This window comes from Benincasa hispida, chromosome 12 (assembly GCF_027475165.1).
Source record: "Benincasa hispida cultivar pf3 chromosome 12, pf3_genome.v1.1, whole genome shotgun sequence".
In the NCBI taxonomy this organism is placed as follows: domain Eukaryota; kingdom Viridiplantae; phylum Streptophyta; class Magnoliopsida; order Cucurbitales; family Cucurbitaceae; genus Benincasa; species Benincasa hispida.
Genome location: NC_143489.1, coordinates 17934613 through 17990622, shown reverse-complemented (window position 1 = coordinate 17990622; position 56010 = coordinate 17934613). Strand labels below are relative to the sequence as shown.

At 33.0% G+C, this 56010-nt stretch overlaps 1 protein-coding gene, 1 non-coding gene and 1 pseudogene across 2 annotated transcripts; 1 reads left to right on the top strand and 2 right to left on the bottom strand.

The window, feature by feature from the left end:
• Nucleotides 1-16581: 16581 nt before the first annotated feature.
• On the bottom strand, nt 16582-20351 carry LOC150031828 (oleosin Cor a 13-like). Its single transcript, XM_090307836.1, has one exon. It carries the CDS (start codon nt 20009-20011, stop codon nt 19619-19621), a length of 393 nt encoding a protein of 130 aa, XP_090163962.1. The 5' UTR covers nt 20012-20351; the 3' UTR covers nt 16582-19618.
• Nucleotides 17296-17393, top strand: LOC120069448 (small nucleolar RNA snoR31/Z110/Z27). Its single transcript, XR_005479533.1, has one exon. It is a non-coding gene; the product is annotated as a small nucleolar RNA snoR31/Z110/Z27 (small nucleolar RNA).
• An 11407-nt stretch (nt 20352-31758) lies between the features above and the next one.
• On the bottom strand, nt 31759-32894 carry LOC150031827 (uncharacterized; annotated as a pseudogene).
• Nucleotides 32895-56010: the final 23116 nt, after the last annotated feature.

The following is a 56010-nucleotide window of genomic DNA, read 5'->3' as shown; positions in this document are numbered from 1 at the left end:
CAGGCCATACTTGTAGTGTCACCAAAATAAGGTATCTAGCCTTATCCATCTACTACAGACCATTTAGGTTATCACTTAACCATGATCCACCCGTATGTCTCTACATACATGTTTAAACTACAAGATAACCTTGGATGTTAGTTTATTGGTTTATGGTTAATACAACTCAAATTGAAATAAAGCATCATATATTTTATTAAATAAATAAGATGTTTTTACATTACAAATACAAACTATTGGACCCTACAAAATTTAAGGCATCAACCCCAACAATCTCCCACTTGACCTAAAGCTAGTGGGAGATTGTTGTACAATATATAGGTCAAACTAATATACAAAGTACACAAAAAATAAGCTAGGGCATAACACACCTAGTACAAATCTCTCGCTTGCCCTAGTCTAAACATGGTTTGTCCCATAGAACCATACTCTGCAGGTGACCTTCAAATGCTTTAGCAGTAAGGACTTTTGTAAATGAATCAGCAATGTTGTTCTCTGAAGGTATCTGCGTGACGATCACGTTCCATCGATGCACAATCTCTCAGATGAGATGATACTTCCGCTCTATGTGTTTCCTGCACTTGTGACTCTTAGGCTCTTGAAAATTAGCCACAACACCACTATTATCACAATAAAATGTGATGAGCTTTGAAATGTCTAGAACGATTTCTAGATCTGTCAAGAATTTCTTGAGCCAAACAACTTCCTTAGCAGCTTCACAAGTCGCTACATAATCAGCCTCCATGGTGAAGTCAGCAATGCACCCTTGCTTGGTGCTTCTCCAGACTACTGCCCCTCCGTTAAGAGTGAACACTGATCTTGATGTGGATTTCCTAGAATCCTTATCAGTTTGGAAATTAGAATTCGTGTATCCTGTAAGGATCAGATCCTTAGAACCATACACGAGCATGTAGTCTCTCGTTCTCCTTTGATACTTAAGGATATTCCTATCGGCGGTCCAATGATCATATCCTGAATTAGACTGATATATACTGACTATCCCCATTGCATAGCAGATGTTAGGTTTAGTACATAACATCACATACATCAGGTTGCTAACAGTTGATGCATGAGGGATCTGTCTCATTTCTTCAACTTTTGAGGTGTCATAGGACACTGTTCCTTAGACAATATTAGTTCATTCCTGAAAGGTAGTAATCCTTTCTTGGAGTTTTGCACCAAATACTTGATGAGTATTTTGTCAATGTACGATGCTTGAGACAGAGCTAGCATTTTGTTCTTATGATCTCTAAAGATCTGAATTCCTAGAACAAACTGAGCCTCTCCAAAATCTTTCATTTGGAATTGGGTCTCTAGCCAGTTCTTAACTTATGTCAGTAGACCTACATCATTCCCAATGAGCAGGATATCGTTTACATACAACTAAGAAAGCTACTAAACTATTGATGATTTTCTTGTATATACAAAGCTCATCAACATTCTGATCACAACCATAAGATTTGATCGCAGTGTCAAACTTTATGTTCCAAGATTAAGAAGTCTGCTTCAGTCCATAAATGGACCCATTAAGCTTGCAAACCTTTTGCTCTTTACCTTGGGTTATGAATCCCTCGGGCTGCTCCATATAAATGATCTCCCCAAGATTGCCATTCAGAAAGGAAGTCTTGACGTCCATTTGCCAAGTTTCAAAGTCATAATATGAGGTAATGGACAAGAGGATTCAGATAGATTTTAGCATGACAACAGGTGAGAAAGTCTCCTCATAGACGACTCCCTCAACTTGGGTATATCTCTTTGCCACTAGTCTAGCCTTGAAGGTTTGCACCTTCCTATCAGCACCTCGTTTTCTCTTGTAGATCCATTTGCAACCTATAGGTTTAACCTCATCAGATTGATCTATAAGATCCCAAATCAAATTGAATTACATAGACTCCATTCGAGATCCATAGCTTTGATCTACTCATCTTTGTCAACATCCTCCATTTCCTTCTTGTAAGACAATGAACTCTCAACATCTTCGTTAGTTACTATAGCTAGAATTTCAATTAAACCCACATAAAGGACAGGGTTCATAACCCTTCCACTACGTTGAAGCTCCCTCAACACTTGAGGTAGATTTGACCTACTAGATGATTCGACTTCAAAAAAATTTGTTGAGGTTTCAGGTTCTTCAATAACTCTTGTTGAAGGTTTAGTAGATTCCTTGGAAAGTTCATTCAACATAATCTTACTGCGAGACTTGTGCTCCCTTATATGGTCTTCTTCTAGAAAAGTAGCATTTGTTTACACAACACTTTATTTTCCTTAGGGTCGAAGAAGTAACCACCTCTTTTTCCTTTGGGGTAGCTTACAAATATGCACAGTTTTGAACGAGGTTCCAATTTTTTGGGATTTGCCTCAAGCACATGTATTGGGCAACCCTAGATTATGAAATGATGTAAACTAGCTTTACGACCATTCAATAACTTTAAAGGTGTTCTAGTAACACTCTTAGACGGAACACAATTTAAAATACATGTTGCAGTCTGTACTACAAAACCCTAAAACGAATCAGGTAAGAAAGCGTAACTCATCATGGACTGAACCATGTCCAACAGGGTTTGATTTCTCCTTTCTGATACACCATTCTACTGAGATGTACAAGGTGTTGAGAGTTAGATTACAATTTCATGTTCTATCAAATAGCTCTGTACTGTAAGATTCAAAAACTCTCCACCTCGATCAAATCGAAATATCTTAAATGTTCTATTTAATGCATTTTCAATTTTGGCCTTAAATTCTTTGAACTTTTCAAAAGATTCATACTTATGTTGCATTAATTAAAACAACTCATATCTTAAATAATCATAAATAAAGGTGATGAAATATTCAAACCCTTCTCTTGCTTTTACATTCATTTGACCATAGAGGTCTAAATGCACTAGTTCTAAGGGTTCTTTGGCCTGCGACCTTTTCCAGTAAAAGATCTTTTAATCATTTTACCTTTAAGGCATGACTCACACACAGGTAAAAAATTTCTTCTAACTCGCTTAGAAGTCCATTCTTTACCAATCTCTCAATCCTATTGAGATTGATGTGTCTTAATCTCAAGTGCTAAAGTTGGGCATTTTCTGTAGGAGAAATTCGAAGTTTTTTATGTTGAATCACCACAGATTTAAACATTTTAGTGTTATGGAAGGCTTTAGTTGCTAACGGTCTTGGCACATACATATTGTTTTCCATCTCAGCAAAACAAATATGACACCATTCTTTGAAATAAACACTTTATTTATAGATAAATTTATACAATAATATTGTTCTAAAAAATACTTTACAGAAATTAAGTTCCTCTTCAAACCAGGAACTACATATACATTTTCTAGTAAAATATATTTATTCTGTAAAGTTAGCTTGAGACCTCCCACTACCACAGTTGAGACGACGTGCCCAGTTCCAACCCACATCGTCATCTCCCCAGCTTCCAGTTTCCACCAGGATCTATTCCCTGAAATGAAGAACAAACATAGTTAGTGGCACATGAATCTATTATCCAGGTAGAATCATCATTCTCCACTAAATAGGTTTCTAAAACAAGTAAATCGAATTTACCTTGCTTAGCTTTCTTCTTTTTTGCCAACATTTGGGATAGTTTCTCTTCCAATGTCCTTCATTGAAGAAACTCTTATCAAAGAGAACCCATGAGCGAAAGCACGATCGAACTAAATCCAGTGTGACAGAACTCAAGCCATTCACAAACATCAGAATAGTTATGCAACTTTGAATAAATTACAACATGCTTTCATAATTAAATACATAAGGAACGAGAGACATACCTTTGAAGAACGTTTCTTCTAAAAACCTCTTGCTCTTGTGATGAACTTGGACAACAATCTCTCGCTCTCGTCCATATCGCCTACCCAATTGTCTAGTAGTCACGAACAAAATTTCTCCACAAACAAGTAACCTCTTGGACACCACTGCTCGACAACCTTGGTATGGAGTGAGAATCTAGGAGGTGTAGGCTCTGTTGGATTTGGTAGAGGTTTGGAGGAAGGCAACGATCGAACCAAACGACCAAGCAAGTTTGGAGAAGGAAGTTTCTATCGCATAGGCTTTGTGTGCTTGATCGTTTAGTAAAACTCAGCAGGTACACGACCGTTTAGAAGAACGGGCTTTATTGTTTACACGATCGTTTAGGGAATCTCGCTAGGCACGCGATTATTTAGTAAATTTCTTTATACAATCGTCTAGTCAAAGGTGCTTTACACGATCGTTTAGGCTCTCGCTTAGAAGGTTATCGTAGTCTCTAATTAGCTAAGTGATTGGTAATGTTGTTAATGAAGCAATCCTTTCAAAATGAAAACATTTTTCATTTTATCCTTCAGTTATGAAAACTGAACAGAACCTCCCACCTTCATGCACGGTTAAAGGAGAAACCACCCAAAATTATCACATAATTGTTTTAATTATAAATAAATATAATAACTAACTTATCATATTATATTTATAACCTATAGTTTTAATATCACATCATATGTAACATTTAAACAATAGTCATTTTCTCCTTTACTTCATATAAATCATATTTATAGCAAATTTCTCTAATTAATGTATCTCATACATCATATCAATTATATCACATATAATTGAACCATATATAATCAAACTCCCTTTTGTCAATTTGAACACTTCAAACTGACCCAAAAATTGATTCTCAACTTGAATCTATTGAGCTACCAAGGAGACCTTATGGACTTGTAGCTTGAAGCTCCAACGGTACATGAATAGCTGACTAAACTCTTTAATCACAAGATCCACCATCCGTTAACTGTCGGGCACTCCACCAAAGTCCAACAGTTGCACTCTTCTCACTACAGATATATTTCTGCGTCCATCGAATATAACCAGTCAACAGTACGATAACCTTTCACAGATTGCTCGTAAGTACAATTGGGCCAATTTACCGTTTTGCCCATATAGTTACATCTAACTCCTTAAGTACTACTGATTCCTCTAATGAAAAATACCTCATAGTCCTACTATGAGTGGACACCTCTCAGGCCATGAGAAGATGTGTGGCGCCACATCGTTCAAGCCCCGCAATCAGTTCTTAAGGGATCAATCTATCTACCTACCCTTGTTTCGGGGAAGGAGTGAATTCCATCTTGTGTAGCTGAGTTTCTAGCTCCCCAATCAGACGAATTCCCAAGGTGGTAGGTTTGAGTCGGCAATCTGGCCACTCGTACCCATGCAAATCAAAGAACCGTCCTCATAGACAAGAGTTCCCAACTCACTCAAGATTAAGGTCATGTTACCTATGGTCATTCTAGTGAAATGAAAGTTTCTATCATGAACGGCGTTATATAACAAGAGTAAACACTTCATGGTCCGAGACACCCCCACTCGCATGTCTCTACATGAATGATCAGGATCAGACCTCTGTAGCACGTCACAACACTTGTAACTATCTACAAAGCGGGTCGTATCTGTAGTGTCACCAGGATAAGATTTCCCTCCTTTATCCATATACTACAGACCATTTAGGTTGTCACTTAAGGCATGATCCACTTGTATGTCTCCACATACATGCTTAAGTCACAACGATAACCAGGGATCTTATTTTATTGGTTTGTGATAAATGCAAATAAAATATCTCATATTTCATAGACAACAGCGAAGAAAAATCTCATATTATTACACTATAAGCGTTTGTTTACACAGGTGTTTAGAAACTACAAGACCCTACGAGATTTAAAGCATCAACCCCAACACTTCTTGGTTTCAATGTAAACAAATTCCTTTTGCAATCTTGACCTTCTTGCCTTTTTGGGCAGTAGTTGGTGGGTTACCTTTCCCCTTTCCACCTTTCTTCTTCTTCCACTTTTTGGTGTTGGAAGAAGAAGGGACAGATTTTGTCCCAAAGGTCGAACCTTCGTAGGATTTTTTAGAGGATGAAGCAACATTTGCTTCACCTTTTTGTTCCTTGGTTTTCATCAAGGACTGGAAAGTTTGTAGCTCGTTGAGCAAGGTGGTCAGGTTGTAGTTAATCCTGTTCATAACAGCATTGCTACGGGACTGTAGGAAAATTTCAGGTTAAGATTCCAAAGTGAAGCTAACCTAACCGACTTCATCAATGACATACCCATTCATCTCCACCACGTTAAAGTGGACCATCATGTTGAGAACATGTTCTCGAATAGACACCCCTTCTTGCATGCTGGCATTGAAGATGTGTTTGAGAATGTTATGCCTGAGTTGTACGGACGATTGTCCAAACATTCCCCTCAGGGACTCCGTAATCTCACGGGCCATGAGTATGGATTCATGTTTCTTGTCCAAGACTTCGGAAAGACTTGCCAAGATATACACTCGATCCTTCTCGTTTGCCCATTTCCATCGCTCATATGCTTCTCAAACATTTTGAGCAGCATTTAAAGCTGGAATGGAAGCACAGTCCTCCATTAGGACAAAACAGAGGTCATCAATGATTAGGATTGTGTTGATCGTATTTTTTCAAGATGAGTAATTTTTTCCTGTTAATTTGTCGGCGGCGACTAAATTAAGCTTTACAGAAGTCACTATGAACAAGTTTGCTGAAATCATATAAATTATTTATATTAGACTATTTGCATTAAACCACTTAGAAAAAAATCAATCAATTTTAACAAAATAATATAATATACCCTATGTAACATTTATTTTGCAATGCTATTTCAGTGAGGCGGGACAAAAGCCACTGTAGAGTGGTCAGGTGCCCCTTTACTGGAATGAGACAATCTCAACCAATAGATAGAATAACTCCTTGTTACTGTAACTATCAGTCACCATTGTTTGACTCAGAAATGTTTAAACTCATTTAACATTTCTTGTAAGTGTAACCCCTCATTTTAGATTCTAAAATTTCGTCCCAATGAGCCAATCGTAGGAAAAAATCGATTGGTATATGAAACTAAAGTAACCCTATCCATTGTTGGAGTTTGAATAAAGTGTCATGCAAAAATGTCATCCATAGGAGGACACCCAAGGTGCCACAAGGCCGTGCATGAAACTTTACTTCAAACTAATGAGAGAGACTAAGGGATGTGTTGTCACACATCTCGCTCCCACTTACTAACACTCTCTCCATTCACCTTGATATTGATCTATACAAACATCATTCGTAGGGAGACACTCAAGGTGCTTCGAGGTCGAGTATATATCTTACAGTATGAACTTTTATGGAGAAACATGAAGTGGGAAAATGAAGTATTATATACTTCATTTTCCACCCACTGAGTGTTTTACCTAGGGTTAATTAACTTAGGAAAATCTGACTACTTATTTTAACTAAGTAAATGTAATTTTCCCAAAAACAACATTTGCTTTGGATAGTTAAACAATTTTGATTAAGGTTTATTAAACATTTTAACAAACTTTAATCAAATATTGCATGCTTGTAACAAATCTATCTAATTCACCTTTATAGGTATGTTCCCAGGTAGGGGTGTTACGTTCTTGCCAACTTAAATACCCCAGCCAAGATAGAACTGACATTAGACAAAAAGTCCCTTATAGATACATTTGTTATAATGTTAATCTTTTAATTATAACCAATTTAATCCTATTAAATCGATTAAAAGATTAAACTTAAGTTTCAAATCTCACTATAAAAGTTATCTTAGGTCTATATGATTCATATTTTAAAACTATTTTTAAAAATGAATTTTAACCTAAGGTTTGGCAATTTTGAATTATTGATTTTAATTTTGAATTTCAATTTGTTATAACTATTATAAATAAATGGAACAAATTAAAATCATACATTGCATGTAATTGGCCTACTTAGTAAATTATAACATTTATAAGTTACCTAAGGTAGTATCATGCTTCATGCAAATTCATTTCATTACTAACTTATATGACAATTATATAATAAGGTAATGAAATAGGCTATAACAATTATCCATACATACATTCAACCATATATTATAACACTTATAATATAAATGATGCATGGATATGTGTAGCTGTATTCCCAACTCCACAATCAAACAAATCCCTAAAATGGTAGGTTTGTTGAGTCGGCGATCTGGCCACTCCCACCTATACAAATCAAATGATCGCTCTCATAGGCAGGAGTTCACAACTAACTAGGTCATGTTACCTATGGTCATCCTAGTGAAATGTAAGTCTCTATTATGAATGACATCATATAACGAGACTAAACATTTCGTGGTCCGATCTTATACAAACTCTTTTGTATAGAATATCCTCCCTCACATGTCTCCACATGAATGATCAGGATCAGATCATTTGTAGCACATTACAACATTTGTAACATCTACAAAGCGGGTCATACTCGTAGTGTCACCAAGATAAGATATTCAGCCGTATCCATCTACTATAGACTATTTAGATTATCATTCAAACATAATCCATCTGTATGTCTCTACATACATGTTTAAGCTACAAGATAATCTTGGATGTTAGTTTATTGGTTAGTGAGTAATGCAACTAATTTTAAAATAAAACATCACATATTTTATTACATAAATAAAATGGTTGTACATTACAATTACAAATTATGGAACCCTACGAGATTTAGGGCATCAACTCAATACCTGCAACATGAGAAATGCTGGTAGAAGTATCAAAATCAATCTTAGCTTTGGCGAGATGATTTTGAAGTAATGATAAGAGTCCCTAACATTGCTCAGTGCAGGTAGAAGTATCATAATCAACCTTAGCTTTAGCGAGATGAATTTGAAGTAAAGTTAAGAGTCCTTGATATTGCTCAACAGTTAACGTAGATAGAGAATCAACAGGAGATTCAGATTTAGTTGTAGACTTTTGATGAAGGCGATGACCGAGTGGATAGCCGTGAAGCTTGTAACACCGATCAACAATGTGACCATGAATACTGCAATTAGTGGCAAATAGGTTTATTAGAAGATTTCGACATCAAGTATCCATGACAAATAATTATTGCCGTTAATATTAAGAGTGGTAAATTCTAATTTTGTGAGATTTGTCACGACAACATTATCATAAAATATTGTACTTATGTTAGAAATTTAATAGAAGTTGAATATGCAAAATAACATTAAATTTATTAATTATAACGAATAAAGAAAAACCGACATACCTTTATGACCTACCTTTAGCGGGGAAAATGGTAGGAGCTCATGCTGATATGGTGTTGTGAATTTGAGGAGCACAACGAGAACACGGATATAGAGAAAATATGATATAATAATATTAAATATATAAAATAAAATAACTAAAATTATAAAATTGGATATATGAAAATTAGTGAAATTTTGAAGTAGAATTCTCACCAATGTATGTGTGATTTTAAGATCTACCAGATGCCACTATTTATAGGCAAAGTGACAAGTAGGATGTGGACTTACATGAACACTAGGCATGAATAATTACAAGGCACATGGATAACATGAAGGGTGACACATAACTTTGGGACACTAAATAATGAACATCTATTTATTATTATAATATTCATAATTAGAGATGTCACAGGATGGGGCGGGAACGGGGAAGGCTTCCCCGTCCCCATCTCCGCCCCCTATTTCAGGGGATCGGGGCAGGGATTCCCCGCGGGGAAATTTTTCCCATTTGTTTTTTTTAATATATTCATTTTTAGCAATTTTGTTTATTCTCAACCAAATCAAATTATATATATTAAATTAGTTATTTCCAATAAATTTTTCAATCAAAGAAAATAGTATAAAAATTCATTATAAAATAATACTATTACATGTGTAAAAAAAATATAATTTAATCCTATAATTTCTAAAAGTTAAAATTTAAATATTACAAATCATAGTCAAACTTTCCATTTAAATAGTACAACATTTATGACTGAAGGTAGAAAGTCTTAAATGTTAAAACAATTTAGAAATGTATTAAAGTACGAAAAAGTTGAAATGAAAATTAGAAAACAACTAACTTTTTATATCACAATTTTTGTAAAAAATATATAGATATAATAATAATAATAATAATAATAATAATAATAATAATAATAATAATAAGTAATTATTATTATATAAATATAATTATATAATATAATCACCAGGGCGGGGCGAGGAACCGAGGTGGGGATGAGGTCAAGACGGGGACGGGGAATATAATCCCCGTCTCCGTCCCTGTTTAGCCAACAGGAAAAAAATTATCCCCACTCCCACTCCTATTCCCCATCTAATCAGGGATTCCCTACCCTATTCCCGCGGGGTAAATAGACATCCCTATTCATAATACTCCCCTTTAGATACCCACATATATATGAAATATGCCCCGTTAAAACTTTACCAAGAAAAACCCAATGGGAAAAAACTCAGTGAAGAAAAAATAGTACATATTTCATATAATACATACTCCTAAAAGAATAAAATATATTTACTTCCCTTCACAAAAACATCACTTAAGATCTCTAAGTCGCCGCATTCCAATGTTGTGCACCAATTTTTCAAAAGTTGCGGTTGGTAATGCCTTTATAAATAAGTCTGCTAGTTTATCATTCGAACAAATTTGTTGTACAGTGATGTTGCCATTTTCTTCAAGATCATGAGTGTAGAAAAGCTTCGGTAAAATATGATTTGTTCTATCTCATTTAATAAATCCTCATTTGATTTAGGTCATGCAAGCTGTGTTGTCTTCATATAATATTGTTGAAAGATTTTTATTAGAAGACAAGCCACACGTTTCACGAATGTGCTGAGTCATTGTCCTTATCCATACACATTCTTGACTAGCCTCGTGAATTGCAAGAATTTCAACATGATTTGAGGAAGTGACCATTATAGTACGTTTCACCGATTGCCATGATATAACAGTTCCTCCACATGTGAACAGATAACCTGTTTGAGATCTAGCTTTGTGTGGATCAGATAAATATCCAGAATATGTATAACTAACTAGATCAAAATTTGATTTATTTGAATAAAACAAACCCATATAAATTGTTCCTTGGAGATAATGGAGTATATGCTTAATTTCGTTCAAATGTCTTTTTGTAGGAGAAGAATTATATTTAGCTAATAAATTTACTGAAAATGCAATATCTAGTATTGTATTATTAGCAAGATACATAAGTGCACCAATTGTACTGAGATATGATACTTCAAGACGAAAAAGTTCTTCATTATCTTCTCGAGGTCAAAATATATCTTTCTTTATATCTAATAAATAGACTTTCATTGGAATATTTAATGGATGTGTTTTGTCTATATAAAATCTTTTCAAAATTTTTCCTATATAAGTTGACTAATGAATAAATATTTCATATACTAAGTGCTCAATTTACAAACCAAGGAAAAAAAATTTGTTTTTCCGAGATCTTTCATCTCAAATTCTTTCTTAAAATATTCTATTGCCTTTGAAAGCTCTTCAGAAGTTCGAATTATATTCAAGTCATCAACATATACAGTTATAATAACAAATCCTGATTGTGATTTCTTTATAAAAACACACGGACATATTAGATTATTTTGATATCATTCTTTCAATAAATATTCACTCAGGTGATTGTACCACATCCGTCTTGATTGTTTCAATCCATATAGTGATCTTTGTAACTTTATTGAATACCATTCCCAAGAATTTGATGTATATGTTTCAGGTATCTTAAATCCTTATGGGATTCTTATTTAAATATCATTATCAAGATATCCATATAAATCTGCTGTGACTACATCCATAAGATGCATATCCATAATTTTATACACAGTCAAGCCAATTAAATATCTTAATATAATGTCATCCACTATCGGAGAATACGTCTCCTCAAAATCAATATCAAGTCTTTGTGAGAAACCCTATGCAACTATTCTTGCTTTATATCTTGTGACCTCATTACTTTCATTTCTTTTCCTCATAAATACTCATTTGTATCCCATAGGTTTAACACCTTCTGGTGTTCGGACTACTGGTCCAAAAACCTGACGTATTGAAAATGAGTTTAATTTTGTCTCGATTTCTTCTTTCCACTTAAGCCAATCTTTTCTGTTTCAACATTTTTCAACAGATTTTGGTTCAGGATCCTCATTTTCAGATAAAATATTAAGAGCAATATTATACGCAAAAATATTGTCAATAATTACATTAGTTCGATTCTATTGTTTTCCTGTCATGACATAGTTTATTGAAATCTCATTATTATATTTAGGTATTTCACCTTCCTCACTAGTCATGTCGAGAATTTCTTTATGGGTATTTACATCCTCAACCAATTCTTTTTTACTATCAATTAATTTTCGTTTTTTGAGGATTTTTATCTTTGGAACCCATTGGTCTATCACACAAGTTCCAGGCTCATTAGTGACAACTTGTTGTGTTGGGATATCAATTTTTGATGTAACATTTGTAGCTGCATGTGACTTAATTACTTTTTTTGAATCTATAAATGCATCTGGTAATTGATTTTCTATATTTTGCAATGAATTATTTTCTGAATTTCAAGTTCACATTGATCTGTACGGGGATCTAAATGAGACAATAACGATGCATTCCATATAATTTCTTTTTCCAACTTCTTAATTCCTCCCCCTGATGTTGGAAAATTTGTCCCATTAAAATGAGAATCAGCAAATCGTGCAGTATAATCACCTGTCATGGGCTCAAGATATTTAATAATTGATGGAGAATCATATCCAACATATATTCCTAACCTCCTTTGAGGACCCCTCTTAGTGCATTGTGGTGGAGCAATTAGAACATACACTACACATCCAAAAATTCTCAGATGGGAAATATTTGGCTCATGACCATAAGCTAATTGTAATGGTGAGTACTTATGATAAGCTACTGGTCTAATGCGTACAAGTGACGCTGCATACAAAATAGCATGTCCCCATACAGATGAATGAAACTTAGCTATCATAAGTAACAGTCTTGCAATTAATTGCAAACGTTTTATAAAGATTCTTCTAAACCATTTTGTGTATGAACATGAGCTATAAGATGTTCAACAATCATCCGAATTAACGTACAATAATTATCAAAAGTTTGGGACGTAAATTCACCAACATTATCAAGACGAATGATCTTAATTGTATAATAAGGAAATTGTGCTCTTAACTTAATCGTTCGAGCAAGTAATCTTGCAAATGCAAGATTTCGACTTTATAATAAGTACACATGTGACCATCTGCTGGATGCATCTATTAATACCATAAAGTATCTAAATGGTCCACTTTGTGGGTTAATGGGTCCACATATATCACCATGAATTCGTTCTAAAAATGAAGGTGATTCAGTACCCACTTTAGCTAGTGATAGTCTAATTATCAATTTTTCTTGAGAGCAAGCAGCACATGATAATTCATTAGATTGAAGAATCTTCTGGTTCTTCAATGGGTATCCATTTGAATTCTTAATAATTCTTCTCATCATTATAGATCTTGAAGACCCAATCGATCATGCCAAATTGTAAATATGTCTTGATTCATGAACTTCAGGTTCATTGTTGCATATGTTTCAATTAGTCGTATATGAGTATAATACAATCCATAAGATAAAGCAGACAACTCTTCAATATACGTTTTTCATTTGAGACAGTGGGTATGATATATAGATATTCCACATTATTCTTACTACCAGTCTCAATATGATAACCATTGCAACGTATATTTTTAAAACTTAGAATATTTCTCTTTGATTGACTAGAGACAATGCATTGTCAATTGTAAATTTTGTTCATCTAGGCAAAATAATATTTGCTTTTCCAAAACCTTCATCAAGTTTACAGAACCTGATATTGTATTTGCTTTTGCTTTCAGCATTGTCAATTTGGAAAAATATTTTTTATTTGTAAGTATTGTGAGTGTAGTTGCACTGTTTGCCAAATTGCTTTTGCTTTCAGCATTGTCAATTTGAAAAAGTAATTTTTTTTTTGTAAGTTTTGTATGTGTAATTGCACTGTCTGCCAAACATAGATCTTCTTTGCTCATTTTTGAAACACCAAACATATAAAAATGATCCATGTTTCTTCATTAAAAGAAAATAATTACAATAGAAAAAACATCACTTAAAATATACAAAAGTTACTAAAAAAACATGAAGATAAATAAAAGAAAACAATAACATTAAGTCTAGATATTCTCAAATCAAAAGAAACACTTGATGTTCCATCAGCTGCGTCAATTTTCTCTTCAGGAAATTCAAAGAAGTCTGTCACATCCAAATTTGTCATATGGGATGGGTAAAATATGTCATTATCTTGGTATGCAAAATTTGCTTATACATTTTTCTCTTTTTCCTTCAGGGAGGCTTGATAGAGGTCAACTAAGTGTTTTGACGTACGACAGGTATGTGACCAATGATCAGGCATTCCTCTTATCTTGTGGAGTTTTTCCTTTGTGATCATCATTTTGTGTGATTCTTTTGAAATTTGAATGATTAAAATGACCACCACGAAAATAATAATTATTTCTTCCTCTGTCACGGTCACGATCTCGACCGCGACCACAATCACGATCTCGACCACGATTATTATTAAAATTCACAGCATTCACTTTAGAGAATGGTGTCGTTCCAGTTGGTCGAGATTCATGATTTTTCATCAATAACGCGTTATTTTGTTTGGCCACAAGAAGCATGAAATTAATTCAGAATATTGTTTAAAACCTTTCTCTCAATATTGCTACTGCAGGAGCATATTCGAGACATGTAGAAAATGTCTTCTTTAATATATCGGCATCAATAATTTTCTCTCTTCATAATAACAATTTCAAATTGATTTTAAATAATGCAGAGTTATAATCACTTACTGATTTGAAATCTTGTAGCCTCAAGTGCATCAACTCATAACGAGTTTTAAGAAGAATAATTATTTTTTGATGATCATACCTCTTTTTCAAAATTTTTCATAAGATACGGTGATCTTTTATTTTAAGACACTTCATTTCCAATCCTCATGGAGATGATGACGAAGGAAAATCATAGTTTTTTCCTTTGTCCTAATTGGATGTCGTATTTCCTTCTTTAATAGTCTCCCCAAGATTCATAGTATACAGGTGGATTTTGACATCAAATACTCATGACAAATAATTATTGCCGTTAATATCAAGGGCGAAAAATTCTAATTTTGTGAGATTTGTCATGGCAACACTATCATAAAATATTGTACTTATGTTAGAAATTTAATAGATATTGTATATGCAAAATAACATTAAATTTATTAATTATGACGAAGAGGGAAAAACCGACATACCTTTAGGATTTACCTTTAGCGGGAAAAACGATAGGAGCTCGTGCTGATAACGTGTTGTGAATTTGAGGAGCATAGAGAGAATACGGATATAGAGGAAATATAATATAATAATATAAAATATATATAATATAATATAAAATAAAATAACTAAAATTATAAAATTGGATAATATGAAAATTAGTGAAATTTTGAAGTGGAATTTTCACCAACGTATGTGTGATTTTAAGATCCATCAAATGCCAACAAAGTGGCAAGTAGGATGTGGACTTACATGGATACCAAATATGAATAATTACAAGATACATGGATAACATGAAGAATGACACATGACTTTGGGAGACTAAGCAATGTGCATCTATGTATTATTATAATATTCATAATAAACATAATTTAAAACATAATAAACATAATTTGAAGTTATTAATATAGAACATTCTAATAGCCATCCTTCACAGTAATCTGAAATTTGTAGAAGCATCTTGTATGTAGAGGGTCAAACCAAATACTTGTGTGTAAAAATACTTTTGAAAAAATTAACCCTGTTTAAATTCTAAACTGTTTTTATTTTAAAAAAAAAGAAGTTAAAAGTATGTTGGTCCTAAATTTTCATAGCGTAACAATTTAGTCGTTAAACTTTAATTGGTAACGATCTAGTCTCTATTATTTCAAATTTATAACAATTTAATCCATGAATTTTAAATTTTTCACAATTTAGTTTCTATCATAGATTTTTTTTTATAAGATTTAATAAAAAAAAATTGATAAATATATATCAATAATTTGATCTAAGATCATATATATATATATATATTTATTTATTTATTTATAAACTATAAAAAAGAAGTTATTACGTAATAAAACTTGACAATTAATTTTGATAAGAATTTTTGTGATAGGGACACCAAATTGTCACATATTTCAAAGTATATAGATTAAATGATTAATTATTAAAGTTTAAAGACTGAATTATTACAAATTTAAAAGTATTAGAACTATATCATCACCAATTATAATTCAAGAAATTATTTGATTTTAAGTTTTTGAAAATTATGTCTATAGACACTATTTCCATTTCCAATTTTTTTTTATTATCTAATTTAGACCAAATGATTTATACATTCCAAACACACCCAAATGATTATCAAAGGGGCTTAAATTATTAATTTCCCAAAAAAAAAATATATATTTTAACTAACCAAATTTAAAGGGACCAAATATTTACTAAGCGGAAGGACAATGGGGTAAATTTTTATTTTTTTTTTCTGGGAAAAAAATCAGTAAATTGGTTTCGGGCCGAATCGGAATTGGGCTGGGCTTTGAGGAGCCCGTATTTGACTCCGAAAGTCGAGCGGCGGAAACTGAAACCCTAATTCTACTGCACAATTCCTTCTTCCCCCCTATTTAATCCCTCGAACCCAACTGATTTTTTTCTTATCAGTTCAATCTTCCTCCAGTTCATCCTTGCAAATATCTGCGGCCCCAGAAGTCGCTTTAGGCTTTCCGATCTTCGTTCTTTTCCTGAGGTTCTTCAATTTTACTCTTTCGTTATTTCAAATTTCATTTAACAAATTCTGTGTTTTCAATGTTTGAGATCATATCTGTTCTCGATAGATCCACTCGTCTCGTTTTGTTTAGTGTGCAATCATATAATTATTTCTAGGTTCCTTTGGGTTTTCGTGTTTATTTGGATCAAACGATGGATGTATTTCACTGTTTTCTCGTTTTCCCTTTGTTTGTTTTATACAACTAGTGGCTTTGATGATTTCATGAAAGATCAAGCTCAACAGACCGGAATGCAGGATTCTTCTCGAATCTTGCGTGTCGAATACTTCTGAAACTGAGCCAAAACCTTTTTTAAACTGTTTTTTAAAAGAGTTTGTAAAGAGCGATTGCATTTTTGGGAAATTGAAGGCTACAATGAGGATAAAAAGCTCCCTCTTCTGAAATCCATTGAGGAGACTCTGCAGGCAGAATCGAACCTAATAATCTCCATTGCCTTCTGAGTGTGCCATTTTATTTCCCAATTTTGAAAACTCAACAAATCATTGAGGTTTAATATCAACTTTCATTGGATTTAATAGCACCTCTTCTTGTAATGTTTGTTTGATTTGGTTCTGTTCTTGTTTTGTCTAGTTTTTCTTTTAATGTCCATCAAGTGATGAAATGAGGAATAAATCTTAGGACACCTTCCTACACAGTAAAGCCATGCTGTGGATGAGAATAAAATTTCCTTTCTGATGATGATTACAGCTTTTCATTCTGGGTTTTGAGAACTACTTCGAACAGTTTTTTTTTTTTTATCATTAGTCAATTTGTTTAAAAATTAGTGTTTCTCAACTTACTTTGCAAGCCTGAGCTACAGTTTTTTGATTGTTATGAACATTGAAAAAGAGAATAATGAATAGAGATATTTGTGGGTTTGTGGAAGAGATTGTTAAAGAAATGGATGAGTTATTTGGAAAAGGTGTTACAGGAGAAATTTGTTCGCTAGAAAAAGACTATGATAATAAGAAAAAAGGTTGAGATGTCATTTGGACTAAAAATTGAATATCAAAACATTTGAAATTAGATAATAATAACCTCAAATAAATTAGCCTTTGTTGAAAATCATTTGAATCAATTAGTTATGCTGTTAGTAAATTATACAAAATAAATAAATAAAATATCATATGAAAGCAAAAATAGTACCTATAAAGTTCATCTGAAAAATGCAATATCTAATCTATACTACGTTGATGTTGTGGTGTAAATGCCAACACCTAAAATTAGGGGGAAGTGGAAAAATGAACAATAATAATTATGGTATAAACCCTACCAATGATAAGTGAATACAACATACTAAAATCTACCACACCAAGAAATTAGTTTCTTCCACAAACTTTCCAAACCATTGTTAATCACACTATGGAAATACCAACTAAAAATTCAGATTGAATGCAGGGACTGCATGTACTCCTATTTTCATGGAGGACCTGAAATTTAATGATGACACACTAGCCATTACATTGTCATCAAGCAATTATACTGTCATCATATAATAGTTTAATCCAAATAATTCAGTTACTTTGGTCATTTATTTAAAGAAGATAAAATGTTAATATTTAAAAATTTGATTTAACTATTTTCATATATGAATTAAGATTAACCATTCAATATCAATTTATATAATGTATAATTTTTTTAAAGTAAAAAAACTATTTAAAAGAATTATTGAGAATAAATTATCCAAAAAACTGATAAAATTAAAATAAATATATGTATATTTAATTAGATAATAATAAGTTTTGGTTGATTTGGGTTATTTTAGGTGATTCATGAATTAACTTAAGACATAAAATTTTCATTTATCTAAAACTCGATACAAAAGGATTTATAACCCAAAATAAATTGAATGGGTTAGTTGGGTTGATTGTTTTTTTCGGATTGGGTTTTTTTGAACATCCTTAGTGTATGAATCAAATTAACATACTAGACCTTTCCAATCCTATGAATTAATTGACATTTTAACCATTTGACATAAACGAGGAGTTTGTGAGTTTTACCTAAAGTCGTTGTTGCCATCTAGATTGGATTGGTACGACTGTTTGACTCGCTTGTGTTTGCCTCAGCTAAAATCTCTTTGGATTGAAAGAGAGCGAAAAAAGAGATTTAGCCTTGTGGACACAAATGAAAAGAATTTAAGGCATTGGCGGAGAGAATGAAAATAAGGGAATGTTGTGAAATTGTAAGATGGGAAATTGACAAATGTAGCCCCTCAAGTTTATATTTGTAAAAGTAGATCCAGGTGTGAAAATTATTTTTTCCCCTCAAATTCACTATATATATATATATATATATATATATTTGGGGTAAAAAAAGTTTTGCAGAGAGAATTTGGTTGTTTACGTCACTCTCATCATCAATCATGAATCATCAACGGTAAAAAAAACAAATGGTGACTTGAATTCGATCTCCGATAACAATGCAAATTTTATCTCAAACGACAGATTGATGGTAATAGTAGTAATTGCAAACTTCTAATAATCAAATAAATTTATAAATACTCATCGGTAGTAATAGTGGTAACGGCAATATGAGGTAGATTTGCAGGAAACTGTAAATGTAATTTCAGCTAATGTAAAATGTGGTGCGTGAAAATAGGATCCACCCAATTGTTTGATTTTTTTGGTAAGAAAGATGTCTTTGAAAGAGTTAAAAGATGGTCAATCAAAATTAATTTTACACTTAAAATTTTTTGACAATTTTTGGAATCATTCTCGTGCAAGTGTACACAAGGACACAAATTAATTTTGAACCTACATTTTATTCATGAAACGAACATTGAGGGCAGTCTTTAACTAAAGTCGCATAAAAATAATCCAACGGTCGTTGCGCATCCTCACAATCCACTCCTCATCTCGATCATCCATTCACTTCTTCGTTGTTCCATGGATCACCCACCAACCATTGGTAAATTTTGCGCATACAAGTTTAACCTTCAACTTCCCTCCCCTTACTGGCAAACCTGAACCGACTTTTCTCCGGCAAATCTCCACCACCATTTCCCCCTTTTCTGCCCACATACCTGAAGAACCAGAATAACACAACCAACGCAGCCACTCCGAACCCACCGGAGGCCAAGAACCCCAAGATCAAAAGCGATGCCGTCATCACCGCGGGGACGAGGACCGGGCTGAATATGACAAACAGCGGGCTTGTGACGGCGAGGCCAATTACCGCGCCGGCCATCACCAGACCGGATAGGACGAGAAGCGAGGTGCCAGTGGTGATGGCGGTGGCGGCCTTGACGACTTTGTGGGACCGGGGAAGTTGATCGGAGGAGTGTCGTGGCTTGGAGTACTGAGGATTACGAAATTCCGCCATTGGAGATTGTGGGATTTGAAGGAGGTGAAGAAGAAAGGGATGAAATGTGTTTGATTATATAGGAAGTGGAGAGGCAGGTGTTTAAAGACTTCTTATTGCATGCATTCGAAATCGCTTTGTTCTTGGACAACTCAATTTTTTAGCTGGCTCACTTGTTCTGATTATGTTTCCTTTTTTTTAAAAAAAAAAAAAAAATTAATTGGAAAAAAAGATTTTATTATTATTATTTTTGTTTATAAAGATAGTGTTTGATTCACCAATATGAGTTAGGTTGAGTTGATAAAATATATCACTCAATGTTTGACCAACTAACTTTAAATGTTAATATATTTTACTAACTTACTCTAATTCACTTCAACTCTCCATTCTTTTAATGCTTTTAATGGCTCCATGCATCGACCACTATCGAGAACTATCATTGCCTTGCTCTGAGAATCAACTTTGGGCTCTCACAATCTCCTCTAATGATAACTCTACGAACAACCTTGCACGACCAGCTTTGATGACCAATTCTGAACTCCGATAACCACATCCAACAACAAATTCAATGACCAACTCTGACGAACACCTTTGTGCAACCAACTCTAGACTCCAACAATTACCTCCATCTACAAACTTTATGAAAATAACTTTTGATGATCAACTTTGCCCGACCAACTCCGAGCTATGACAACCACCCCAATGACAAACATTGACGACCAACTTCAATATCACCTTCGTGCGACAAATTTCAGGCTCCAACAATCATCTTCAATATTGATGAACTCCGCAGAAAATCATCAATTTCAACAACCACCTTTGCGCGACCAACTCCGACTCCAACAACCAGCTCCGATGACCAATTCTAATACCACCTTCATACGTCAAACTTCAGACTTCGGCAATCACCTTGGAATAAAAACTCCGGCAAAAATTATCTCCGATAATCGATTTTGACAACCACCTCTGACTATCATAAGACCGATTATTGTTAAAGTATGTTGTAGGTTGTTGATTATATAAATAATAGTATTTTGTCTATGTTAATTGCAATATTTATATATAGAAAATTGTAAAATATATTTTTGTTGAACTAAATTCATATATCAAATGAGTGTTAAGAATATCTGGAAAAATATGTAACAAATAAAAAAACCAAAAAATGAGAAATTTTTTTAGAACATTTTTTTGCAAGAATTAGTGAAAAATCAAGATTTTTTTCTTTGCAAGAATTAGTTTTAATATCACATCATATATAATATTTAAACCATAATTCTTTTCTCCTTTATTGCATTTAATATAAATTATATTTATATTAATTCGTCTAACAATGTTTCTACTACATCAAAACAATTATATCACATATAATTGAATACATTTAATTATATCATATATAATCAAATCCCCTCTTGTTAATTTGAACACTTCAAACAAACCCAAAAACTGATTCTCAACTTGAATCCATTGAGCTACAAAGGGAACCTTATGGACCTGTAACTTAATGTTCCAACGGTACGTAAATAACTGACTAAACTCTTTAATCACGATATCCACCATCCTTTAACTGCTGGGCACTCCACTAAAGATCGATAGCTGCACTCTTCGCACTACAGATAAATTTCTGTGACCATTGGATACAACCAATCAACAGTACAATGACCCTTCACAAATCACTTGTAAGTGTTGGGTCAATTTACTATTTTGCCTCTATAGTTACATCTAATACCTTAAGTACCATTGAATCCTCTAATGAACAATACATCATAGTCCTACTGTGACTGAACACTTCTCGAGCCATGAGAAGGTGTGGCGCCACATTGTTCAAGCCCCGGAATTAACCCTTAAAGGAGCAATTTATCTAGTTACCCTTGTTTCGGGGAAAGAGTGAATTCCATCTTGTGTAGCATGAAGGAACTCTTATCAAAGAGCACCCATGAATGGAAGCATGATCGATCCAAATTCATTGCGACAGAATTACAAGCATTCACAAACATACAAACCAGTTATGCATCTTCTAATAAATTATGACATGCTAAAGAAATTAAATACAAAAGGAGGTAAGAGGCTTACCTTTGAAGAACTCTTCTTCCATAGATCTCTCACTCTCGTGAAGAACTTGGAATAGCGATATCTTGCTCTCGCCTAGATCGTCTACCTAATCTTCTGGTGAATCACGAACAATCTTCGCCACGAACAAGTTATTGGGGATGATGCCCTAAACTCTCGTTGGGTCCTGTAGTTTGTAAACACAGTTATGAACAAACGCTTGTGATGTATAATATATAATATTTTCTTCACTTTTATCTATGAAACATTGGATATTTTAATTGCTCTATCACAAACCAATAAACTAAGATCCCTAGTTGTCGTTTGTAATTAAGCATGTATATAGAGACATATAGGTGGATCATGTCTTAAATGATAACCAAAATAGTTTGTAGTATATGGATATAGAAGGAAAACCTTATCCTCGTAACGCTACGGATGTGGCCCGCTTTGTAGAATAGTTAGAAGTGTTGTGACTTGCTACAGATGGTCTGATCCTAATCATTCATGTGGAGACATGCGAGTGGGGGTGTCTTATACAAAGGAGTTTGTATAAAACCAAAATACGAAGTGTTATAGTCTCGTTATATAACACCGTTCATGACAGAGACTTCACTTCACTAGGATGACCATAGATAACATGACCTCAATCATGAGTGAGTTGGGAACTCCTGCCTTTGAGGACGGTCCTTTGATTTGCATAGGTGCGAATGGTCAGATTGCTGACTCAAACCTACCATTTTGGGGATTCGTCTGATTTGGGAGTTGGGAGCTCAACTACACAAGATGAAATTCACTCCTTCCCCAAAGTAGGGGTAAGTAGAATGATGTTACGCCACACACCTTCTCATGGCCCGAGAGGTGTCCACACATAGTAGGACTATGTTGTATTGTTCATTAGATGGATCAATGGTACTTAAGAGTTAGATGTAATTACAGGGGCAAAACGGTAAATTGGCCCAGCTGTACTTACAAGCATATGTGAAGGGTTATCATACTGTTGATTCGTTATATCCGATGGACATAAAAATAAATCTGTAGTGAAAAGAATGCAGCTGTCGGTCTTTAGTGGGATGCCTGACAGTTAACATATGGTGGATCTTGTGGCTAAAGAATTTAGTCAGCTATTCATGTACCGTTGGAGCTTTAAGCCATAGGTTCATAAGGCCTCCTTGGTAGCTCAATGGATTCAAGTTGAGAATCAGTTTTTGGGTCAGTTTGAAGTGTTTAAATTGACAAGAGAGAGTTCGATTATATATGATATGATTGAACGGGTCAATTATATATGATATGATTGACATTATGTATGAGATACATTATTTAGATGAAAATGGATATAAATATGATCTATATCTAGTAGAGGAGAAAAGACTATGACTCATATGTTGCATTTGATGTAATATTAAACCATAGGTTAATGAATATAATATGATTATATTTATTACTTTTTTTTGACAATTATAGGATAATTGTTGCTTGACTTTTTCTCTGTAACCGAATGATAGTGGGAGGTTGCATTCAATTTTCGTAACTGAAGGATAAAATGAAAATCGTTTTCATTTTGCAAGAAGATTAGATATTCGCTCACGAGTGGTGTATACAACTTATCGCATAGCAAATTGAGAGCCTACACAACAACTCAACGTTTCTAAACGATTGTAAACACGTGCACGGTTTACTAAACGATCGCATAGGATTTTCTAAATGATCATCTAGCTCTTTCTAAATGATCACGCACCCGAGCATCTTGCTAAACAATCGTCTATACGATTGTGGCCCTTTTACTAAACGATTGTGTACTTCTACCAAAACGATCAAGCATCGTCTATACGATAGACACCCGACTTCTCCCACTTGCTTGGTCATGGTATACAATTGTCTTTCTTCCTCATTCCCTCTACCAAATCCAACAAAGCCCACATCTCCTGGATTCTCACACCAAATATCAAGGGTTTGAAGTGGTGGTGTCTTCCTTGCTGCCATGTTCGTGAGGAGGCCGTTCGTGGGTAAACGATTTGGTAGATGATAGCTTGGACATTCTCAGCAAGAGCGAGAGGAGCAGTCCTTAGACAAGAACGAGATTTGAGGTGAAGAAGGGTTCTTCAACCGGTATGTATTTCGTTCTCTTGTTGTTTAAAATTTCAAAGCATGCCTTTAATTTATTGTATATTGCATAACTAGTCTGTTTGATTGTGAATGCGGTAATTCTGTCACAATAAGTTTGGAACGATCTTGCTTCCATTCAAAGGTACTCTTTGATAAGAGTTCCTTCACAAGTAACCTCTCGGATACCACCACTCAGTAACCTTGGTATTCTTGGAGTGAGAATCTAGTAGGCGTGTGCTCTGTTGGATTTGGTAGAGGGAAGGAGGAAACAATGATCAACCAAACAACCAAGCAAGTAGGAGAGTGAACTATCTACCGTATAGATTTTGTGCTTGATCGCTCAGTAAAACTCAGCAGGTACACGATCGTTTAGATAAATAGGCTTGATCGGTTACACGATCGTTTAGAGAATATCGCTAAGGCACGTGATCGTTTAGTAAAACTTTACACAATCGTTTAGTCAAATGCGCGTGTACACGATCGTTTAGACAAAAACTTGAAGACTATCATGTAGTCTCTCAATAGCTAGATGATTAACAGTGTACTTAATCAAGCGATCCTTACAAAATGAAAACATTTTTCATTTTATCCTTCAGTTATGAAAACTGAACATAACCACCCACTTTAAACACGATTAAAGAAGAAACCACCTACAATTATCTCATAATTGTTTTAATTATAAATAAATATAATAACTAACTTATCATATTATATTTATAACCTATAGTTTTAATATCACATCATATGTAACATTTAAACCATAGTCTTTTTCTCTTTTACTTGATACAAATCATATTTATATCAAATTCCTCCAATTAATGTATCTCAAACATCATATCAATTATATCACATATAATTGAACCAGTTTAATCATATCATATATAATCAAACTCCCTCTTATCAATTTGAACACTTCAAACTAACTCAAAAACTGATTCTCAACTTGAATTCATTGAGCTACCAAGAGAACCTTATGGACCTGTAGCTTAAAACTCCAATGGTATGTGAATAGCTGATTAAACTCTTTAATCACGAGATCCACCATCCGTTAACTACCGGACACTCCACTAAAAACCGACAGCTGCACTCTTCTCACTATAGATATATTTATGTGTCCATCGGATATAACCAGTCAATAGTACGATAATCCTTCACAGATGCTCGTAAGTATAGTTGGGCCAATTTACTGTTTTGCCTCTGTAGTTACATTTAACTCCTTAAGTACTACTGATCCCTCTAATGAACAATACATCATAGTCCTACTATGAGTGGACACCTCTCGGGCCATGTGAAGGTGTGTGGCGCCACATCGTTCAAGCTCTGAAATCAGCCCTTAAGGGACCAATCTATCTACTTACCACTGCTTTGAGGAAGGAGTGAATTCTATTTTGTGTAGCTGAGTTCCCAGCTCTCCAAGCAGACGAATCCCCAAATTGATAGGTTTGAGTCGGTGATCTTGTCACTCGCACCCATGCAAATCAAAGGACCGCCCTCATAGGCAGGAGTTCCCAACTCACTCAGAATTAAGGTCATGTTACCTACGGTCATCCTAGTGAAATGATTAGTCTCTGTTATGAACGACGTTATATAATGAGACTAAACACTTTGTGGTCTGGTCTTATACAAACTCCTTTATATAGGACACCCCTGCTCGCATGTCTTTACATGAATGATCAGGATCAAACCATCTATAGCACGTCACCAAACTTATGACTATCTACAAAGTGGGCTGCATCCGTAGTATCACTAAGATAAGGTTTCCCTCCTATATCCATATATTATAGACCATTTAGGTTATCACTTAAGGCATGATCCACTTGTATGTCTCCACATACATGCTTAGGTTATAACGACAACCATGGATTTTAGTTTATTGATTTGTGGTAAATGAAAATAAAATATCTCATATTTCATAGACAACAGTGAAGAAAACATCTCATAGCATCACAAGCGTTTGTTCATACAGATGTTTACAAACTATAGGACCTTATGAGAGTTTAGGGCATTAGCCCTAACATATCTGAGTTCCCTGCTCCCTAATCAGATGAATCCCCAAAGTGGTAAGTTTGAGTCGGCGATCTAGCCACTTGCACCCATGCAAATTATGCATGGTCTAGTTTGACTCGTGAGAAGAAGATTGAGTTAGATCTAGACGAAGTAGGTCAAGCAAATCACGTTGCTGTCACATTGACTCCAAGTGTTTCAAGATCAACTATGATTTATGAGAAAAGAGAAAGCTTGGTCTAGTTTGAGAAAAAGAGAAAGCTTGGACCAGCTTGAAACCTTCAAATCAGTAGTTATTCGATTTCAGCAAGCTAACTCAAAATAATACATAAATCTAATATATTGGAGAATTTAAAATTCAAATTAAATCAAACATATAAAATATGAAGAAGTTAATAACTAAAGAAAAAATGAATGAAAGAAAGAAATATAGCCAATTTAATATAAAAAAGGAAATAAATATAAAATATAATATAATATCAAATAATGTCCTAGGACAGGTTGGAAATTTAAAATTTGAAAATCAAAATAATACATAAAATATTCTAAATATTGGAAATTTTAAAATTCAAAATTAAATTAAACATATAGATATGAAAAAATTAATAACGACAGAGAAAAATAAAAGATAAAAAAGAAAGAAATATAAAAGAAATACGACTAAATTAATACAAAAAATAAATTTTAAAATTGAAAATAAAAATAGTAAATAAATCTAAATATTCGAGAATTTAGAATTTCAAAATGAAATTAAACATATAAATATGAAAAGAATTAACAATTAAACAAAAAAATGAAAGAAAGAAAGAATTGTGAAAGAAATATAGTCAATTTAACATAAAAAAGAAAGAAATATATAATATAATATAATATAATATAATATAATATAATATAATATAATGTCCTAGGATATATTGAAAATTTAAAATTTGAAAATCAAAATAATATATAAAATATTCTAAATATTGGCAATTTTAAATTACAAAATTAAATTAAAGATATAAATATGAAAAAATCAATAAATAAAGAAAGAACAATAAAAGAAAGAAAGAACGAAATATAAAAGAAATATGACTAAATTAATACAGAAAATAAATTTTGAAAATCAAAATAAAGCATAAAACTAAATATTGGAGAATTTAAAATTCAAAATGAAATTAAACATATAAATATAAAAAAATTAATAATTAAAGGAAAAGAATGAAAGAAAGAAAGAAATATAGCCAATTTAATATAGAAAAGAAAGAAATATAAAATAAAATAAAATCATCCTCGGAGGGAATCGAACGCTAGATCATGAAGCCAAAGTATGACATTCGACTTCTTTTGACATCCAACCGAGAAATTTCTTTGATATATCTCAAGTATTATGGATACAATCTGGGGCTATTTTCTCTGCAGTTTCTCAAATTTGGCTCCATTTTCGGAAAAGTTTCACAAATTTTAGGAACAAAAAATAGAAATAGTTATCAAACTAGGAACATTATCAAATGGGCCCTTAGAATTTATTTGTTAGAAAATCCAAATTCAAGCAAATATGTGTTTAACAGACAACTCCAATTCTGTTTCTAAAAAATGCTTAAACAGTACGAATTCTAAAAACAACAATTTTATATTTTCGTTGTCTCCAGATTTTGTATTTTAAAATTTAAAATGTAGAATTATATTAAATAAAGATAAAAACTTATTATGTTATGTTATAAATTCCATTAGTTTTTTTTTTTTTAAATAATATGTATTATGTAATGTATTATAAAATATATAAACAATTGTTTAAAATATGCTTCTAAATATTTGTAAATCATAAAACTAGTTGTAGTTGTCCACTAATATTTATTTGACTATAAATTATTATTAATTTATTTATGAATATAATTTATGTTAAAAACATTTATAAAGAATCCAATTTATGAGTATGTTATCAAACACATATGTGAAAACATGAAATACAACTATGTTTTCATTAAATCATTTGTTTTCAAATTTCTGTTTTCAATTTTTTTTTTTACCAAATAGGCCTTTGCACTCTCCCACATTATATAATAAGTCCATTTCTCAAAATTCTTGTAAAAAGAACAATAGATGGTTGTATAGAATTCATTTCAAGGATAAATGATTAGCAATTGAAATTAAGGGCTTATTGAAATGACTTAGGAAATTTTTTTTTTAAATAATACATCTTCACATTTAAACACTTTTACTAAAAACTCATTAAAATTAGAAAACACATGTGTTTGGAAACTCTTTCTCAAGTGTTTTTAATATACAAGTTTGTTTGGTTTGTTATATACTAAAAATGTTTCTATTAATCACTACAGGAATTTTTACATTTTCCCATGCAAATAAAATGTCAAGCAAAGTCCTAAAAACATCGAGATGCCAACGCATTTTTTTGCGTTGACATAATCATCATCATATCCATGTCGGGAGGGGGAGAAGTACCTCTCGACGAAAACTCGGCATAAACACCATTTTACTAATGCAATATATTGTATCGGCATATGTGTTTTCCTGATGAAAACAACTTTAAGTTGGCAAAAGCATACTTCTAAATAACAACAATTATCAAATCAATAGAAAGATTTTTGCTGAAGTTTATCTGCTTTGGCATAAGTTATTTACAATTTTATATATTCTTTGTAACCGTTAAATAACCAAATGTTTATTTCCTTAATACCTAATTGTGCACAAACAAAAGTTAGTCTTCAACCAAATGAATTGGGGACAAATATAACAAAAGTAATATTATATATTAAAAATAAGACTGACATTCACTACTCAGTCTATAAAATTCTATGAACAAAAATAATGTATACAATTAAATTTGAGCATTTCTACTTTCTTATAAATCTCCTATACAAAAAAAAAGTTTAACATTCCCCAAGCCAAAACACCTACAAATAAGTGAGATGTTTAACCAAACTAAGCAATCATTTAAAAATCTTCCCGCAATCTCCAAAAAATGATCTTTGAGAATTTATATGTATAACCTGAAATAAGAAAACAAATATTAGAAAATATTTCTTAAAATCAACAAAGAAAAATGTATAAAAAGATCTTAACAATCACACAAAAACTTAAACAAAATGTTTAAAATGTTTATGAGGTGACTCCTATCAAGCTACGAACATGTCGTCAATGTTTATAATTAGAACATGAATGTCACAAACGACCATTTTACTATCTAAAAAGTTATTAGAATGGTTATAATTAAGACATGATCCCCTCCCCCACACTACGAGTTATTGGAAATTTATACTAAGATATAAATAAATACGAAAACAAAAACATATCTAAAATTTTCACTTTCACAAGTTAAAGCAAAAAAGATTGATAGTCATAAAATTACCAAAATAATTAAGAGAGGGGAAAAGAGAATCGACACTGAAAAAATACTGGTTCGCCCCAAATTGAGACTACGTTCAGTCTTCTGCAACTGTAAGTTTTACGGTAATAAAGATTGTAGAAAAATCAAAACTCGCACTACAAAACTCTCTTCAAATAGTCCAACACGTACTATTTGATTCACTATACCACAACTCGGTATCTCGTAATTAATAATAAAAGAGAAACCCAAAAACCTATAAGCACACTCTCTCAAATACTCTCATTGCGCATACACAGACGGAAGGGAAAAACTACATGAAATTAAGTTGCACCCTGTCGGTCACTTCAATTTGGCGTATATACTTGGTCATTTCCCAAAGAACCTTGCTGCTTGCACTTTTCTTTTTAAGTTACTGTCATGAAGTGACCTTCCATCCCACCTTTTTCCTCTAAAATATAATACATATATATATATATATATATATATATATATATTGTGATTAGAAAAGCAATTTAGGGAAATATAGTGGTTCTGAAACTATTTAGAAATCTATGGTTGTTTTGGAGTTTTCGAGGTGGGGATTTTGTGTAAAATATTTTGTTGAAAATTAAAGAAGAGGTCGAGGGTTTGACCTTCGACTTGAGAAGAGGATGAGTGTTTAACCCTCGACCTGTCAAAAATTAAAGAAGAGGTCGAGGGCGACCTCAAGGAAATTAAAGGAAGAGGAGAAAATTTGAAGAAGAGGTTGAGGGTTCTGTCAAAAATTAAAGAAGAAACCCTTAACCTAAAGGAAATTAAAGAATCATTTAGTAATTATACACGATCGCACACAATCGTTTAGTAAAATTACTATGCTATTGTTTAGTAATTCTTTATTAACGTAACAATAGGTGCAAACTTCCGGAAAGAACAATTGAATGATGAACAACTTCTTTATTAGACGATAGGAATCAAAAAAGATTTATCGGTCGCTTACGAGATGCTAAACGATCGTTTACAATCTCTCCACGATCGCTCAGTATGACTAAACGATCGCTTACTAAATACTCTGCGATCGGCCACAAACTCCTACATGATCGCTTAACTATTACTATTACACGATTGCTTTCTCAAAACCTATATGATCACATACCTTTTACTATACTTGGTTCACCTCAAACTCGGGACTACGTTTAGTTTTCCGCAACTGCAGGTTCTACTATGTTGAAGCTTGTAGAAAATATCAAAACTCGTGCTACAAAACTCTCCCCAAATAGTCCAATACGTACTATTTGATTTCCTATACCACAACTCGGTATTTCGGAATTAATAATAGAAGAGAAACCCAAAAACCAAGAAAACACTCTCTCAAATACCCTCATTGCTGCACACACAGATGGAAGGGAAAAACTTCACAAAGCGAATACTACTACAAAACAATGTTTCTTGACTTTTTTAAATGTCAAGAATGACTTTTCTTGACATTTTTAAAAACGTCAAGGAAGCCAGTGTCAAGAATGTCAATTTTCTTGACGTTTTAAAAACGTTAAGAAAAGTGGCACTTGATATTAAAAAAAAGGTGAAGAAACACAGACACTTGACATGTTTGAAATGTCAAGAATGTGAGCATTCTTGACAAGGAAAAAACGTCAAGAAATTTTGTTAACTTGACATTTAAAAAAATCAAGAAACATAGACACTTGACATGTTTGAAATGTCAAGAATATAGGCATTCTTGACAAGGAAAAATTGTCAAGAAATTTTGTTAACTTAACATTTAAAAAACGTCAAGAAATTTGCTAGTGATTTTTTTAGAAAAATCTACAATGTTGATGTTTTTACCTATAATTGCTCCTGTATTTTGATCCAACAATCACATTTGGTATATATATGACATACATTCATCAATCAAATAAACAATGTACACGCATTGACAAATTTATATATCCAACAAAAAATCACCAATGTCTCTTTATAAAAACTTAACTTATTTAACATTGTCAATAGTACAACCTAAGGAACATAATTCTAACAGTCAACCCATATAGACACTTCCAAAACAATCTAAGGAACATAATTCTAACAGGAAACCCAATATGATCAGTTTCAAAAAATACATTGTCAAAACTTCTATCAAAACCATCTATCTACCCACGTAACAACTATCACATGTACCAATCCAAAACTATCCCCCCTCCTCTATGCATATTTGAACAATACCAAAAGATATTACACCTATATGGATATGAAGTAAATCCAAAAATTAATCAGCCGAAACAAACACATCCAAAATGACCAACCATGATCACATGTAGCAACCCAAAAGTTCGGCCAATTCTATATGCACCTCGTCTAACTCGATTTGTAAGTACGGGTTCCTTGTATCAACCTATAAACATAAAAGCCAAATATTATAATGGATTCTATTTTTCCATATTCTATTTGAAATGTTGAAATAACAACAACATACTAAATCTGAGATGAAAATGCATCTTTTTGTCACAATATCCCTCATATACCTCATGACGTAGTATCCATATTCGGTGCTCCCAACTTGTAGAGGACACTACAGAGAAAAAAAAAATCAGTAAATAAGAATGAAGTAATCCTTACGCACTAGATGTCTACTTAATATGATGAATAAGTAGTCATTGTTAATTTATACTTGCCTTTATTGTTCTCCATAAAGTTTGCTTCTGGCTTTTTTTAATATTCTTTTGAGATTGAAACATCGAAATTGCCCTATTTATCAAGAAATAACCACAAATTCTAAAATAAAGTACACTTTAAAACAAACACTACAAATGAAAAAGATTAACTTACGTGTCAGTTATATATCTTATATCTACCTATGATGTTGTCCTCATTGAGTCTAGATAGTACACAGCATCATCGTATTCATTTATAGCAAGTAGTGCCCAATGACTACTAATTAATAAAATATAATTAGTATTTTTATTGCTAATGAAAATTGATAAAAACAAAACGTGTTTTGACTCACTCAGTATTAAAAGGAGCAAAAACTATTTGGTTTACTTCTGAGACCATCAGTCTGCTACACAAATTTCAAGTTTTAACTTCCTGAGAGTTATGTCCATATGAAATGAGAGATGGATCTACAAAAGTGTATCATGAACTTTCTTTTGAATCAATAAAGGATGAGTGTAAGTACCTACAAAAGATTTATCCAAAATTGGAAAGAAACGTCAAAACTAAAGTCACCAAAGTCATTGTCTTGACTTCATCCATGTTACAAAAGTTAATTATGTCCTCTCGTAGGACACAACTCTTTCAACTAATGCTAAAGTGTTCAACTGGAAGTTGTAAAGAAATACTAGACTCTTTGGCCATCACCTTCTCAGCATATCTAAGAATGAATTTCAAAGATACCGGAAGAACCGATGTTGAGTCACTAACTTCTTTTTTCTTAGTCATTTCCATTGAAGATTTCTCCTATTGTAGAAAAATCATTGCAACAAAAGTATATAAAGTAAAAAAATTAGACATTTGATGAACTTAATGAAGGAAATCAAGCATGAGGATTTCCATGAGTAGCGGAAGGATCCTTCCAAATTCCATTCTAGTTAAACATAAACAACTACAGTACAAGAATTGAAACTAATAGGTTATGCACAAACGAAATTACAGCATGCTAAACGATAGAATTAAAGGATAGAGTATGCGTACCTTTGAAGAAACATTCTTCAAACTCCCTTGAACAATCTCCACTGCGTCCAAGAACAACAACTCTCCAACACAACGACCGGTGTACAGTACGATCAACAACGAACACCACACAAACAACATGAACAGCCAAAAGCTCCTCGAACACAATCGAGTTGAGTGAGGACACTACCACAATGGTTACCTTGGTATTCTCGGTGTGAGAATCCAGGAGGTGTGAGCTCTGTATGGACTTTGTTAGAGGAAGAGACTGGAGGACAACAGTCCTGTAGACAATCGAGCAAGTGGGAGATAGGAAGCTGTCTGTCATATAGACGATGTGCTCGATCGTGTAGTAAATGGCAGCCTATCATATAGACAAAGCACATGATCGTTTAGCTATGATCAGCTGATGAACTATCACATAGTTAAACTCCATGATCGTTTAGTCTCTCTATAGCTATCGCTTAGTGAAACACTTTCACTTGATAGCTTTCTCCATGAGTTCTTTCCAAAAGTGGCAACTCTCTAAAATTAGAAACATATTTTTCTTTTATCTCACGGTTACCATAAAACCACCATAACCTCCCATTCAATCGGTTTTTAGAGAAAAAGATTTAATTATCAAATAATTAATATTATTATAAATAAATATGATAACCAACTTACCATATTATATTTATAACCTATAGTTTTAATATTTCATCTCATGAAACATATAAACCATAGTTCTTTTTCTATTTTATGGTACTTAATGTAAATCATATTTACATTAATTCCTCCACTTGATGTATCTCATACATCACACCAATTATATCATGTATAATTGAATTCATCATGTTAATTTGAACACTTCAAACTAACCCCAAGAACTGATTCTCTACTTGAATTTATTGAGCTACCAAGGGAACCTTATGGACCTGTAGCTTAAAGCTCCAACGGTACGTGAATAACTAACTAAACTCTTTAGTCATGGGATCCACCATCTATTAACTGTCGGGCACTCTACTAAAGACCGATAGCTGCACTCTCCTCACTATACATATATTTCTGCATCCATATCAACCAATCAATAGTGCAATAACCCTTCACAGATCACTCGTAAGTACAGCTAGGCCAATTTATCTTTTTGCCCTTGTAGTTACATCTAACTTCTTATGTACCACTGATTCCTCTAATGAACATAAGTCATAGCTCTACTATGACTGATTCCTCTTAAAGAAAGAATGTGGCCACTATGTTCAAGACCTAGAATCAGTCTTCAAGGGAGCAATCTATCTACTTACCCCTGCTTCGGGGAAGGGGTGAATTCCATATTGTGTAACTGAGTTCCCAGCTCCCCAATCAGATAAATCCCCAAAAAGGTAGGCTTGTTGAGTTGGCAATCTAGCCACTCTCACCTATACTAATCAAAGGACCACCCTTAATGGCAGAAGTTCCCAAAATACTCAGGATTAAGGTCATGTCACCTATGGTCGTTTAGGTGAGATGTAAGTCTCAAGTATCAACAACGTTATATAAAGAGACGAATCATCTCGTGGTTCGGTCTTATACAAACTCTTTGTATAGAACACCTCTGCTCGCATGTCCCCACATGAATGGTCAGGATCAGATCATCTGTAGTAGTTCACAACACTTGTAAACCTCTACAAAGCGGGACGTATCCGTAGTGTCACAAGGATAAGGCATCCCTTCTATATCCTTATACTACAGACATTTTAGGTTATTACTTAAGACATGATCCACTTGTATATCTCATATACATGCTTAAGTCTACATACAATAATCACAGATATTTGTTTATTGGATATGAGTAAATGCAAACAAAATAACTCTTATTTTATTAATAACAATGTGTACAATGTTTACAAACTACAAGACTCCGGGAGAATTAGGACACCAATCCCAACACTTAATTAATTTTATTAGTATCACTTATCTTAAGATTTTCAAATCTTCTGTGTTGTAATTTACATTCACCTTTATCTTGTCTCTTCGTTTCTCTAGGGACTTAATCTCCTCTACCTTAATCTTCTCTTCATGCTTCTTTTCATATGTAGTCTTCATCTTGTCTTTTTGTTTATCTTGAGATTCGAACTCATTTGCAAAAAATTACATGGAGCAACTTCCATGTTCAGAAAATGCTGTAAAAGATGATATTTGAAGACGAGCTTCTAATTCTCTAACACGTTGAAGAAATGCTTCATTCTCACTTACAATTTCGTTGTATTCATCCTTCCCATGTTTTGATTTTCGTTTCACTGTATGAAAGTAAGCCGTTGGAGTAACAAAACCGCTAACCCCACGCACACGCCCATACCTTTCTTTAGTACCCAAAGCTTGTGTTAAGACATCATTGAGAGAGTGATGTTTGTGGCATAATGGATCTGTATTATACTTTGAGATTCCATCCTAAAAAGAAATGAAATTTAATATAATTAAGCTATATGTCATATACTTCATGTAAATTTAATACTTGTCTTACTATTCGATTGATGGATTTTTGAACATCTTTATTGTCGTATTCTCCTTTCTTATTAACTCAAGCCTTCTTCCACAGGTTAGCTCAATCGAAATAAATTTCATTTGAAGATACTTTCTTCTACATTCAAATGAAGAAAAACTAGATATTGTGATAAATAAATCGTGATAACATATACTAAATTCTTACCATCTCGTCAACAAGGTAACATAAACTTTCCTTGAAATTCGATGATTGTACTTATTCTTAGATCGACATTCTTGTTGCAAGCGTCTTTTTTCCTATACAAATGTAATGATTATTAGTATAAATGACATAGCAAATATTTATAAAATTAAATTAATAATATATCTAAAAGTGTATACACAATCTCAATCTTACAAACTCTTCCCAATGACTTTGATCAATAAATGAATACTATTCAGTGGATTTATTAGAAGTTGAGATTCATCTTTAAATGGCATAATATATTTTTTTTTGTTAAACAATTCTTAAATTGACGAAAAGCTATGCTTGCAGATTTCGTGATGTTCGTCCTAGATCTTGTATCAATTACAAAGACGGCCTAAACATTGAAAAGTTAGTGAAAATATTACATATACATCTACAATATTATCGAGATAAAAAGTTGAATATATATACCTTAACTGTACTATATATCTTATCTTTCAACTCAGTAAACACACGTCTAGATGTATATATAATAGGTATATGATAATGCGTAGTGGACCCAATGAAAGACCTTAACTTAGTTCTATTTTCACCAATTGGTACATCATCTTCATTGTATTCCACAAACTTCTTTTCTCCTGCACTCCTAATAAGTGTTACATCAAACATAATAGTAGCTCCTCGTTCTCTCTTCTTTTGATTGATGGTTTCATTTGACCTAACAACTACTATTTCTTTGTCACCAAGCTCTAAATCTTCGTCACCCACTGTATTATGCTCCATGTGGTGTATAAATAAAAATCTGACAATGAAATTTAAGCAAACAAAAAATCAAATGTGATTGATAAAAATTGTATAAATTAAAAAAACAATTATCATATTACACAATATAGAACCTACCAATAAAATGTTATGTAGCTATCCAGATGCCTTCACAATTCGATCGTACATATGTTGACATGTTCTCATCCAATTCGTTATGTACATCAACATTCGATATATCATTGGGTATTCCTTGACAGTGTAATATTGTATCTCCAAGTTCGTCATCATTATATCTATCTTCAAAGTTCCTTTGTGGTGGGGTAAGCACAATTGATCATCTAACATCACTTGGATCCTCAACATAAAATACTTGTCTTGCTTGGGTTGCTAGTATAAAAGAATCAGACTTGTGACCTATTCTATTTAAATCAACTAAATACCTCTACAACATTCCAACCTCAAGAAAGTAAATAAATCAGAGAACCTTAAGGAAAATTAGAGAACAAAGACAAACACATCTAAAAAATATTGAACCCAAGGTGTGCACGTGCTCTAATGTGCTAAACATATATTAATTCCAATAACTAAAAATTGAACCCAAGTTTGACAAAGCATTACTTAGTTCATAAAGCCCTAACAAATTAGACACATTGACATATCTAACTTTGGCAAGCATTTAATTAAAGAAAAGTGGAAGTTCTTGCAAGTTCTCTAAATTTAAAGCCCTAACTTTGGCAAAGCATTGAATTAAAGTGGCAATCCCAATTTTGGCAAGTTCTCTAAAATTCAATCTCATTCAAGAACAATATGAAACAAGAGTTTATTATGAGATTCAAGAATATACCTGAGAGATTAAACCCTAACTTTGAAAGTTCATGCCTCGAACCAAGAAAATCATGAATTAAACCTAATCTAAACAAGATTAAGCCTAATTTAAACAAGAAAATCAAGATTAAGCCTGATCAAACTAAGAAAATCAAGAATTAAACCCAATCTAAACAAGAAAATCAAGATTAAACCCTAACTTTGAAAGTTCATGCCTCAATTCTACTTACCTCAATGAAGAATCTCTTCAAGATTGATGGAATAAGAAAGATGAAAGGAAGTGAAAAACCAAGAAGATTTTGAGTGTATTGCACAAAAAATGGACTAAATTTGCTGGAATTTCTTTTAAATTTGTCTGATAGCATCACGACGGTACTAAAAGAGCATTGCAACGCTGTTCAAGAGGCGCACAATTTTTTCGTCAAAACCCGAGGCATTGCAAAGCTATTGAGAGCGTTGCAACGCTGCATGCTTGAGGCGTATGTAGTGTTGTAACGCTGCCCTGTATATTCTACAATTCTTTACGTTTTTAAAAAGTCAAGAATTCATTAATTGAACTTGACATTTTTAAAACGTTAAGTACTGTATTTTTCAGGAAAAATGCACAACCTCTGCTTTTTAAAATCAATTCTTGACGTTTTTTTTCTTTAAAATCACCTATTTCTTGACATTTTTTCATAAAAACGTCAAGTATTTAAAATTGCAAATATAAAAAATGTGGTTTTTCTTGTAGTGGAAGTTATCGTCGGTCACTTCAATTTGGCGTATATGCTTTGCCAGTTTCCAAAGAAAGTTGCCATTTCTTCTTAAGTTGCTATCATAAAGTGACCTTCCATCCCACATTTTTCCTCCAAAAGGGGAGAAATTTACTATATTAAAAGGGGCAATAAGGGGAGAAATTTTATCTTCTCTTTTTTCCCTTATATCTCTTAAAAATTCCTATTTACCCTCATTTAATATTTTCTATTTTACATACAATATCACATCTTTTGAATCCTTTGGCATCACTTCATACAGATAGATCCCTTTACAAAATTGTATCACTTTGTACAAACACATTACTTTACATTATAACTACAAAATTTTCAAATAAGAAATACAAACTTTTTCTACTTTTGCTTGGCCCCATCTCTTCATTTTCAGAACGTCATCGAAAGAATTTTAGAATCAAGTTTTTATTATTCATTTCATGGTGGCCTCGATCCTCCTTTGTATTTCAGTTGCATTGGTTGTTTTTTTCAGCGTGTTTCTATTGTCACCAACATCCAAGGCTCTCACAGTGAAGTATTCTCTTGATTAAGATGAGTTTCTTTTCTTTTATTTTTTGGGAAAGAAAGAGAACAGTGGAAGGTGTTTAGTAAAAAAGATTGAAGAAATAAAATACACTGCTCAATTAATATCAAGAAGTCGTAGAAAATGAGGAGAGAAATAATAAAAATTTGTTATGATAAATTTGCTTTGAGACTTATTTGCTCTGAGATATGATATGGATTTTTATATATATAAATGATTAGAATAAATATATTTTACTAAATATATATGTGATGAATCTCTAAATGATATGTATTTGGTTAGGTAGTTTTTTTAAATCTTTTATAAGTTTTCTCTAATTTCTTTCCCCAATATTTTTTTCTCTTCGTTTTTTGATTCTTGGTTGGACACATTTGGCCACATCGATCTCCTTTTTTCCACTATCAAGTGGTCTGTACAAACTAATTAATATGAAGGGAAAAGATAAGCAATTTCAAAATTTAAGTAAGTATTATGTATAAATTGATTGATTTTTTTAATTTAATTTTACATAATTTTTTATGTGAAAATTTATAATGATTACTGTTTTTTCAATCCCTCCATTTTGAAACTTTTAGAAAATCTCAATCTTTATAAAAATACATCATTCTAACAAATTAAACATCTCTTCCGCAACATTCATCCTCATGGTTTAAATTCACCACTCTGATGTGTACTAAAAGAAATCTCTTCTGCAATCAAGGTAATCACCAATTTCTAGAATTTTTTTTTGTCTTTTTTATATGAATTTTAAGGAGGCGATTGAGATAAATTAAAATAAGTTTTTTTTTTTTCTTTCAATTTACTAGATGGATCTTCTCCAAATTGGTCAATTATTTAACATACGAAGAAAAATTTAGATTGAAAAAGAAGAAGCAAAAATAAACAAGATCTGAGTCTTTCAAGAAGAAATGAAAATGAGTTTGAATTGAGGAAATGAGACAAATAAGATATGCGAAAGTAAAAGAATAAAATTTTGTATTCATAAATATAGCTGTTGCGAATTGGCTTCACAACAATACTATAGAAGACATGAAACGTAAAGATGCCACAATTTTATTCATTATTGTATGTTGTTATTTGTGAGAAACTACATGAAACTTTTTAATTTTCAAGTTCAAATGGATCTTCTCCTAATTGGAAAATTATTTAGTTTATTTAATTTTTTTTTTCTTTTTGGTAGCGCACAATTTTAACAAGTATCTTCCTTGTCAACCATAAGAAAGATTCATAAATTTGTCTCATTTTTAAATTATAATGTTAATGTTGACCATGTAGTCTTTGTTAGTTCTTGAAGTTTTTTTATTATTGTTATTTTATTATTTTTAGTTAGATCTTTGATTAGATTTCTAAGAGCCAAAATGTGTATTTTGTTTTCATGTGTTTGAATTTAACATTTTTTATTCATTATGTTAGGAAAACTACTCATGACAATAATAGAGAATAACATAATCAAATTTGATAGATTCAAAATATCTAAAATAAATGTATTAGTATATATCTCTAACTTTTTATCTTATTATTCTTAAATTTTCTCCAATAATAAGAGTTGTGCTATTTTTGTAGGAAGAAAATAAATTCTGTTGAATCACACAAACATACTAGCAAAACTAGCAATCATCAAAATTTATATTTGAAGTGTTCTAAATATCCAAAAAAAAAAAGTGCAACTCATTGTATGAGGTTGGGAATTAACCTAAAGTAATATATATATATATATAGTTTTGACCATTCATTATTTTATTTTAATTCTCATGTTAGGTATTGTTATTTAAACTTAATAAAATTTAAGTTCATTTGTTCTTAAAATTCATAATGAAAATTGAGGTTGTTAGCCGAGTGATTGTAGCTAGTATATATATATTGTCAAACCCTATACATAACATAAACATGGGCCAAGCCCCATATATATATATATATATATATATATATATATATATATATATATATATATGTATATGTATTTTCATCATGCATGTGTGTTTTTTCCATAGAGTTTTGTCTCCACAATCCCAACATTCTCCCAACTTGAAGACAAATCGACGATCTTGCCTTCTAGTGTAACAAAACACATCATCTTGACAAACTCCAACACTCAACTCCTACTATCTTGCGTCAGATGTGTGGGTGAGCATTACAAAAGTGAGAGAGCGAGAGGAGATCTAGATGGGTCAATGTGAGATGTGTCATCACTAAGAGAGCAAGAGTGAGAATGACAAGCCCAATCTACATGCATGATGTTACGTTTTGGTAATTTCACTTGAATATGATGTAAGCTAAAGAATAAAAAATCTTAAAATTAAGAATGTAGGCCAAATCTCCGCCCAATTTTTTTGGATCATCCACATGATTATCCCTAAAATGTGGTATGGTGTTGGATTCATCAGAGTAGTGCTGAATTGATGCCATGGCAACATTTGAAGCTGAAGTTGTATCCCTCTTGGGATTGTATTCAATCTCGAGATCTTCCATATTTCTTGAAGATTGATTATGTTTCATCCATTTCTACAACTTCCTCGTCCATTGGTTTCTCTGTTTATTATCTATGTGTAAGATAGTACAATTTTTCTGAACAATTATCCGTGTCCATTTTTTAAGGTATGTAACTAATATGAGTATAGTTGAATGGATATAGTGTTTGTATTATCAATTTCAAAGTCAGAGATTCAATTTCTCCCCTGCATGCCGTCAAAGAAAAATTTCTAACATGTGAGAGAAGTTCGATATCTTTTATAGTAGCATCATCGAACATTAGCATAAGTATGAACATGACAATAGTCATCGAACATACATTGTGCGAAGCAAGCAATATTTATCAATCAATAATCATACAACATATTCAAATAATAATGATCTAAGAAACATAGTCGGGAGTATTTTTTTGCAAAACAACATTGTTTTAATCATTTTTCAAGCTCTCCTATTTAAATATAACGATTTCTCTTATTGACCCACTCTATCTCTATCTTTTTCTTTCTTTCTTTCTCCTTTAAATTTTTATCACTCTCTTTAACTTTCGTAATTGGTCCCTAAGTCTCTTCCTCATTCAATAAATTTGTGGTTCTAAAGTCACTCTCCAAAATAAAAGATTTAATACCTTGAAAGAAAACTTTTAAGCATATATAAAAATTACTTTTAAAATGGTGGATCTAAACATTAAAATGATTTCCAATAAAATAATTTATAGAATAGTAATTATAATTAAATCACTTTATTTAAAAATACTTAATTATCATAGAATCACTTTCAAATAAGGATGACGACGGAGTCAGGCCGGAGTGGGAATGCACTCCCATCTCCGTCTCCGTGAGGATTTTTAATCTCCGTCCCCGCCTCATTCCCCATTTTGGGGGGCGAGGTTGGGGTCAAAGAATCCCCATTCAAGGATTTGAGTCCCCGCAGGAAAAAATCTTCGCTTTTTATTTTATTATTTCATTATTTTTATAATTTAAAATTAACTAAATTAAGTATTTATATTGAAATTGTAAATCTTGGATAAGAAATTAGTATTATTATTACATATATTTTTTATTATAAATAATAAAAATTAAATTTATTATATTAGAAAAATTTTAAAAAAACGAAACAGTAGCTTCAGCTACTGTTTTAGTAGTTTATATATATATATATAAATTGGGGTGGGTTCGGGGTTGGGATGCGACGGGGATCCCCTCCCCGTCCTCGGTCGAGGACTCGATTTAAATTTCTAATTTGACTCCCGTACCCGATCAAACTGATGATTTCCCACTCCAATCAAATTAGGAAACCGCAGGGATCCAACCCCACAAAAAATTTTGCCAATCTAGAAGTAAATTGCATGGAGGAAAGGTCTAAATGGACATGAGCAGCCAAGATTATTTAAGTATTAAAACTCGTCTTCATATATTCTCTATGAAAGGAAAGGGTCCCATGTTGTGAAAGAAAATGATCAAATTCATTCACTTTATGGCACCGTGACAAGAAAAGTACTCCCATTTTACTTGAAGCATTCTATTGTATGCAACTTGCTTCTCAAGTGGGCTCTCCTAAATTTAAAGCCATTCTAGAAGAATGCTTCTAATGTTATTTTTACTTGAAGGGGAAGCTAAAAAAGAATAGGTCAAAACGAAAAATCAAATAGGGATATAATGATCTATTTGGTTTCAAATTATCACTAGTTTGTTTAATCAATGCAATGTACATCAACTTTTAAATATCAAAAAGGTACACTCTAAGAAAACGAAGGTATTTTTAGGATGTCCTACTCACAAAAACATAAATATCTGTTGTGTATGATCACAATGTTGTATATAGTATATAGAAATTTTCAATGCACCATTGATTCTGGATTTGTGCACCTTTAATATTAGTCAAAAATGATAAATTGTGCACCAATCTAGAATCAATGATGCATTGAAAATTCATGCATATTATATACAACTTTGTAATCGTACACATTAGGGGTGTATAGTGAATATACTGCCACTGGACCAACTATAGTCGGTTTAGTAAATGTTCAAACCAACCTCGACAGTCGAGAAATAGAAATCGATCAGTTGGTTTAAGTCAGTTTTATTCTTTGATTTTTTTTTAATTGTCAGTTTGGATTTTTCTTCAAACCAACCCAAACAAGTCCATCCTCTTCTCCGATCGACCATTGGTCGACTTGATTTTTGTTTTACCATGCTCACCTCTAATACACACCAAATTTTTATGTTTTTGTGAGTGGCCCCCTAAAAATACCTTCATTTTTGTGGAGTGTACTTTTCTATTATTAGTAGAGACTTATTAGAATGGAGGTTGAAAGTTCAACCATACCCAAATCTTTTTTAACTAAATTCAAGGATTACATAGATAAACCAAAATTCATACACTAAATTATAATTTAACTACTTTATCTCATCCACATACAGCTTACCATACATAAAAATTTTAGAGAAAATCTAAATTTATATTCTCAAACTTTCGAGGTTGTATCAATAAAAATCTCGAATTAATAATTGTTTCAATTTAAACCCTAAATTTTTGCAAGTGATTCAATTTATCCTTTCCTTCAAATTTTATTTAAAAAATATCATGTAGGAATTATAATTGTCCAATTAAACTAATTTTCATAAGTGGATCAATATAGATTTTAGAGTAAGCTATCTTTAAGAACCGTTGGGTTAACAACAATTCTTATAAGTGCATAAATATCTTCAAATATTGAGTCAACAAAATGGATAATTATAATTGATGTAGGGAAGACTTGACAAAGAAAACCTTAAATGAGAGTAAAAATTGGTATGTTGATGAAAGTTTGGAGAATCTCATATGATGTTTCTCCAAATTGAACATATAGATGATATATATTGATTCACCTGTTAAAGTTTAAGGTCTAAATTTTGTCAACGGTTAGTCCAGAGTTTTAATTTATGCTTTCTCCAAAGTTTAAATTGATAGTTTTTTTTAGATGACAAAAAGACAAAATCTTTCCATCAAAACATAAAAATTATTAACTGAATTTTTTTAAATATATACAGAAACTTATAAAATGAAATCAAAATCTAACTTTTAGATTTAACTTAAATAACAAAAACTCATCACAAAATTTGAGCAAAAATTTGTTGAAAAAGAATTATTCAAAGAGAGAATGGTAGAATATAACTGGTATATATTTTTTTAAATAATTTGTAGTGCGAGAATCAGACCAAGTTTAGACTTTATTTGAGAATATAAGTTTTTTTAGAATATTTGAGAATATAAGATTTTTTTTAGAACAATTGGATTAGAGGGATTTGTACGACAAATGTTGTGTACTAATACATTTAGATGTTGGTTGAATTATACTCGTTTTGACAAAAATATAAGTTTTATGTCAATTAAACTATATTGATATTAACATAATTCATCGTTTTGTATCATTAAATGAAGAAAAATTAAACAATGATTTTATTTAATTTTAATTTTTATCGAGGCTGACCCAAAAGAATTCTATTTTACTAAATAAAGTTGTTGAAACTTGAAATTTCAAATTGTTTCTAGAATGAATTGAACTTTAAAATCTCCCAAAAACTTGCTTTAAAGAAAAGGTGGAATTATATCCGACAACATTCTTTACAAATTTGACAATTGAAGTAATTTTATTATAAATTAATTATAGATCTCCCCAACCTTCTGGAGGCCGCCAAGTTTTCCAAGCCGACCACGTGAACCCCACGTGAGTATGATTATTATTTTCTTTTCACTCCAAAAACATAGCTTTGTAATTCATAACATATAGAAATGCAAATTATTCTAGGTTTTTTTTTTATTTTATTTAGAGTAGTTAGGAACTTTTAGAGAAAAATGTATTAACTTGAAATGAAATTCATGTAATAAATAAATCTTGCGTTCATACATTTATAAAACGCTTTATCCTGAAAATGATAAAATCTAACATCTTTGAGCACAGGATTTTAATGAAACAAAAAAGAAAAATTCGGCTAAGTAAACAAAAGTTGCAGTCGTGGACACATAAAGAGATCAGATTAACTTCAATCTTGTGCGCGAGGTCCATGTGTTGAGCAGAAATATGAAGAGAAGAAAACAATAAACACATGAGCGGTGCACGTCACATCAAAGTGCAAGTTGCTGATTTGAGATAGTCGTGTCAAAATCAATGAATCTGTGATGCGAGTATTTGGAGCAGTAGGACCTAAAATTAAATGCAAGGTGTCAGTTCATCATTAGAAAGAGGCTAAGAAGCTTTCTTTTGACGTCTATGAATAACCCATCAAGATTCAAGCTAAGTGTTAGACTTCCTACCACAAGATTGGCCGAAATTCTGTCCAATTTTCTCCCCATTTTCACCACGTCTTCAACTTTGAGCTTTTCTTTAAGGAATTCTGAGTGAGAGTTCAGTCTCTTTCTCTGAAAAGCATGAGAGAACCATCTACCTCCATTGCAACCACTCTGAAGCAGCTACCATCAAAGCCAAAGGGAGCAAGACATTGCAATCAACAGTTTGACATCTCCATTTATGAACTTTACTCCACTTTCTTGTTATTTTCAATTTCTATTAAGACTTTGAGATTGAGAAACTCGTTACTTCTTAATAAGAATATGATTCCCATTATCTCTCATTTATCCATGTTTTCTCTTCTTTCCATCATGAGCAACTAAATTTCTAATGGGTTGAGAAGATTAAAATTAACATTTTCACGAGTTTTGCATCAATTAAAGTTCATCTTGTTCATGTGTGCTTAATCCATTACTTGAATCTATCTGAAAAATTGATTTAAGTAGAGTAAGTGATTGTAGACTTCATTAAATAAGGAAAGAAGTAGCTTTAGAGATAAAGTTAACCTTTTGTCCAAAATTAACTTAAGCATGCATCTTAGAGATAAGACAAATGTTGTATGAAACACCAAGAGGTGAATTCTTCATTTTATGAGTTAATGACATTAACGTATAACTTATGCATTACTTATGAGAATGTTAGTAAACCTTCTCAACCCTACTTTAATGGGCATGATTTGTACAAAAAAAAAAAAAAATTCAAAGAAGATTTTAATGGGCATGATTTGTACAACAATTTCAGATAATTAACAAAAGCGAATACAATATGTACACACATTTTAATGGGCATGATTTGTACAAAAAAAATGTGAAATAATGATTTAAATAAATATACAAGATTAAATAAAATGAGAAGATTACCGGCAGCGGCGGTGGCTGAACGAGACAAGGAGACAACGACGGCGGCGGGCAGTTGATTGCAGCTGCTGATCAAAGGGAGGACCGGTGGTGGTGTCGGGGGCGGAAAAATGGGGGGGGGGGAAATGGGAGAGGGAGGGAGATTTTGGGGGCGGGCGTGGGCGGGGTGGCGGGGAAAGAGAGGAAAAATGGAAGAGGGAGGGAGAGGAGAGGCAGCGCAGCGCAGCGAGGGCGACAACAAGGGGCGACAACAATGTGTAAAAAGATGGGAAAATGGGAGAGGGAGGGAGAATGGTGGAGAATAATGAGGAAAATGAGAGAAGGAGGGAAAAATTTGAGAGGGAGAGGCGAAAGATGTAGAGGCGACGTTGGTTTAGGGGGAAGATAGGTTAGGATTTTGGGAAAATGGGGGAAAAATGGGGGAGATGGGGAAGAAGTAACCAGACCCCTCTCCCGACGCCGCTCGACGGGCGTCGGGAGAGCTGTCGGGAGTTCCCCGGAAACTTTCGACGTCTATTTTAATCATCGGAAGTCTCAGGGAACTCCCGACATCGGTTTCAAGCGTCGAAAATTTCCCGGGAACTCCCGACGAGCCTTTACATTGTCGGGAGAGACAGTCTCTCCCGACGACAGAGCGTCGGGAGAACTCTTTTTTCTTATAGTGTTTATCACTATCTTTTCCTTCATTTCAACGGATGTTGCTTTAATTGTGATCGCATCCATCATCATCACCATCTATTCCATCATTCAACGCATTATTGCTTTCACACATATACAACGCATTATGTTCCACTATCACTTTCTCCATTCATCATTTTCCATTTGCATCATCATTTGTAATTAAATCATCATTTTAGTTATATAGAAATCCACTCAATGTATTCTTTAATATTCATTGTCTTAAGATCATTCATTCAGTTCAAGCATATTTTTAGTCTAAGTCCCTACGACCTTAGATTCACTAAGATGTCTTTTTGGCCCTTAATCTCAAATTAATTAATTAATTAATATTTTGATGATAACAAACCTAATTTTATTTACTAATAATTTATATTTTGATGATTAATTCCCCACGTTAATTAATTTGATGCATTGAATTTACTAATAATTTACTAATAATTTATATTTTGCTATATCTTTGTCATCTAAACTCCAATTTGGGTGATTCAAAATATAGCACAGTACTGTTCGGAACAATGATTCCGACGCATCTTGAATCACCCAAATCGAAGTTTAGATGAAAAAGATATAGCAAAAAGGAGCATAATGGAAAAATATATGAGATCGTAACGTGGGGAATTAATCATTAAATTGGATCAATTAGAGATTGCCACCTTGTGCTATAGGGTGAGTAACACATGAGGCTTTAAATTTGCAATTGATGGATTTTATTTTTTATTGAAAGAAAAGAGAATTAAAAGAAATTGATTTTGTAAAAAAAAAAATTGATTTTGTTAAATAAAAATGAATTTAATATTACTTTATGTTTGTATCTAATGGTTAGTTTTTAACAAATGGTGGGCTCTTGTTTTTATATATATATATATATATATATATATATATATATATATATTTGTGCTAGTTGATTTTAAATCTCAACCATTCAATTTAACTTTTTGAACAATCTAATGACCTAAATTAAAATCCACTTTTTGCCCTACTTCTCTCTCTTTTTATACTTCATTTTTTCTAAAACTATTTTAACTTTTACATTTCACAATCCTCAAAAATAGCAATATATATATATATCATTGTTGTTCTCTCTACAAGCTTCCAATTTTCTTTCTTTTCATCAAGAATTGTATTGTGAGGATTAAAGTATGTGAGCTCAAATTTGTATACCCACTCTTTTTAGAGAGTTTTATTGTGTGGTTTAAAGCTTAAAAAAAAATTATAACAGTTGGATCCTAACCTGTGGAAAGAATTGGGTTTGCTCTTGAACTCGTAAAAGGAGCAAGGTAGTGGTTCGGCTCTCATCCATGGAAAGATTCAAAGAAGATTTTCTTAATCGAAGTCCTGAAAGGTGCTTGGAAAAGCGGGATATAGGTCGTGTTTGACCGAATCACTATAAAAATCACAAAGAAAAAGACACTGTGATTTAGTATCAATTAAGGTTTTGTTAATTTAATTTAGAAATTATTTAATTAGTTTAAATTGAGCATACTTTAAAAAAAATCAATTAAACCCTATCCATCCCTCCCCTTTAGGCTTGCCATACCAGTCCAACAATTGGTATCAGAGCAAGAGCAAGGTTGCTCTCTTGAAATTTAATTTGTTTGATAAACTTTATTGTTAGAGCATTATGGTAAACCTAGTAGCAAATGGAATTGTTGAAGGTCAATCTACTTCTAGACCTCCTTATTTTGATAGCTCAAATTATGCATATTGGAAAGCTAGAATGAAAACTTATTTGCATATTGACTATAATTGGTGATTAATTGTTGCTACAAGTCCTTATATACCCATGAAAAAATTGATAATATTGATAAGCCTAAGAAGAGAGTGTGATGAAAATGAAATGAAAAAATGTTCTTTTAATGCTAAGGCTATTACTTGTTTGTATTGTGATTTGAGCAAAGATAAATTTAATAGAATATCCATTTGTTCTTCCACTTAAAAAATTTGAAATACTCTTGAAATTACTCATGAAGAAACACATCAAGTTAAAGAGTCTAAAATTAGCATGTTTGTTCATAATTATGAATTATTTAAAATGCATGCTAATGAGTCTATAACGGATATGTTTACTAGATTTAATAATATTATCAATGCTTTGAAGGGATTTGGTAAAGTCTATACAACATCCAAAAGTATTAGGAAAATTCTTAGGTCTCTACCTAAGACTTGGAAAGCAAAGGTGACGGCAATCCAAGAAGCAAATGATTTCACTAAACTTCCATTAGAGGAACTCATTGGCTCGTTCATGACCCATGGATTACTATGAAGAAACATTTGGATGATGAGTCCAAGAAGAAAAAGGGCATTGCATTAAAGACCATTTCTTTGGAAGTTGCTTTCGCAAATGAGGATGCCCTTGATGAAGATGATGTCGTGTATCTCTCACATAAGTACAAAAATCTCATCAAGAGGAAGAAGCAATTAAAAAAATACCTATCAACCCAAAAAGAGTCAAAAGGTGAGAAGAACAAAAAAAAAATGAGGTTATTTGTTATGAATGCAAAAAATCGGGTCATATAAGAACGGATTGTCCACCCTTCAAATCATCTAAGAAATCCAAGAAAAAGACAGTGAAGGCTATTTGGGATGATAGTAGTGAAAATGAAAGAAAGTGGAAGTGATGATGATGAAGTGGCACGCCTTAGTCTCATGGCTCATAGTGACAAAAATGATGAACTTGATGACGAGGTAACTCTAGAACCACCTTCTATGATGAATTGTTTGAAGATTTTGAAAGTTTGCAAAATAACTTAGAAAAACTTAGCTCAAAATATGTTGTACTTAAGAAGAAATACAATACTTTAATAGTGAGAATAAGTCTTTACTTGATGAAATTGCTTGCTTTAAACTAATGAACATGTTGTGCAAATTGATGGAAATAAATACCTCTTGTGATAAACATGTTTGTGATTGTGATGAGGAAAATGCATTGCTTAATAAAGTTAGGTTTCTTGAGTATGATGGTTGTGAAAAGGATAATTTGATTAAATTATTTAAAGAAAAAGAATTAAATGTCTTGTGAACTTGATAAAACTAAAGATTCTATTAAAAAGTTGACAATAGGTGTTCAAAGATTGGATAAAATGATCGAAGTAGGCAAGCCTTTTGGTGATAAGAGAGGTTTAGGATATATTGATGAATGTTCTACTATTTCAAGTTCTAAAAATATATTTGTTAAAGAATCTTTTATTGTGCCTAATTTTCCTAACATTGTATCTAATAATGCTAAATCTAGTTTTGTGCCTATATGTCACTATTATGACGTTGAAGATCATATTAGAACTAAGTGCTTTAAATTTATGGTCACACTACTTCTTCAAGAAGAAACTTTTCTCTAAGAGCAAAGTTTTACAATTCTCCAAAAAAGAATTTCTCCAAGAAGAGTAAAGTGCATAAATTTGTTGTTAGAAATAAATCATTGCATAATGTTGTTTGTTTTTCTTGTGGCAAGTATGTACGTAAAGCTTGTTCTTGTTACTCGTCTAGTTCCAATGTTTTTAATGCTAATGCAAAAATGAAATGGATCTCTAAGTTTGTAAATACTAAAATTATTAGACCCAAACAAGTGTGGGTATCGAAGAATCAAACTTGAATTTTTTTTGTTTGTAGGTTTGTTTAAAATCCGCCAAGAAGTGGTACTTGGATAGTGGTTGCTCAAGGCACATAACTGGAGACTGATCCAAGTTTATTTCTTCCTTCAAAAAGGATGGAGGCATGGTAACTTTCGGTGATAACAAGAAAGGTAAAATTATTGGCAAGGGTAATATAGACAATGAATCTTCTATTTTGATTGAAAATATGTTTTCAGTTGATGGTTTAAAGCATGATTTACTTAATATTAATCAATCGTGTGATAAAGGATTTAGAATTGTGTTTGATAAAAAAAAAAATTGCATCATTGAAAATGCTTGTGATAGAAAAGTCATGTTTGATGGAAATAGGAATGAAAATGTATATACCCGTGATTTGAACGATTGCCCTATTATTGATAAATGTCTTTCACTTTCTGTGTTGCATAATGATTCTTGGTTATGGCATAGAAGACTAGAACATGCTAGCATACACTTAATTTCAAATATTTCAAAGAATTCTTTAGTTAGAGGTATTCTCAAATTTAAATTTGAAAAGGATAAACTTTGTGATGCTTGCCAAATGGGTAAGTAAGCTAAGTCTTCTTTCAAATCTAAAAATGCGATCTCTACTACTAGATCCCTACAACTATTACACATGGACTTATTTGGCTCTTCTATAATTGCTAGCTATAGAGGGAACTATTATGCATTTGTGATAGTTGATGATTTTTCTAGATTTACTTCGGTTTTGATGATAAAACATAAGGATGATGCTTTGAAAAGTTTAATTAGTTTTGCTAAAAAAATTCAAAATAATAATAAAAAAAAGATTTTTTATTTCTAAAATTAGGAGTAATCATGAAGGAGAATTTGATAGTGATGCTTTTAAAGATTTTTGTGAAGAAAATGATTTTTCTCATAATTTTTAGTCTCTAAGAACTCCTCAACAAAATGGTGTGGTTGAAAGAAAAAAATTGTACTTTGCAAGAATTTGCTAGGTCAATATTGAATGAGTATGGTTTACATAAATATTTTTTGGCGGAAGCCATTAATACCACTTGCTATGTTTTAAATAGAGTTTTAGTTAGACCATCTTTAGATAAAACTCTTTATGAGCTTTGACATGGAAAAATTCTAAATATTGGGTATTTCAAAGCTTTTTGTTGCAAATGTTTTCATTTGAATAACAAAGAAAATGAGTAATTAAAATTGGTAGCATTTTTAGGAATAATAACCAAGTGTATAACATCATTTAAAAAAAATTGTAAATATAGACAAGCCTATCAGCAATAGACTTCTATCGTTGATAGATTCTTACGAGTGATATAGTCTATCATTGACAAACTCCTACCAATAATATGGTCTATCACTGATAGGCTATTTAAATTTGGCCATATTTGCAATTTTTTTTACATTATGTTATATCTACTAATACTTTGGGTCTAATGTCTATATTTGCAACTGTCCCAAAGAAAAGTTTGGAAATTTTAATTATAAGACGGCTGTTAGTATTTTCCTAGGATATTCCTTCACTAGTAAAAGCTTATAGAGTTTTCAACATGAGAACTTAGTTATTGAGGAATCTATGCATGTTGTGTTTGATGAATCATGTAATAATGTTTCTAATGAGTCTATTTTTAGTGATGATTTAGAAAAATATTTTGGAGATTTACTTGTTAGTGAAAAAGATAAAGAAATTATCTCAAGTATGCAAGAAGTGAGCATCAATGAAAAGAAGGAAGATGATTCTCATCCATGCCTAAAGAATGGAGATATGCTTCATCCTATCCCAAGGATTTAATTCTTGGTGATCCCGAACAAGGTGTGAAAACTTGTTCTTCTCTTAATTTATTTAATAATTGAACTTGTTTCTCAAATTGAACCTAAAAGTTTTAAAGATGCCGAATGTGATGAGTTTTGGATTTTATGCAAGGAGAATTAAATCAATTTAAAAGGAACAAAGTTTAGGAATTTGTCCCTAGGCCTTCTAATGAATCTATAATTGGAACTATGAAAATGAAAATATTATTAGAAATAAAGCTAGACTTGTAGTTCAAGAATGTAGAAAATAAAAAGATATTTAAGTGGGTTTTATTGGATTTTTGGAAAAATTAAAGGCCCAATGACATACTTGTAATTACCCTTTTCTTCTCCACTTAGGGCAGCAAATCGTGTGTCTTATAAGCTGAAGAAAAAAAAATCAATCGCTGGAGTTTTTGCAGGCGAGAGCTGTAGCCGTTTGACGTTGATGAGCCGCCTGAGTGTGGAGATTCGAATAGCAGTCATCTGATGTAAAAATCGGGCAGTGGCCGACTGAAAGGAAGAGGCCGCCAATTTGTTTCCGTGGAAGCTGAAATGGGTCTGGTGTTTGTAGATCAGTAGGCGACAATTATTTTTTTCTTTTCGTTTGGAAAGATCGACAGTCAGTTGTAGGTGGTCTCGGTTTCGGCTGGTATCTGTTGGGTTCGACAGTTGCGGTCCGGTCTGAGGAGGCGATTCTCAGTTTTAATAAGGTATTTAAGTGGGTTTTATTGGATTTCTGGAAAAATTAAAGGCCAATGGTATTCTTGTAAATAATGTACAATGGCAAACTTGTAATTTCCCTTTCTTCTCCACTTAAGGCAGCATTTGCGTGACTTTTGGTAAAAAAAAGAAAAAGACTGCCATCTGGGGATTTTTTTTTTACAGCAGCCGGCTGTGAAGTGGAAGCTGCTGCGTCTAAACAGAAGAAGCCGTTTGGACTAGTGCGGCCGGTCAGGGGAGCAAGGCAGAGGGGTCGCACCGGCTGGAACACGAGTCTGAAGGCTGAGTTCGGTCCAACGATTTCGGTCTTAGAAGCTCACGGAGTAGCAGGCGGTTCAGGCTGGTTCGGTCTGGGAAGCGCCGGCGTGGGCGTGGGTTTTTCCGTCAGTGTCGGGTTCGGGCGGTCCGGTCTGGGAAGTTCGTCGTGGAGGTTACGTCCGGCAGTGGTGAGAGATACACGCGGGTCTGTGCGTGGTTTTCCGGTCAGAGGCGGGTAGCACACTGTTTTGGGCTGTTTTGCAGCGGGTTGTTCTCAGTTTTCAGAGGCGACGTTGTGTGCGGATCTCTCGGTATCAGTGGATATTGAAATTACAGATTGGTGAATTCGTTGATTATCTGTAATTTGTAAAATTCCTTTATTGCTTATTAATAAATTAATTCAAGCTGGGTCTCAAAGTGGATGTAGACCAAATTGGTCGAACCACTATATATCTTGGTGTTCTTTACTGCTTTTGATTTATTTCTGCTGATTATTTGCATTCTATTTGGCCATCTAAGTTAGGTTTAAAAACTCTCACAAGTGGTATCAGAGCTCCAGTTGACCCAAGAAGGGTGTGTGGTAATGTGTGCTGACATATTCTTTGTTCAGGGATTTTTTGTTGGAATTAATTTGACAGATGGCTTCGATGTCTACTCGATTCGAAGTTGTTAAATTTGATGTGATTTCGGGTTATGGGGGGGGAAGATTAGGGCTATTCTGGTACAACAAAAGGTACCTAAAATCTTAGATGAAGATAACATTCCACCAACAATTACAGAAGCTGAAAAAAGGGATATAGATGAGATGGCCTATTCAACGATAATTCTATATTCTTCAAATGGAGTGGAATGCCTATAGGTATGTCTCCTTACTCACTTGTATTTGGTAAAGCATGTCATCTTCCTGTAGAGTTGGAGCATAAGGCTTTTGGGCAGTAAAGAAGTTGAACATAAATCCGGACGTGGCGGGCGTTCAATGCAAGCTTCAACTCAACAAGCTCGAAGAATTTCGAATGAACGCATATGAAAACAACAAGATCTACAAGGAAGAGACAAAGCGTTGGCACGACCAATACATTATCAAGAAGGTACTTGTTATTGGTCAGAAATTTTTATTGTTCAACTCATACTTGCGTCTGTTTCCAGGGAAATTAAAATCTAGATGGTTCAGGCCCTTCATAATTAAAATGATCTTTTCCTACGGTACTGTGGAATTAATGCGAGAAGATGGAACTGATGCGTTCAAAGTAAATAGCCAAAGGGTTAAGCTGTACTTTGAAGACGAAGTGGAACACCAAAAGTCATCTCTTGCGCTACACAAGACAAGTTGAAGCTTGCGTCGAGGCATCTCTGCGGTTGTAACGCCACATCTTCCAGGGACGCCTCTCTCAACCTTATTCTTTTGCATTCTGTATTTTAAGTTATGTTTGAATTTGTTAGTTTAGTTATTTGAAGGTTTTAAGTTGATTGTTTTGCCTTTACAAAATTTGGAAATTTGATTGTTTTTCTTTTAGAAAAGTTGTGTATAATTAAAACTGAAACATTGGACACGTTAGACATAAGTCTAACGCGGAGGTCACTTTACATTAATTATAGATGTCAGGCGCCACCTGACGTCAACCACGATCATCCTCTCCCCCCTACAAAAAACCTCACATGAATCAAACTGTTTCTTCTTCTTCTTCACTGCGCCTACGAACCTCCATTTCTTCAGAAACCTTAGAACCTCATATCCACTAAACCTCAATTTTCTTCTCTCGCTCAGCATCTCTGGTGAACAATGTCGTCCGGCTCAGATTCTCAGAACCAAAGCTATAGCCTAGGCAATGATTCGTCGGTAAATTCCTTCTCCTCCTCCTCATTTTCAAGTTCACCACCACCTAGCCCTAGGAAATCAACCTCCGTCCTTACCTAATCGAAAGCCTCTTATGGCAGCGCTACCTCTACTTAGCGTCTGGCCGCCCCTACACCTCCTTCCACCTCCATGAAAGCTATGGCCAAAGCTCCAAGAAACCTGTAAACCCTCCGGCTAAAACTTCTCTGCCTAGGGCTAAAACCCCACAAAAACCCAAATATGCCCTTAAACCAAGGGTAAAGACACCAGCCAAAACCAGGACGTGTCCGTCATCTATGGATGCGTCCAAACCTTATACCAAGTCTGCCCCACCACCATTTATCCCGAACATAACCTTGGTGGGTGCAACGCATGAACCCCTTCCTTCCTATGCCTATACCGAACCATCTCCAGCGGTGCGTCCACCTCCCCCTCTATCCATTGAACCCTTAGCCATAATTTACCCGGTGGAATCAGACACGTCTAACCAGCCATCACCTTCACCCATCCTAATATCCTCTCTAGGGACACCTCACACCCCTGTGGGCACCCCGCCATTCACTCCACCTATCCCAGCCTCTGACAGTCCTGCATCAAAGCATAACCTTGAAGACTTGGCAGAGTTAGCAAGACGTGATAAAGAGGAAGTATTTGGAGCTATTCTAGCATCACTCAACCAAGAGCAAGAAACAACTCAAGTGATGCATTCAGATCCACCGAATGCATCACTCAATTTGGATGAAACAGAAAGATATGCAGCGATGCTAGAAGAAGAGATGGAAAATAAAGAAAGGGAAGAGAATGCAGGAAGAGAAGAAGAAAGTAGAGAAATGAGAGTTG

Bases quoted from the DNA above. Each gene is read 5' to 3' on its own strand.
- LOC150031828 (XM_090307836.1), bottom strand. From the start codon at position 20,011: ATGGCGGAATTTCGTAATCCTCAGTACTCCAAGCCACGACACTCCTCC.